The sequence below is a fragment of the Peromyscus eremicus genome, chromosome X (genome assembly GCF_949786415.1).
Source record: "Peromyscus eremicus chromosome X, PerEre_H2_v1, whole genome shotgun sequence".
Taxonomy (NCBI): domain Eukaryota; kingdom Metazoa; phylum Chordata; class Mammalia; order Rodentia; family Cricetidae; genus Peromyscus; species Peromyscus eremicus.
In genome coordinates, this window is record NC_081439.1 from 111841160 (window position 1) to 111907048 (window position 65889).

The following is a 65889-nucleotide window of genomic DNA, read 5'->3' on the forward strand; positions in this document are numbered from 1 at the left end:
TTAGAAAAGCCCAGGTGAATAAGGATCCGCAAATCAAGATCCCTCAGGCAAATCTGAACTGTCCCTATTTTTGTATGAACAGAAACCTGCTTATATTTTTAATGTTTAAAATATTAACAGAATAATATTTAGTGACAGGGAAATTACTATATTTTTATTTTAATGTCTATTCACTGATCTCACTGTGCTACTTTGTAGACCTGCATTACAAAAATTTATGGACATTTAATTCATCTCAAACACAAAAATTCTTACACACACACCACACACACACATATTTATATTTACATGTAAATGTTTCTACATGCTACTCAGTGATTAACTATGGGGAGACAATAGTTGGAATCCTGCCAAGGTAAAAATCTGAATTACCCAGCAAATATTCTTCTTAAAGGATTCTGAAGCACCTTTGAATAGTAAAGCAATTCAATAAAAATTCTGGCTCCTTAATCAGTTACCTGTTGATGATCTTGGTTAATTTCATATCTTAGCTACTGTGAACAGTGGGGCAAGAAAACTGAAAGTATAAGTGTCTACTTCATATAATTATTTGAGTAACTAAAGTCTAACACAAATTTCTGATAGTCCTAAGGTTCCCAACACATGGAACAGATAAGTGAGGAGATGCAAATGCTAATTGCACTGATTAGCATTTCACATTCTATGCACATATTATTGTAGTGTACCTCATAAAAAAAGCAAAAATGTCTCAAGTACAATCTGTCTAGTTTGTAAATATTTTTGAGACACTAACCTATTACTTAAAATGAATTATTCATCAAGTTAATGAAAATTAAATGTTGTGGCAAATCCATTGCTTTGTCTCTCTAACAAAAGAGGCCTACTTGTTCTCGGTAATATCCAACATCAGTTACAATTATTGATGAATACAAAAGATTTTAAGTGATTTAAATGATATCACAGCCTGAAGGCCACAGAATAGCAGTGGCCTTCCTTCTCTGAATTTCTATTTAGAGGTAGAAGAGTAAGCATTTTCTTTTACTTAAGGGTAAACATTTGTTAGCCATTTGTTGACTCAATTTTAATACCAGAAAATAGTGCCCTTAAATTTTCCTAGCACTCACAATACCTTCCCTTTACTGTTCCTTTGAAGACATTCATGGTGTATAAAAGAAGTAAGCCATTTTCATCATCACCGGGCTTATTTCTGTCAGAAAATTCTAAAGAACAATGAATGCATGGTTGTAGTTTTTATCTACTACATAGAAGCAGTCATTTGCTCTTTTCCTATGCTGATCTGAGTTTGGGCACTCTACTGTAATTCCTAGCCCTCTACTGCAGCTTCTCATTCCACGGGGTAGATTTGAACTGTGGTGTATGCCCTCTTTTGTGCACCTCTGTATCTCTTATACTCACAATAATCTACCAATCATTTGTCTACCTGACTACTTTAATGTTCCTTTTTACCCAAGTCATCTATGTGGACCAATAAATATTAACTAAAGTGACTGAAAAAAATTCCTAAACCACTAGTTGGTTTTAATTTACCAAATTTAAAAATCTCAATTCAAAAATCACAGTGCAAAACAAACAAAAGTAGTTTTTCAATTAAGGGAGATTTTAGGCAAATGGGTACTCCCATTTTTAAGAAAGATGGGTCATGTTAGATCAATCAGTTTGAAAAGCACAAGGTATTTTATACCCACATGCATACACGTATGTTTCACATGTATGTACATATTTTTATTGGTTACTAGTTAGTAATACCAATACTAGTTAGCTAGCTAGTACCAGAGGCTAAGCAATGAAGAGTTTCAAAAAATGGTTTTGTGATGTAACAGATCAAGCTATGTAACTTCCTGTTTTTAAATTACACATAATTAGACATACTTATTGGGTACAATGAGCTAAATGAACACACACACATTCCCTCTTTGTATGATATATGTGCATCTATCTTAAATGTAGTATTTCAGTAGAATGAAAACTATTTTAAAGATACAGTTTGTGGCATGAATTACTCAATTGTGTTATATTATGCACTGCATATATATAATACAATTATCATTCCTTCCATCTAACTGTAAAATTCTAACCACTGACTTACCTCTCTCTTCTCTCCACTACCCTTCTTAGTAACAACTATTCTATTCTCTACTTCTATGAGAACAACTTTTGATGACTCCATATATGACTGAGGTAAAATATACAACGTATTACAAACTGTTTATAGGAGATTAGTGCATTACTAGTGTAACTAGTATCCACTGGATATTTAAAAGAAAGGAGTACATGAAGAATTTAAATTAATATTGAGCAAGCTAGGAACTTAGTGTTACAGACTTAAAATCATCAGGGAAACCATAGTTTTTCACACATGGTATCCTGGCAGCCCTCTCAGTGGCAAACTTCTAAACTATATTCACCTACACAAGAAAATGATTTTGATAAGAAATAAACATGATTTATAGATGAGACTGTCAAGTTGCTTTGTTTAACCTCTATCAATGGAAAAGATTTTCCAGCACCCTCCAAAATCCTACTTTCATTTCTGTATTCTCCTTTCATACAATACAACCTAACTGTAGTTTCCCTCCCTCCACTCCTTCCAGTCCCCCGACCGCACATACACTGCATTTCACTTCACTTGTGAACAACAGCAAGCCACTTTGTGATGGCAGGCTCACAGCTGACTATGAACAGGAGTAGTGAAGCTAGGATGCCCACATGGTCTCATTAGTATCAAGCTGAAAGAAACTTAGCTAACCAGCCCCAGAGGAGGAGGAGGCAGAACAGGCCATGGCCAGGTTACCTTTAATTTATCCCATGAGAACACTGAGTGAGGAGAAAGGAAGGATTCTGAGTTTGTCTACAAAACCAGATAAATCTAGATGAAATTCTGGTCTCACATCATAGTAGCACTCCAGGAATGCTTGTGATGTAATTTGGTCAACTTCAATGTGGCACATCACATGATAAGGACATTCACAATTATCTTAAGAGCACATTAACCTTATAATTACATAATATCTATTGTCTAGTGATTTGAATATTTTACAAAAAAATCATTTCATAAAACATTTAATGTTACTATGTCAAGATGGGAAACTAGGTACCAAACTGCAGAACCTTCATTAAAATACACTGTAACTCCTTTTATTTCTGTTTAATTGGTTTACTAGTTAAATTTTAATTAGTGCACAAAATAATGGGTTTCATTATGACATGTTATATGGAATTATATATATTTTTGTACTTTGCTGTTATTTTCCCTATTACTTTCCTTCATTCCTCCTCCTAACTCAAGGTTTTTTTTGTGTGTGGGTGTGTGGGTGTATTCAAATCTGAATTCTGTTGGATGTATGGATTCAGCTTGAGGTGACATGATCAAAGCCATTTTGAATCAGGACCATCATGATCTCCTTAGAGTCATTACCAGACTTTTTTTTGTGTAGTTTCTCAGCAAAATATAACTAGATGAAACCATTAGAAAGTTACATGGTGCTTTACAGGTTGAGCATGGAAGTGGGAATGTGCTTTATAATAAATTGGGTATATTCTTCCTAGAGTAAAATCATGTTTCACTCAACCACTATATATGTTGTTCTTTCTGACACAAATCTCAGGATTCTAGCTGATCTGGCTGCCATTCATGACTACACATCTGTCATGACTACACATCACAATAAACTACACTGTAGCCAATTCTGGATCTGAGTATCTATGCCTTCAGTATTATAGGAGTTTGAAACAGGCATTCATTGGCTCTACTTTAATACCAGCTTGTTCTGGAACAATGGACATAGTTTCCTTTTCCATTAAATCCAGAAAATATCTGGCCCATCTTGTCATCAGGATTTTATAAAAGGATCATGACAATAACTATTCTTTATGGCATGAACATATCAGTAGATGAAGTGAGTTTGTGTCAAGTACAAAGTCTTTTGTAACTTTAATACAAAATTTCAAAATGGGGATATCTTGTGAGAGATTTTCTTATGTTCAAATTGTAAGTTCTTTACTGATTTTCAAAAATTGATAAGTAAATAAATATTTTCCAACTTTATTTCCACTTACATAAAATCATTCAAGTCCAAACATTAAGAGGATAAACAACAAAAACACTGGAGTGTACAATTATTAGCACACAGCTAATTAGTACACCCCCTTTCAACTTCCAGTTTTTTTTTTTGTTTGTTTGTTTGTTTGTTTCTTTCTTTCTTTCTTTCTTTCTTCTTGAAGGGCTACAATAATTACTTAAGTCCCTATTTTGTTAACACATGATACTGCTTTAGAGAATTATATTTATTAAATATAATTATGATTTAACATGATAGGCATGGGTCCCAACAGACATTGTATGACTCAACCTGAGATACCCATGATGAAAGGTAAAGTATGGAATGGTTTATAGCATTTGTGGTTTTGACTCCTTAACTTAGTCAAAATGAAAGCCATGGAAAGTATAAGGCAGAATTAGAGAGCTTGACATACTGCAAGGGGACCTCAAATGTGCTGAGCCAACACCTTCTATGTAAATCATCAGGTGACTGTACTCCACTAGGTCAAGGTCACCTGTTCATCAGGATCTGCTTTCATGGCAATTACTAAATTCAAAGAAGTAAAGGAAGTTCCTGATATTGACAGGTCCAGGTATATAAAATGTCTAAAGAAAAATATGTGGCCGGGCGGTGGTGGCGCACGCCTTTAATCCCAGCACTCGGGAGGCAGAGCCAGGCGGATCTCTGTGAGTTCGAGGCCAGCCTGGGCTACCAAGTGAGTTCCAGGAAAGGCGCAAAACTACACAGAGAAACCCTGCCTCGAAAAAAACGGAAAAAAAAAAGAAAAATATGTGTAGTCTTACAGCATCATATTTACTTTATATGTACATACATCATCTGTAGTATTGAAAATTAATATTATCACTAAAATTCTTCATTGTGAAGCTGAGATTTTTTAAAATTTTTGCTTTATATGAGAGTTTTCTAGTGTGTCTACTTCTACTACTCTTTTATAGTGTTCTTTTGCTTCCTCACAATGCAAACAGAGTCTGAGCATAAAAAACAATGGCTTTTAAAATGCATTGGAAAATGCTAGGGAGTCACATTGTTTGCTCTACCTGCTAAACTTTCTTAATAAAGTCAACAAAAAGCTTTCAAAGGTAGATCTTTACAGTAGCAAATGTCAGTGCAGACTTGTTAAACACAGAACAAACTTGCCTGCTATCGCAAGCATTCTACCTAAATTGACTAGGTGTGGTTTTTATTCATTGTTCAGTTACACTGAACAGAATCTATTCTCTTGCTCTCATTCTTTGTAGGTTGACATTCTCTTTATCTAGGGGCTTATAATAAGCAAGCTATATTCCATTTTCCAAAGGCAGATGCACTCTCTTGGTATCCTAGAAACAAATCAAAGTATGCTTTGTGGAAAGACCTGAGGTTCAAGCCAGTGATACAAATGGTTATTAATGTGTTATCACACAAACACAGGTCTGGAAAATTTTAAACAAAATTTGCTCTAAGAACAAGCATCAAATTATTAGTAAGGGGGTGAATAAAAAGATAAAAGAGAGCAGTTCATAAGAAAAGTAGATATCACAGAAATTAAACAAAATTATACATTGCCTTGTACTATTGAGATCGGGATTTATATTAAAGAGATTTATTCCAAATGAGACTGGTAAATTACACTTAAAATTGCACACACTAGCTCAATTACAACAGTTCTACAAAAGCTAGTTCCCAGACCATAGAGGAGGAGCATATCAACCATCTTAGGATTAGATTTTTATGCACATAAAAGCTACAGAAATTAATCTATATTAACTTATTATATCGCAACAGCTATCACTAAATAATATGAGGTAGAAAAAATTTCTAATTGTTCCCTGGGGTCTTCTATGTAATATTTATATAATGTAACATGCCATAAAGTAAATTGTACTTTGTTCAGTCATATCAGTTATCTTCTGAAGCCTGAGATCTGTTATTACCCCACTGAAGAATAAAGAAAATACAGCCTATTATTACACTTATGGAGAACCAAATTAGAAAGCACAAGAGAAGAACTTTCAAAATTCAACGATTGTCTTCCTCATTTCCTTTACAATGCCACTCCTTATTTGCCCAGCAGGAGCCATTTTAACCATTAATACATGGAAGTTGGAACAGAAAGAGTCTCAGAGGCTGAATAGAAAGAATATAGTTGTCTGTCTGTCTGTCTTTCTTTTTCTTTTCCTTTGGATTTTTGAGACAGGGTTTCTCTGTACAGCAGCCCTGGCTGTCCTGGAACTCACTCTGTAGACCAGGCTGGCCTTGAATTCATTGAGATCCATCTGCCTCTGCCTCCTGAGTGCTGGGACCAAAGGTGTGTGCCACCACCATCTGGTTGTCTTTCTTTCTTACCCCTACTTTGCCCTATGTCTGGCTCCCTGATTCCATGCAACAGGGCATTTGACTGGTGCTCTAAAGCTGTACCTTTGAAAAAATATCTGCTCTGGCACTATAGGATATAATGGGCTCAAATGTTAGTAAAATCTTGCTTCATTCCTTGCTCATTCCCATAAGTGGCTGAGAATAGTAATGGTGAATTAAATATTTCTTTGTCATAGTCAAAATTTGACCACCACCCCAAACCCCACCCAAAGCCTCTATCAATAATCTATTCTTTGTTCCTATGAATTCAACACTTTTGAGATTCTACATATAAGTGAAACCATCCAGTATTTGTCATTCTCAATCTGATCTGTCCCACATGGTATAATATCCTTTAGGTTAATTCATGTTGTCTCATTTTATAAATAAGGCATATACGTGTTATATGTATAAATAATCACATTTATACATTAAGCATATACACTTTGTCAATTATACCACAATAAAGTGGAAAAATAGTAAAAATTCCTTTGGTTTATTCCCATGTACTCACATTTTCTGGGTTCACAAACATGTTTACTTTTCTGTGTGAACATTATTCCCAGTATCTTCCCATACAGCTTCATCACATAAGAGCCCAGAAGAGTTCAACAAGTACTTGGACCATGTAAAGTATTACTGAAGGTCAAGTGAGCTCTAAAGAGCTCATTGGTTACATGAGGATTAATTGATCAACATAATCGTCATCACTGAGTTAGAAGGCAAACATATTTGGCAAATTGATGATGCGGACCATAAAATCTATCTTACCTTAATCTGTCTAGATATTCTGGAGACAGAGTATCATAAAGAACATCAAGTACTCAATAGCCTCCTGTGGTTGGACTTAGTAAACAGATATGCTAGTTAGAAGACCATATCAACATGCTGCTCCTTGAAATCTGAGAATCAATTTTGTAATGAGATAAGCTTTACTCACAGCAGATTGTCCCATTCCCATATTTTCACTGCATCTAAATGCTACAGACAACTTTCAACTTTCAGCTACAGTCACTGATGAACAGGTAACAAATGAAACACAGTCTTTTCAAATTGGTCTTGTTAATGGGTAAAGGAAGCATGCTAGCTAGAATCTGAACGAGAAACCACTGAGTTAAATCAGAGACGTGAAGAACTATAGCAGAGAGGGGACAGTTTTCAATTTCCACGGAGAGGTGCCGGACTAAAACACAAATGTGTATTTTAAGGTGTTAGGACAAGATTAATTCTCAAAAGCATAATATAAATAGATAGAGTTTAATTATATTTGTGAATGTCAAGCTCATAGGAAATAGGAAACAACTGAGAAATGGTCACAGACCACAGGACAGAAGTGGAACAATTCAAATAAACGCACCATGCTGCTACTAGATTGGACACTGAAATAGAAAGATCACGTTAATGAAAAACCTGCTGAAGTCTGAATAAAACTTAGAGTGTATAATACTACTTGGATACCAGCTTCTTGGTTCTGATACGTCTATAATGGTAACAGAAAATATTAACATTGTGTGAGGGAACTACAGCCTAGTAGTATTGTGCTTGTATAACATGCATAAGGCCTTAGATTTCATTACCCTCATTGTTGAAAATCTAAGTGTAAGGATAAATGTACAGCTCAGTAGTAGAGCTACTGCCTACTATGTTCAAATCCCTGAGTTCAATCTCTAGCACCTCACAAAAAATAAGAAAGAAAGAAGTCTGGGTAAGAAACAAAATGGGAGATTCCCTGCCATGTTTTTGGAATTTTTCTAATCCGAAATTATTATAAAAGAGAATTTATTTAAAAGCACACCTGATTGCTTCCTTCATATGAACAGCTCTGAACTGGTAAGCAGAACACAAGAATTGCCTTCAATTTTGTAGTACTTAACTTCCCAAAGACCCTGCAGAGGTATTCTAATGTAAGCATATATGGTTTTTTGTTGTTGTTGTTTTTTGTTTTTTGTTTTTCGAGACAGGGTTTCTCTGTGTAGCTTTGCGCCTTTCCTGGAACTCACTCTGTAGTCCAGGCTGGCCTCGAACTCACAGAGATCCGCCTGCCTCTGCCTCCCGAGTGCTGGGATTAAAGGTGTGCGCCACCAATGCCCAGCAAGCATATATGTTTTGATAACAGCCATGGAGCTGGTGAGCAGCAGCACCTAGCATTAGGAAAACTGTCATACAGCAACCCGAATACTCCACATGAACTGGCAGTTTTCAAAGACTCTGCCATAACTTACAAGAGATGACATCTGAGCGTTTTGGAGCATAAGCTGCATCTGCTGGGCGAACATGGCTGCGGCAGTCTTCTGTTGAATCAGATTGTTCCTCCCATTAATTTCCAGCTGCGACTTTAAGTGGGGTGGAGGGTGGAGGTACTTGCAGTTCTCTCGAGTGCACCGACCCTTATAGCAAAAGTTGAGACAAACTTTTGTTTAGTATATCTAAAATTCTGATATGACTAAAGAAATACTAGAAACTTTCGGAACTCTTAGGAGCCCACAGTCACAAGCACTATCCATGAAGTCACTCCTTTGCTTTCTACCAGCCCTGTAAAAACTGAGAGACACTCTTAAATCTTCCTCTCCCAGTCGAAGAAACTGAGGCTAGGAGAAATGAAGTGACTTGCCTATGGGCACATAGCCATGGAAAAATGAACTGGAATGAAAATCTAGTTGGTCTAATTCCAGAATTCTCTTACTGCCTCTGTTTTGCTTTACTTTGATATGCATCATATTGTATTTAGAACATAAAATATTAGGAAAGGTATGCCATAAAATGTAAGTAGAAATTTAAAAGTTAAATAAAAATCTTTCAATAAGAAATGTAAAATCATTTGTTTAAGAATTGGGATCTGGATCCATATGTACAACTAATTAAGAAAATTCAGGGAGGATATTTAAGAATCACATGCAAGTACATAAATTCTGTACTCTATTACCTGGGACATTCTAGGCGCGAAAGCTTTTTATTTCCTCAAAGCCTTATGATGTGAAAAATATCCTGGAATCCAGTGAGGTTTTGATAATCTGAGAATAAATCTGTATGCCTGGCAGTCACATTGCTCCTCAGGTTGTAGCAGCAATGTCCTCAGGTCATTTCGATACTTGGAACTAAAGTATCGGATTCTCATCAATTTTTATTCATAGTTTAAGCACTTTCAAGAGAGGCTACTATTTGAATTCCATTGAACCATGCATAGTGGCTCATGTCTGTAATTCCAGCATTGTGGAGACAGAGGCAGCAGGACTGCCATGAATTTGAGGCTAATTTAGGCTACAGAGTGGGACCCATTTAAAAAAAATCAAATACAAAAATCCCACATGCCTTTCATGTCACCTAAATGCTTACTCAGCTGCCGATTATGTGGTAGGACAAGTTGTTTATTACAATGTCTTAATATGACCTACCACTGTATTGAACTATGACCCTTACATGAAGCAACTAACAACTATCTTGTTTGGATTACTAAATCCACCATAAGCCTTTTAAGATAAGCACAACTGCAAGTAAAACATTTTCCCACAGATGTTCATTCTTTATAGTGCATGAAGTTATTTGAGGAGGAAGATGAAGGGAGAAAAAAAATGCAACCTTTTCATTTTGGACTCAAGAATGCAAGTTGCTAGGCTACCTGAATTCCCAGGAGAAAAATGAGTTGGTTCACCAAGAGTTTTCATTCAACACATCCTATGCATTTTACTTCTCTAAATGGTATATATGTATTCACTCATTCATATTTCAGTATCTTTCTATGTGGACATTTCTACAATTTCACTGAGAAACATGGTGTGTACTCAAAATGTTTACTGAGCTACATATAATGCAAATTTGAATGCATTGTAGAAGAGTCTTCATTAATTCCGACACACACACACACACACACACACACACACACACACACACACACATACTTGCATGGTAATTGCACATATTCATGAAGTAGAGTATAACTTAAAACCTAGTATGAAAAATTGAAAGTAAATTTATTGCTTTCTGTCATTTGCCCTTTTGTTTCTTCCACTGGTAAATTTATTTTTTAACTAAATTAAAATAATTTATAAAAATCTAATAATATTCTGACTTCAAATATATCTTTACATTTTATTGTTAAATCTTGGAAAATGAAGACATTATACATACTAAGAGTTAGGAATGTTATTATAATGTTATTAATAATTCATACAAGTAGCTTAGGAAAAGTTATACAACTTCAACACATATAAGGACTGTAACGAAATTTTCACCCACACTAAAATCACAATCTCAGGGGTCTTTTCCCAAGAAAACTGTAAACATTGTTCTACATCTACTTTACCTCCCTTAAAGGCTATGGCAGTCACAGGGATTACAGTGCCTAGACCACTTACCCTCCAGCGCCATAACTAAAGTTATCTGGCTCAAAAATCCAAAGCCTAGAAGATGCATAGCACTTGGTGACTTCCTTCATAGCATGACAGTTTATGCTTCTACTTCAGCCAACCTGCTACTCCTTCTGTACCCCAACAGCAAAGATTTCCCCAAGGCTCAGGCCTAAATCCTGTTCTCTTCTCTCATCTCATTTCCCCAGAGAAAGGGAATTGTTCCAAAGTTGCAGGCAGCCCTGTGATTGTCCAGATCTTAAATCTCAATCTCTCTCTGACCTCTCCTCTGAATTTCAGTCCTTTTCTTCAGCAGCTGCAGTGCAGCTGCACGGGGGCTCTTCCCTTTGACCAGGTGGAAATACCTTACTCCCGACCTTTGCCTATCTTTCATCTTGCTGCTTACTCACATTCAGGGAAATGGATCAATTCCTATGGTTTGGGGCAGTTACACAGCAGCAGTGAGGAAAAGAAATCAGGCAGCTGCTGAGCAGGATTGCCTTGGGTTGCAAAACCTAGATAACTTAAGACAATTAGTATATGTAACTATGGAATATGATTTGAAACCGCTCTGCAAGAGAAAAAAACATATAAAAACATCTTTTATATTCAGAAGTCCAAACAATAGAATATCTGTTAAAGAGAAAGAAAGGGGACTAATTGGAATTTTAGCATTTGCTCAAAATTACAGAATTTTAGCAAAATTTACATTTACTGTAATAAAAGAAAGAGAAAGAACAAAGGAAGGAAGGAAGTACAGTGTATCTGGCACATTTTCTGCCAACCCAGAGAGAAAAAAATTGAACATGCCTTTATGATTTTATATTACTGTCCATTACAAATAGTAACTTTCCTTAAGCTTCTTTTTTTTCAGAAACTAATGAGATTTTTACAAAGCAAAAACAGTACACAGAAATAGCAAAAGAAAAAATAAATGCAAGTGTAAAAATTACATCAAGTTGGGCTATAAAACCAAAGCATGGGATATGAGGAAGCATAAAATTAAAAAAAAAAAACCTTATTCGTCTTAGTTATGAGATTTTACTTGATTTATAAAGCATTCTTTTTTGAGTGACAGAATCCATAATTTAATTCTATAACAATGCAAATGCATAGCAATACTACCTTACCAGAGACTGCTGCTTGTATTTTAAAAAATCTTATAAAATACAAAATCTACATTTTTCTTTCAAAACAATAGATGAGGAGACCATGTAATTTAATATCTATGTTATCTGTGGAATACACTGGTACAAAGAAAAACTAAGCCCTTTATATATATTTTAAAACTCACTTCAGGATTCATGGTAATATATTTATATGTAGAACATTTGGTGATAATAAACCTATAAATAAAGTTCATTCTTCAAGAATCCCAAATTTAGTTACAGACTTAAATATTTTAATTGGCATTATGGGGGGTATAAATTTAGTTTTGACATTTGGTAACCCTTGTTTTTCATTCTTAGCAGTAAAATGACTTTGGTAAAGCATTTATCTATAGGATAGGATGTGGATGTGAACTGTCCCAAAAGATTGCTGTTGTCCTTTGGAAAATAATGAATACAGATTAGAAAGGTTCCCATGATGCCCCTGGAACCACTAAGCCGTCTGAGTGGGCGACAGGACACGCTTTCCCAATGGATCCATAATAACCCAGTACCAATCTTGGCTCTGAAAAATAACTCCTCATATTCCCCAGCAAAGTCAATGGTGTCTCAAGCCCTCTGTATTCTTATTTAGACCCAGAGGGTCAGAGTTGTCATGTATTAGGTAAGTATTAGACCATGTCATTAAGGACTTCATAAATGTTAGGAGACAACATCCTTTGGCCTAAGAGACTTTATCCTAACAACAGCAGCTAAGGCTGGCCAGGACATTTAAGTCAATCTCCCTCACCCCTTAACCATATAGTGACTTGTGTTTTAAATAAAGGACTTAGAGTGAGCTCATTTATGCTTGCCTCAATTTCCCTCTTTTCCCACTTTCTTTTGAAAACCATGTCATTATCACCTGGTCATCATTATGTTATTAAGTTAAACAACTAGCACAATGATTCAAGAAGGAAAGTAGTTCTCTGCTGAAACAAGTGCTCCCACACTGATGAATCTCCCAGTTCCCTCTTTCCCAACCTACAGTCTTGGAAAATGCAACAAAAAAGCAACGGAGCAAAGGAATAGCTGATGACATCTGTGAACCACATTGGCATCAAAAGGTTGATAACAGACAAAGGAAAAACTTGCAGAGCATTTATAAAACCTCCAAAATTCAATCTTTTGCCTTTCCTGTACCTTCAGGCTTTTCAAACGTGAATAGAAAGCCTTTAACCGAGAAAGAAAAAGTAGCATTGTAATAATTCAAATCCTACCTAAGTCTTGGGAGTTATGAGAGAGTCTGTCAGTTAACAGAATACTATGTAGTTGGTAGAAAAAACCCTATGAAAAGTACTTTTTATGTTCATGAGAAAGCCCTGCCATCTATCAAAATAAGAAAAGGACTCCAGGAAGCTGAAAACTACCCTCTGTCAGTAACTGTATCTTTAACAACAAAAAAAAGCTGTTTGCAGAATAACTTGCTTCTTCATATACATTTGGGTTTATGGAGGGGGGAGATGAAAATAACCTCTCTCAAATACAATTATACCTGAATTACCTTTTCAAAGACATAATCTTATTGGCCTGCCAAACACAGCAGCTAAAAATTAAACATTAAAAATACCACCTATATGATTTGTTCAAGAAGAAAAATAGTTGTTCTGTTTTAATGATCATGTGGTAAATGAAGGAAAAATTCCTGATCTGTGATGTCCCACCATAACATCTGTATGCTTACAGACATGGCTTCTCAGAGGATGTAGGAGGGAATATAGAATCTGCACTTCCCAGGCACTAGGATGTCTGCTTTCTGCAACCATCACAGATACATTGAAATCTAGGAATTATCTGAAAGGGCAAAAGGAGAATCAACATCAACCCACACCGAGTGTTAGCCACCTATCAGCAGTTACTAGCAAATCCCCACTTTCTTTTTCTTGGAGATCTGTCTTTCCGATAATAGGGATAATCTGCGCAATTTTCTCTTCCAAATAGTTTATCACCAGTCAGTATTGAGGTATCGTACCAAGAGTACCCTTAGCTTGCTGCACCTTTATATAAACTCGAGTTGCTGGCAAGAAACCTGGAAAAAGAAGTTTTAACAAACAGTTTTTTAAGAAATATGTTGAAGGCAAAATTAATGAGGCTGAACACAAACTACGAAGGAATGGGCTAGCTAAGTGCTCCTCCAAATTAGTCAACACTCCCTATTAGAACTATTAGAACCCTCTTTCTAGAAACAACTCAAAGGCAAATTTCTCCAGGCAATCATGGCTTCCATGCAACCAGCTATCAAGTTTGAATAGGCAAGACCGGGAAGAGAGTAGAATTTTCTTGCCTATCTACTTCAAGAGAGCTTTGTAGCTGTGACCTCCAAAGAACGAAGGGAGGATTAGGCTCAACAATTGTCTGTTGTTCTAGGAGAGCCCACTAAGATAATTTGATTCCGAGAACTGAAACATTTTAGGGCTGAACCAGGAACATCTTGTGTACCCCTATCTGGCAGAGAAAGAAAATGAAGGCCGAACGGGTGAAGGGATTTGTCCTAATTCACAAGCAGCTTAGTAAGCACAAAAGCCAAATTTCCCCATTCTCACTACCCAAGATGGAGTCTGTTCAAATGACTATGTGTCTGTAAAGATTGTTCCTGGAGCTTTCTCCCCACCCCCATACCCCTTACCTCTCCCACTTTTGTACCTCCAACTGTATACTCAGCATTGCCCAAGCACTTGTCACTAAATACATCAATAAATTGTTTGCATGCCTATCTCCTCTGCTAGACTTCTAGTGTATCTCTGGGAAGAACTCTATTTTCCTCATCTTTGAATTCCCCCAGGGATGTATCTGGTGTCTGGTGAATAGTGGCCACACAAATTTGCTAGACTTTGGACAAACAATTTTATAGAGCACCACGTTTAAAAATTCTTGCTCCCCTTTCTATTGCCTTTCATAAGATCCTTCTTTTTCCAAGAGACAGAATAGTCAACATATGACTGAGATGACTCCTAGTTGAATTTTCTAAACAAACTAATATTTCATTCAGGTTTAGAAAACAGCTAGTCTATAAGTTTTCTGCTATGATTTTGAACCTCGAGGGATATATAATCATCATGGTTGAAACACCCTAGTAATTTAGTATAGCTGAACCAGGAGTGACATAAATCCATGAGGCACACAGATACGGCCCCTAGTTCTAATGCCAGGAGCCTCAATATCCCCCCCAGAATATAGGCCCTCCATCAGATGAACAACAACAGCAAAAAAATCCAGCCATTGATGCATATCTAATCAGCACCTGGGCCTGTCCAAGGGGAGCTCTGTAGTTCTGGGTCAGTTTAGAACAAAGTGCGTCTTTGCCTGCCCCACCCCTCCCCAGAATTTCTCAGAACATGCTGTAGGTCCAGTTCCCCTAAGCTACTTAGACAAAGGTGAAATCCGTGGCTTTAGGAAAATCGGCACGTACAGCCTCCTTGTGGCTTTCTCCTGTATATATCAACTTTAAAGAAATATATTTCACCCAAGATCACCTTAGTTCACATTAAAGATTTACTTCTGAATAATCAGGAGCTTGAATTTTTCTTTGAAAACTTTGAAAGAATAAACAACAGTAAAAGACCTACTTGCTGACCACAGGCAAAGCAAGCTGACCTCAACAATATCCCACATCTACTTCTGCTGCTCCTCCCCGTTCCCCACACTCCACATACAGTTTTTACCCCTGCTCAAATCAAATACCTTCAGTCATTTTAGATAAAATTTTAATTGGACTCACAAGACCCTTGTGAATGAATGATCTCTATTTAAAAAATAGGCAGAATCAAACTAAACTCTTAAGATAAACACATTGGTGGCAAGTTATCATCAGATTCAGAAGGCACTTCTGGTGGTAAGCATTCACAGAAGCTGGCTTTCAGCATCTGGTAGTAGCTAACATAAAATGCCATTAAATACAGAAAACTTAGTGTATTACCCGAAAGGAACAAAATACACTTAAAGGCATGCACTCAAACTGCTACTTACTACATAGACATTGTTATGAAACAATATAAAAGGGTGTCTCTGCCTAGCAGTTGAATCTACTGCACTACAGCAGCGCCTTTACCTTCTTTGTCTGGACACCCCCTTCAGCATCTACCACAGCAATTAGGAAGCCAGGACAAAAAGAACACCAGCTGCTTGTGCCCTTTCTTCCCCGCTAAGGCTTTTGCTTGGAATCCTACCTAGGGATGTTAAATTTATCAAATACAAATACAGGACTCCTAGTTTAGTTTGAATTTTTGATAAGCGATCCGAGTATAAGTACGCTCCATTCAATATTTTATCTGGTAACTTTCTCCACATTCCCTCTATGCTGTGAACTGAGCTAAGTAAAGTCAAACTCTCCCAAATCCCTTTTACTCCCTTTACCAAAAGGCCCAGAGAAGCTCCCTCTTATGGGACCGACCGATCAGCACACGATCAGTACACAGTCACCCAGAAGGAATGCTAAGCTCCAGCTTACCTGACCAGCTGCAAGGAACTGAAGGAAGTTGGCTGTTGGAGAAGGCAATTTGTTCACTGCGTTGCTCCTCCCACCACAAGCTTCACACCAATCATTTACTCTGTCAGCCACTCCGCCTTCCAAGCCACAGAGGCAAAACTGTACACTTACTTATCTGTATATTTAAGTGACTGCAATGCCTGTTGGAGCTCCCTCTTTAGGTTAAGACGAGAAGGCGCATGGTACGTGACTGACTTTATTTTGTAGAGAGAGCGTTCCGTAGAACGCTGTACCTTTGAGCTACACTCCCAACCTGACTCCAAATTTATACAACAGATTTTTTTGAGCACAGAAAATGCTGCAGGAAAACGAGGCTTTTATATTTTTAAGACTTTCTTTTTAATTTGTGGGCTAAGGAGAGGTTAATCAGGGAGGCTGGCTTTTTCTTTCTTCTGTCTGTTGAATACTCTAATTCAAGCAGAAGTCATACATTAACATCCAGGAAAATGAGTGATTAGTGTCATGTAACTATATATACTCACATAAAATTTATGCAACTACATACTTAAAACACAAAATTGGAATAGTTTTTTTTCAGTCAATGCTTGATCACTCCTATTAAAACAAGGGAAAAGTCAAGGCCATGGCTAATTCTAATGAACAAAATAATATGTTCCAGAAAATGGCTGTAAGAGGCTCACATTACTGAATATAAATATATATCACAGAAGTGGTGATCAATTTAGGAATCAATTGATAATCACAGTCCTGAATTTATTTTTATTATTAGTAATGTAGACTCTTTGAGTGGAATTATCAAAGAATCAGAATTAGTAAATTGTAAATGAATGAAATCACACCATGCTGGGGAACTTTCTCCATGAATGGACATATAACAGAAACACTAAGTGACAAAAGTGGAAAGAGCCCTGGAAATCTTTTAGTCTAGCATTTGCCAGGATGTGCACTACAGACCACTAGGTCAGGGAGTTCTGATCAAACAGTAGGAAGAAATGGCATAATGTGTTCCTCTCTCAGAGAGTGAAAATATACAAGAGTCCCATATGGCCTACAGTAAAGAAATCTGCTCACTCTTGTTCACTAAGCATTTTACAACCATTTTTTAATTATTAAAATTTACCACACTGCATCAAATGTCCACTACCATCTCTCTATAGAATGACTCATGAAAATCCCAATCAAATCCATAAATCCATCTTCCTAATGCTACAGATAAAGAAACTGATGCTCAAACTAGAACTCATGACACTTCATAGGTCAAAGCTGTTTTTTTGTTGTTTTGTTTTCATTTTCATTTCTGTCCTAAATTGAAAAAGAGATTTTCCATTGCAATGTTTTGGTTTTTTTGGGGGGTTGTTTGTTCTTTTGCCTAGACTCGATCTCCTCAAAGCTAACAAGATGGTCATGGGTTTCTATGATTGCTACGAAACAACATCCCACTATCGTCTTCCCAAGGCCTCTTAGAAGTTGTCGGCTTCCTCAGGAATTTTGCCTTGCCTGTTGTGGCTTTCCTTTGTTTGAAGGCTTCCTCAGGCAACTTTTCAAGTAAGAACTTCAAGTCACCTCTGTCAAACTGGCTTTCCTACATTGTGACTTCTTTCCCCTGGAACCAAGCCAGTTACTCCAGGCTTTCCATGACTTAAGGGTCTCAAGTGAGTTTTAACTGTACTAAAACTCAGGAAGTAGGAAGGTATTTGGCAATTCTCTCCATTCCTATGGGGTTTAGTTATGTGCTACGCTTAAACTTTGGGGTTTCCATTTAGTAAAATTAAATTTCCTGCCTCTATGTAAAATAGGTTTCAAACAAGGATTTAATTTAGATAAATATCTTCCAAATATGTAAGTAGAACATAAGATGAGAAAAATGCTAATGGTTGTTCAGACTTAAACGAGTTAGCTTTGTAAGACTCAGTGTGTTGCTAATAAATGTGGTAACTGTCTCAAAATCCAGGCACCTATCCATCCACACAAAGGTTGTACAATGGGTACATACAATTACAGACTTAATACTGCATTTTAAAATTAGGGACATCAAGATAAAAATCAGTTATTCTTGTGCTAAAGATGAAGATTCTTTCAGACAATGAATTTTAAGAGCATAGTATCAAAATGTTTACAGGTTGTTGCTAAGTTTGTAAGTTTGAGATCATGTTACAAACCTCAAAGAGACAAATACATTCACATTAAAATTATTATTCTTCTCACACACCTATCGTACTCCCAACCAATAAAAAATGCAATTTCTAAGCATCAAGTTTTATTTGGTGACACAGGCCACCTCTATAAAATACTTGGCAGCATGCACTAAAGCACATTTTGTTAGTTACTTCATATATATTTATGTATATCTATTTTATCTAAGTCCATTATTTAATATTAATTTAAAGCTGTAAGATCTAGAGTCAAGGCAGTTTAGAGTGTCATATAAATTCCAAAATAAAACTCCAAACCCCAAGTGTACTATATTTAAATAAAGTGGCATTTTCAGCAAAATGTATCTGAGATTCATCTAAAAGTTCATTCAGTTCCCTCTTTTGTTCTGTAGACATGAAAACAAGCAAATGATTCTGTCTTGACTTAACATCCACCAACTTTCATCAATTTCAACCAAATTCAGAGATGTGTCTCAGAGATATAAACTGAATTGACAAAAAGTTCTAAATGATACTGCTACCATAACTTTTTTTAAAAATGTGTTTTAAAACAATCCTTTCCAAACCTGGTTCAGTAAGTACAGAAATCTTATTAAAATCACCTGCTGCTTTTGGTGAGCTGTTAATATTTGACAATGATGAAACTGTTCCTACTAGTCAAAGACCTAAACAAGGCCATCTACAATGTGACTAGAACATGGATTACTTTAAGTAAAAGAGATTAAAGGAGGTTTTCTCTTTTAAAAGAAATCAATCTTTCAACTACAAATGTCTCATGACTTTACTGAGAAGTTGAAATATGATCATTGCCAAAAGATGCATATCTCTAAATCCCAAACAAGGAGAAAAATTAAGCCAAGCAAAGAACAGAGAGAACTAATTAGCTGTGTTTAAAATCTATCAATTTTACTCCTGAAGTAAACTTAAAGAGCTGGAAGAAGACTTATAGGAAGACTGGTGCCTTGTAAGGAGGTGGTACTTTTCACACTATGAAAACTTATATTCAGCACAGAAAGGTGTCACCATGCCACTGTGCAGTCTAATCGGTGTACTTTATTAAGTGGAGTCCTCCATTTGGAGAGGAACACTAAAATAAAACAAATCTACTTCAGCTACATTGTGTCTTCCTTGTCAATCAGGATAAAATTTGGAAAATGGGTCTTTGAAAAAAATTAAATGAGTTTGTTTATGCTTTCTATATAAGGCAAGTAAAATTCCATTCTAGAAAATATGTCATAAAGCCAATTTCATAAAGCCAATATTTCATAAAGCCATAAAGCAAAAATAAGCTAGGTAGTGCAAAACATCGGCATAAAGGTCTTTCACATGGATTTTTCTACTAAAGGTAATTGGAGCATGTTTTTTGTCTTATAGCATTTAATGTTTTGCAGTGAATTTATTACACACTACATTCTATACAGATAAATGAGCACTGATGTATTAAGCAATTCAAATTATTTATAAGTATGATGGAGGTAAGTTGTACATATAGTTTTAGCTTAGGCTACTTGACACGAGACTACAATTAACACACATTTATGTTTTCCACTAATCCCATCACATCAAAAAGTCATTTTAAGGATTTATAGGATGATGTGAACTGGTTTAATTTTGGGGAGTTGAGTCAGTGTCTTACCATGCAGCCCAGTCTGGCTTCATACATACATACATACATACATACATACATACATATGTATATGTGTGTATGTATATATGTATGTATATGCCTCAAACTCTCAACCCTCCTGCCTCAGTTTTGGGGCATTGGGATTACAGATGTGTGCACCCCCACCTATTTGGTTTGTATTTTTTCACAGTGTGTCCATCTAATATAGGTGGATGCCTTCATTGTGTATTTACCATGCACTGGTCAAAGTGTTATAAATGCATTACCTCATTGACTCTTCATAATGGAGAGAAGTGAAATACAAAATAAAGAAAGTGTCTAAGCTGATGGAGATTAAAAAAAAAAGGAACAGAGTTTGGACTTTAACCTAGGTGCTTTATTCTAGCCACAGATCACGTTCTGAAGACCAAGATACCTTATTGCCTAGTAATACTTTGGTAGAGCTAAATTGAGGAGAGTTTGATAGATAATTTCTAATAGTTCTACTAGCTGAATCTCTACATTACCTCTAACAAGGACTGAATATTAATCGATATTAGGTATAGTGAGAAACTATTTAATATACAAATATATGTAGAGTGAGACACTTTATTAAGTACAGAGGTATTTTGAGTGAAGAGAAAATAAACCGACAAGGTAACTGAATGCTAAATATAGTCTTCCCTGGGTGACTCAGTGGTTAAGGGTGCTTGCTACCAGGTCTGATGATCTTAGTTTGATTTCTGGGATCCACAATGTAGGAGAGAACTGACTCATGCAAGTTGTCTTATGACCCTCATATGCACACTATAGAACACATATGCATAAGGACATACACATAAATAAATGTAATTAAAAACTAGTTTTCATATAGTGCACTAAATATAGATGTGCAAGTATTCCTATAGTTTATGCTTTCTATATAAGGCAAGTCAAATTCCATTCTAGAAAATATGTCATAAAGCCAATTTCATAAAGCCAATATTTCATAAAGCCATAAAGCAAAAATAAGCTAGGTAGTGCAAAACATTGGCAACATCGGTCATAAAAAGAAAGTCTTCCCTCTGTCCTAAAGTGGAATGATTAGTCCTCTTTCAACACAAAGTTTCAGCCCTTCACTAGTTTGTTGGGGAGTCTTTGTATATGCCCATAAGTGGTACAGTTGGGTCATATGGTAGCCATATCTTTAGTATGTTGTGGAATCATTTTACTGAATTCAATAATGGCTGCCTAGTTCACATTGCCACTAATGGTGTATGTAGGTTCCTCTTTCTTGTCATCATCACCAGAACCTGCTTTCCTGACAAAAACCATTGTAACTGGGATGAAATGGAATCTCAAAGAAATTTTAATTCGTGTATCAGATGACAAAGGTTGTTGAACAACTTTTCAAATACTTATTGGATGTTTACATTTATTTCATTGAGAAGGGGACCATGATAGGGGAGGAAGAGATCTAAAAGGAGAGGGTAGGGGAAAACAAGAGAGTGTAAGGGAATCTGAGTGACATAAAAGTAGATGGAAGGACTATCTGTAGGAACAGAGGGGACCAGCCAAGAGATGGAGAATAGGAGAGGGCAGAGAGAGGAGGCAAATAAGAAAAAGCATAATGATGTATATTTGTGAAAACGTCACAAGGAAACCCATTTTTCTATAACCTCAGTGCTAGGCAGGTGGATCTCCAGAGCTTGCTGACCAGCCAGTCTTTCGAAGCATGCATCCAGGTTCATCAAAAAATGTTCTGCCTCAAAATTAACGTAGAGAATGGTAGAGAAAGACACAGGACATCAACTTCTGGCCTCCACATGCACAATCATTTGTACATCCAACACACACACAAGTTTGAAAGGGAGGGGACACAAAAACATGCAGCAACTAGTCAGTCACTGAAACAAACAAGAAAGTCTTCCCTCTGTGCTAAAGTGGAATGATTAGTCAGTCCTCTTTCAACACAAAGTTTCAGCCCTTCACCAGTTTGTTGGGGAGAAACAATGTTAATTTTTCAGGAGTTGGGTCATGGGAGCTTAAGCACAAGCCACTAAGACTCAGCAAAAGGGAACAGTCAAGCAAAACTCTACTGAGAGAGAGAACCAGTGGGGAAAGTGTGGCACTTTGTGACCATTATCACCACCCTAAGGGAAGAACTTTAAAAACACAGTGTTTTCATTCTAGAGCAGGCTTACTCTGATCACAAGTGTTTGAGTCCTGTAGGTTCAACATTATCACAAAGTGGGGCAAAACTCCAAAGGGTTTACAAAAGTTCAACCTCATTTTGAAAAGAACAGTACAGATTGTTCTTCTGAAGTATTCCATTCCTCTAAGAACAGAGGCAAGTGACAACTCAAAGTACACACACACTATCTCCCAAAAGTCTTCCCCCACCAAAAGCTTAGTTCGATGAACTTTGTGATTTTCAGATATAAGTGAGTAGGTGGCTACATCATGTAAATACATCAGTAATGTACACATATCAATTTTTCAATTTATCATTTAGTTTTTTTCCACAACTTTTAAAGCATAAAGTGCTATAGACATCTGCTAATGACAAGAATCTGGCTCATATGACAAGTGACTGAACAACTGAACACACAGAATGAAAAACATACTTTTGGAGACAGTATTACAGAAAAAACAATAACAATTGATATATCCATTGTTATGAGAATCAAGCATTTATAACTGATTATTTTGGTTTGGATCTGCAATATTCATAAAAGGGTCATGTGTGAAATCTTGCCACCCAGATGGTAACTTTACTGGCAGGTGACATACACTTTAGGATATTAGGCTCAATTATGATCACTTGGAATGTTTACTAGAAGTCAATTTTGAGACCTCAATCAATCAATCAATCTCTCTCCCTTTCTCTTTTGAGCTTTCTCTCTATCTCCTCCATATCTGTCTATCTCTATTTTATTCTTGGCGGCCACGAGGTGAGCAGGCTTCCTTTGCCAAAGCTTTCCTATCACAGGACTTAACAGATCCAAGGACAGACAGCAGATGAAAACCTCTGAAACTGTGAGACAACAATATATCTTTTCTTCTTTTAAGGGATTTTTGTAATAGCAACAGAAAACCAGCTAACACAGACTATTCACACTCTAAATGTATTTTTCCTAAACTAACGAGTAATAAATTTCAATATGAATGCAGATTCTACTGGAAAGAATCCCGAAGTGGAATCCAAGTGCATTCTTTTGTAATTATTTCAAATTCCATTAATTTACAAATAATTCCTAATTTCATATACTTTATAGGTTCTTTGAATGACTATAGGGACTGGGAAAATTTAGTATGTTTTGGAAATAAAATAGTAGCATATACAAAAATGTATTTTATTAGTTTTTTTCAATAAAACTAAAACACTTGCTCATAATTAATTATAAATAGTCTAACAAATTGCAGATATTTGTATCATTTTGGCTCTCTATTGGAAGTAATGCATTATTCTCTAAGAAATATAAATTATCAAATGCCTAGACAAATAGTTTATACATAATGCTGAAAACTGAGAAGATCTCTCTTCTGAGAACTGGCTATTACTGTTAAGCAATTGCTGCTACCACATCCTAGCGTTATAGTAGGTGGAGGAGCAGAAGATAAAAAAGCAGAGCCACATATTACTCTAATTCTCCTAAATCACTTCAAATACCCTTTGCTCTCTCCTCCTGGACCGTCAAGAAACTATCACTCAAGAGACTAATTGTTCTCTTCCTATTACAAGTGGCCTACATGATTTAGCAGTAACAAAGGCTAGAGGAAACCTCAGTGGTAGAGCACTTGCCATCATGCCAAAGGCCCCAGGATCTAGTCCCAGCACTGAGAAAACATAACAAACAAAATTTCTGAAAATTAGCACAGCAGAAATTCTTGTTAGAATCCTAATGAAGCCGGGCGGTGGTGGCGCACGCCTTTAGCACTTGGGAGGCAGAGCCAGGCGGATCTCTGTGAGTTCGAGGCCAGCCTAGTCTACAAAGTGAGTTCCAGGAAAGGCGCAAAGCTACACAGAGAAACCCAGTCTCAAAAAAAAAAAAAAAAAAAAGAATCCTAATGAAATATATAAAAATCATTTTTATTATACACAAAGCACAGAACATCACAGTCTCTGATATAGTTTTTCTAAGATAAGTGGGTATTATATGTAGGAAATGGATTTCAAATATTATACAAAGTAGTTAAATAATAAAAGTTGAATCCCAATTTAATTCTGGTTATATAAGTCAGCTTATTTTCCATTTTTCCTATCAACAAGCCAACCTTTTGGAAGCTAAGATTGACTCATATAAATGTAAAGAATGAAAAAAAGGCTTACTTACTACATGCCTATAGACATAAGTGATATGTGCATACATACGCATATATATCATATGCAAATACACATGTACAAATATGCACATGAATTTTGTCCTCACATTTGCTGCTTATAAAATTTTGTAGGTCCATAATACTGACAATAGAGCTTCAGAGGTACAGAAATTCACTAACCTTTCTAAAGCAGTATAACAGACAGACAGATACAAAGCTAAGAAAATTTTATTTAATTTCATTTTCACACATTTACCCAACAATATGCATCTTGGCTAATCACCTATATAATATTCCACAAGAAGTTTCTATATAGTCCATCAAAATAAAGTTCTATGGTCAAAGAATTTTAAGAAATATTAGGATATGAAGCAGTAAATTCCTGTCTTAAATGAAGAACCTCTCGGAGCCTTCCCTCACATGATAGGTATTGTGATGCTTTTGTCTGGAGAACTACAGAAGGCTTTCCAAGGGTGTAGGAGTCCTGTGAATCAGACACCACTTTCTCCCACATTGGAACAAGTGGGGATGAACAACGAAGCACTGGAGAGAACAACACACACTTGCAAAGATTCTCAAGCACTGAAACATCATCTTGAATTGTTATAGTTTTCTCTAGACCAAAGCCTATCAAATATTTGTGATCATTAGAACTACCAGGACGGTTTCTTGAAAATCAGTAAGATACCAATGGTCTTCTTCAGCAGGTATTGGATGCATCAAGAGAACATACATTTACAGCAAGTGTCCAGATGAAGCTAGTCTGCCACCATACTTCTGTGAACCTAGGCTATCAGGGAATACGGTTCTATATTCAAACAACAGATTTAGCTATTTACCAAGCATTTTCCTGTTACTGATAATTCCATTTATAAAAGGCCACAGTGAAGAGTTGCACATTTTTACTCTGTGACTCTGATATCAGTAATGGTGCTAGCAGTGATGTACAGGAAGCCAATGTAGATCACTAAATGAAAGACTGCTCTTCTCAAAGTTCCTAGGAAATAAATTCATTTTCTGATTACAAAAATAGGCCTATTAGTTATAATGGCAAGTAAGTACATGAGAGCTCTGGTTCCATGGTGAGCACATTTGCTCTACAAGCATTGCCAGGATGTTTCCCTGAATGTTTCTTCAGGACCCAAATGGAAGTGAAAAAACTCCCTCAGCTCTCCTTAAATTCATACCTTCACTGGCTTCAGAAAGCCCCAGTCATTTGAAAACATTACCCCTTCTCTCACCCCCAAGAAACATACCTGGAAAATATGAGGTAAAGGCAAGAAAATGCTTTTACCTCAAAACAAACAGCCCAATGATGACTAGTGTTTCAATATGGATAATCTAAAACTGAGGATCAGCAGATTCCTAACCCTCAAAGCAAGCACTGGCTACAAAGTTAATCTGTAACCCTGGAGATAGCAGGGTCCTGAGAGCTCCCTGGCTGGCCAGCCTAGCTGAAATCACCAGCTTCTTGTTCAAGAAGAGAATTGTCTCCAGGCCATATAGCAGAGAGCTAGAGAAAGGCATCCCCAAGTCCTGCTCTCGTCTCTGCATGTACATATATGAGCACGTGTGTGCGCACGTGCACGCCCCCTTCCCCACATAGTGCTGGGTAAAGAACCAAGTGCCTTAAACATGCTCCCACTGAGCTACATCCTCACTCATCCTTTTTCACATAGAAAAGAAAGTATCAACAAGTTCCACATATTTTTTTCTTTTTCCACTTTATATTAAGATTAGTTGCAGCTGCACTTAGTTTATTTATTCTTTACTTTGACTTTAGACTGATAAATAATTGTACTGAATGTATGGGGCACAGTATGATGTGATTATCACTGGAAATCGAGTTTAAACTTAGATATCCAGTTCCCAATACTGGAGTGCTCAGAATACAATAACACATCTAAATAAAAACTATCTAGGCACTTAATGACGTGCAAAAAAAAAAAAGCAACTCAGACACAGAATCAGATCCTTCCCATGTTGACCTGCTCTATTTCTAATTTATACAGCTACATTCCTCCAAAAAAAAACCTTAGAAATTAATTACAAAAAAGGTATTTTTCCAATAAGGTCATTACATTAGGCCTAAAGAGCAAGTCCAACACAGTAGGGATGACAGGATATTCTTTTAAAATTTGATAATTATATCAAAGTATTCCAAATTTACAGTAAAGTTCATTACTGGGGTCCAAATGTAATGCAGAGCTTTCAGACAACCATAAGAAAACATGAAGATGTATTTAATTGCATTGCTTTCTCCCTGATCAAAGAATTAAAATGATACTAAGCACCTCTCACGTGGAAAAGACTGTGCTAAGACACCGATGAAGAAACGAAGGGGACCCAGTTGAGCTCCAAAGACCTCATGGAACTCACCCATGAAGGTCAGCCTCATCTGTTCTGAAGCCTAAGGAAAGGCTGAGGTGGTTCTGGGACTTGAAGCCTGTTGAGGGGGTGGGAAACCAGGAGAGGAAGCCAAGGTGACCAGGATGACTAATGATAGCTGAGAAGGAGGAAGAGCATGTTTGATGGGGAGACTAAGAATTTCCCTGAGGCTTCACTCTTTACGGTTCTGCCTTTGCTTTTTTGTGGAAAGCAGAGCAGTTCCAAATAGAAAGTATGGCAAAATGACATAAGGAATTCTCTCTCTGGGGGAAGGGCCTTTCTCTATTACCCTTCCCACACACATTGTAGCATGTAATTTACTCATTACATTTTCATTATAGTTTGGTTTCAACACAGTGATATTAAGCTAAATTATTTCAAAATGAAAAGCTTGCCTATCTATCCTTTTGTGCCTCCTCGTTTTTTCCTTCCTTGCTTCCCTTACTCCTCTACCTTTTATAATCTGTGACTTAAAGCAACTTCATTTCTTCCTTACCAGTTTCTCTAGTGTGATAATAGGAAAACTCGGGGAGAAATAAGGAAAGTGTGTTAAAAAATGTTTTGTCATTTCCAACATGGAATAGATGTTACATGCCACCAAAGCAAGGCATCAAAATTTGAAGAAAAGAGTCTTGATTCTCTTGACAGGTCAGTTGTCCATTAATACATTCAAATCACTGTTATGGAAGTCATTGTCAAAGCTGACTTCAACTGAATGCTACTAAATACTGAAAATACTTATTTTCTTCTTCATTGAAACATTTAAAAAATATTCCAGGAACTTGCCTCTATCTATCTGTCTTTCTGTCATTATTATTTGTATGTTTTGGGAAAGGGTCTCATGGAGCTCAAGCTGGGCAGGAACTCATTATATAGCTAAAAATGACCCTGAGCTTTCGATGCTTCTGTCTCCAACTCCCAAATTCAGGGATTACAGGCACTGGCCAACATGCCCAACTTCTTTCCTGTTTTTGAAAGAAAACAGAGTCAGCTGCCTACACTGGCTCTTATCTTGGTTACTGAGGATTTTACATGGCCTCAGAATATTGTTTTGAATACCAGACATTACTATCTAGGAATGGTCATAAAGATGGAAAAAGTGGAAGAGACTGTACTCACTTAAAAAACTCAAAGATATTTAACTCATAAGCCTGCCTAGACACCCTTCCTTAAAATTATATCTTCAGACTACTATCTTAGTATCTTCCCATTTCTTTCAAAGTAGGTTCTTGTTCTTGCTACAAAATTGCAGTTACAGAACACTTTTTGAAGTGTCAGTGCATGGATTCTCTTTATTTGAAATTTTCTTTGCCTTTCTATGCTCAGACTCTAAGAATTCCAAATATCACAGAGTATTTAGAGCAAGTTATCAATTGAACTGTGTGTGTGTGTGTGTGTGTGTGTGTGTGTGTGTGTGTGTGTGTGTTTATTGGAGTAGGCAGTCATGTTTTTCAAAAAATCCTTTGAAAAATGACCTCATTATAGTTAATAATGATTCTACTAATACCTTGATTTGTGAGCTATCTGTGTGCTGTCAAATTCAATTCCAAACATTTTTATCCAGATTTATGCTTAAATTTTACTGGATTATCACACCAATTGTTTAAAAATAATATTTAATGGTATCCATATAGAAAAACACTGAAGGTCCCAATGTAAGATAAAAGTACACAAAATGCAACATTTATAGAATATCCAACAACATTTGAACAAAGAAAAGTTCTATGATTCTGAGGGATAGAATTCCATTTGCACAAATCTGCAGTTTATTGGTCATCAAATTTAGGCTAAAATGCGACTGAGTGAAGAAAGTTGGCATATAATTGTGTAAAAGTTTTGTCCACAAGGTGTTTGTGTTTTACTGAAAAAGTACTTTTAAAGGCCTTATTATGTGCTAGTCACAAAAAAGGTTATGCTAATAAGACAGAACCTAATGCACAACAAATAATATAACAGAGAGAAAGGGAGATCTTTACTAAAACTTCATTTTAAAAACTGTTTTTTGAGACAGGGTATCTATCAGTAGGTAGCTTAAGCTGGCCCCAAACTCATAATCCTCTGTCTCAAGCTCTCAAGTGCTGGGACTGCAGGTGTGTGACACCACAGGCAGGCTAAAATATGTGGGGTGTGTGTGTAGTATATGTGTGTGGTGCATGTGTGCGTTGGTTTAGAGGAGTGCACTGATGTGTGTGCAGGTATGTAGATGGCAGACGTTGATATCAAATATCCTCCTGTATCATGTGTCACATTAAAAAGAAAAGACAGGATCTCTCACTGAATTTGGAATCTGCCAATTATGCTAGGTTAGCTGGGCAGCATGTCCCAGGGATCATTCTTTCTCCACTTCCCAGCACTGGGATTACAAGCATTTGCTAAAATACCTGGCTTTTTATGTGGGTGCTGGGGATCCCGACTTAGGTCTTCATCATTGCACAGTAAGCACATTGACAATTCAGCCACCCCCTCAGCCCAACTCTAGTTTTCTTTAATTAAAAATTATGTCCTTTTTTGTTTATGGGAGTTTTGTCTGCATGTATGTCTGTACACCACGGTGGTGCCTGGTGCCTACAAGAGTGTCAGATTCCATGGAACTGGAATTACAGATGGCTGTGGATGCTGGAAATCAAACCCAGGTCCTTTGCAAGAGTAGCCAGTGATTTTATCCACAGAGGAAGTCTAAAATCTTTCCTAAATGGTTACCATTGAATATTATTTTAAAATATTTATTTGTGTTATAATCTGATGATATTCAAAATTATTTTGTCTTAAAATTATTTGAAATTGAGTCTTCACTTTTAAAATTCTCAGTAACAGCAAATCAGTTCAAGTAATCCAATGTCAAGTTGAACACATGATTCACGGGCTACAACAGATTGATAAATAGGCACCCAAATGGCTTTGTCTGGATTTCCAACACCCTTGATGGCATTCTCTTACCACTGCCATGACTTGATTCAAATACATACATACATACATACATACATACATACATACATACATACACACATATACACTCATTTTAAAAAATATTCTAGATTTCTCAGAGCTATAAAATAAAGCCTAGAGTCCTAACTCTGTACTAATTGTTTCTGTGTGTGCTGAAGACAGAACTAAGAACCTTGTACATGCTAAGCATGCACTCTACCTAGAGTCACATCCTCCACCCTACTCACTGAATTGTAAGCCCACTCCTCTTCAATTCAAGCTCTATGTTCCTGCCTGTCCAAACTTAACACTCAACTCTGCAGACACACCGATTTTCCCTTTCTGACTTAGCTTAGCTTACTCCTTCTGAGTTGAATGTCTGCCTATCCCTTCTTCAAAGAATACTTCAAACACCACTCCTTCCATGACTATGTCTTTAATCTCTACAGCTGGACATAATCCTGTCCTGTTCTTCCTCTGGCCTCTTTAAACTGCGACATCATATATGCACATGATAGAGCAGCTTTATAATAAGAGATCAAGCAAGAGTCACATCTTCCATAATTTTGTGCTGAGCCCAATCACTGTCTAATAAGTAAGATGTTTCAATAACTGTTTGTTAAACAAATCATGTCTTTGGGAATTGAATCCATATAGAACTTCTATTGGATATAAGAGAACTTTCAGCATTAAATAACCCCTGACATTTAGGTAACAAACCACAAATAGTCCTCCAAAGTATGTGCCACCAAAGGCTGTTGTTTGAAGAGAAACATAGATGGTAGGAGTTTCATGATTTCCGCACAATGAGCCCTTCTCAGAGCTGCTAGTCTAAAGTAACATTTTCTCTGTGTATTGCCACTTACTGATACCATGTCACATTTCAAATATTTTAATGGTTACATTTGTAATTCACCAAAGAAAGAAGCATTTATTAAGGTGATTCTCAAGCTTCCTTGAAAAATAAGACAATATCTTAAAATGAAATATTTTCTTCTATGTTATATGTACTGGCAGAATGAAAATGTCCATAGTTTTAATGTTTGTTAGTTACATTTAAGACCGAATTTGTTTCCAGAACTTATTTTTCTCTGTGCTGGTGATGGAACTTGGGGTCTTACAAGTATGAATGAAACATGTTCCTTATCACTGAGCTGCAGACCCAGCTCTTTGAATTTATTTCCATATAAGGTACTTTCTTGGCTATTAAAAATGAAGGAACCAAACTATGCTATTAGAGAAGCTAGAAAAAATTTAAGTTCATGTAAGTTTTAAGCATAAACATTAACAAAAGAAAAACAATGTCAGGGATTAGGTATTTGTGAAATCTTTAAAACAAAAACACAGTGTTCTTGAAGATGTCAAAAATCCTCAAATTGTTGTGTTAGTCTTACTATCTTTCACAAATAGGCCCATGAACACAGGTCTAAGACAATGTGACAATGTAGTCTTAAAACAATCTCATCTCTGGGTCAAAGATTAGTGATAGTGCAATGCTGTCCATACAATGTATTTCAGGTCATAAAACAAACTAGATAAAGAGTATGACGTCACAGAGGGAATAAGTTTTCTGACGCCCAAAACACACCTGTATCCCCAGCACTTGGAAAGGCTAAGGAGGGAGGACTAGGAGTTGGAGGCCTGTCTGGGCTACACAGTCAAACTCTGTCACGAAACAAAACAGCAGAAAACAAGGCCTTCGAAAATAGCTTACTGGTAGAACTGGTAGCTAGCAAGCAAGAGGCCTTGGATTCCACCCCCAGCAATAAAAAAAAAGGCAACAGCACAATCTGTTCATTTTTGCATGGAGAAAATTTAGAATATTGGTACTATGTAGATTGTCAGCAAATTGTGACCAACACTCAAAATATGTCTCGGTTTAGGGAATTTGCTATATTTTACATATAGTTATGCTACTGTGGGCCCTACACTTTCAAATTTAGGGACAACTTCTACAGTTTGAAAACTACCTTCACTGTGCATTCTTTACCCAGAAAAATATGGGTAGGACCAAAGGTTAATTTTTATACCAACTTTTAGTGTGTCAAAAATGAATTTCAACAGAAAAAAGGATGTCCATTTATGATAGAAAACATTCAGCTGAAAGCATACATTTAATAAATGCTTCTGAAAAAGTCATAGCTGAAAAACTATTTCTAATGAATGGATCTTATAGCCATATGTTCTTTAACCAAATAACAGATCAGGCACAACAGTAAATAATATTGCACAAATATACCAAAAACAAGATATAAAAATGATTTAGTCTATCTCCAGTGACCAGGTGGTTAAGTCCAGATAAGGGAGGATCTTTTAGAAAATAAAACATGGACAGAAATGGAATCATTTATTGACCTTTTAAAGAGAACAACATCAAGACAAAAAAAGTATGAAAGTATAACTTAAATGTGTAATTACTTCTGGCATCTGGTAATAAACTTGACCTTGGGTAAAGTAACCCGCAGTATAGGAATAAAAACACTGAAACATGCCGGGCATGCTGGCCCACTCATTGAACCCAAGTACTCAGGAGGTAGAGGCAGTGGTTTCCTGTGAGTTCCAGGGCAGCCTAGTATACACTGTGAGTTCCAGGACATCTGGGGATACATAGAACCTCTCTAAAAAAATTAAAAAATAAATTAAAAACTAATTGTAAAAGAAAAAGAAAAACCAAACAATGCTGAAACTTCAAACAGGATTACATATCCAAGTTATACAACAATAATCGCAAAAAACTCAAACACCGATTGCATAGTTAAATACGCACAGGAAAATAAAAAGATAATGACAGTACATGGCTATGATTTCTCTGAAACACATAAGCCTGTAAGTTGAAGATCAAATGACACAGGATTTAGAGAAGAAGAGTCACTTTAAAGATGGTACAGGCAGAAAGTTTATCTCTTGGGGAGAAAATGAGCAGTAAATAAATGATGTTCTGGGTACAAAGTCATGTTTTTAAAAAACTATCCCCAAGTTCCAAATGTACATAAGTACCTGGTATCCACAGTTCACAAAAACATGGTTTAGAAAATGACAGTATTTGCAATCACTTCATATAGCTATGTTAACAGAAATAAAATTATTTCTATATTTCCCTAACATGGAAGAATTTCTTCATAACCAAGGAGCTGACATATAATACACTTTTTTTTTAATTTTCAGATTTTCAAGTTTCTCCTATCACATGGTAATGGTATAATCAAATTGCGAACTGGCAAATACATTCCTGCCCAACTGCTACTTGGTTGCAAGGTAAGAGAGAAATGACCTTGAGCTATGGTCCTATAAAACATTTTAGGTAAATTAAATTAGTTGAAGTTATTTTTAAAAAATAATCCATTTTGAGGCTGAACAACTAGTACAATATTTCCGGGTGATTGGTAACAGATATCATCAGCTAGCCAGAGCAATTTACTACTAAGTACATGACAACATCAGACATCAGGGAACATTACGAAAAATCAGCCACTAATCTGGTTAGCTAACCCAACAATGTGGTGTTTGGGAAAAAGAATGGAAAAGGGAACAGAGACAACCAGTGTTCTGTTGCTTGGGAATTGAGCAAAGCTATCATCATAATGTTAAATAACATCCTCAGCCAACAGTATCTCCTTTCTGGTCTCCATTTTGGAACAAACAGTCTAAATGATTAACAATAAACTAAGAGTATGAGTCAGGCATTATGGCTCCTATCAGTAATCTCAGCAATTGGGAGGTGAATCAGGAGAATTGTTTAGAATTAGAGAATAGTCTGCGCTACTCTAAGACCCCGTCACCAACAATAACCACAGAAAAAGAGCTAAACATAAACCATAAACCTTAATTTAAATGCCTTTTTAAATATTTTCTCCATTTTTTTCTTCTCATGTAATAAAGACTCAAATGATTGGAATCATCAGGGTCTTCTGATAATTTTGTAATGATCTTGAGAAATTAACTCTCTCTCTCACTAATTCTTCAGTTTCCTCATGCATAAATGGTAAAAGTTTTTAATTGAATAGTCTTTCAGCAGTCAAAATTCTTGATTTCCTAGTTTTGTTTGAAATGCTATAGACATAAGAACTTCTTTAAATTAATTATCTGAACCACTGAGCCTTTGGGAGCCAGTTGGGGAAATTTAAATAAAACCACTACTTTAGGAGCTTTGCTTAGTGCTAATTTTCTGGTTTTGATAATTGTATTATGAGTGGAATGTAAGTTGTTGACACTAGAGGAATCTGGGTGGAGTGTACAGGGAGTGCTTCTGTTAGTTTTGCAATTTTTCTGTAAGTCTAAATTCATTTCAAAACAAAAAGTTGAAATAAACTAAGGCTGTTTGGGTAATCATGCATCTATTTTTCATTCAAGAGATTTTTGAAAATTTCCCCAAAAGACTATTATAAATGAAGGAGTATTCCTTTCTAAGGGCAGTATCAAAGAAGATATTGTAAAGTAAAGCATTATTTTCCATGACTCTCTTTATAGTAGAGACAAACCTCTCTGTTAGAGTTCACAATCAGTTTGGTTCTATGTTTTGTATAACCCTTGAGGTTATGTTGCTAATGATCTGATTTCTGGCAAGCTGTGCCTAAGCAAACATGGATGAGCAAATATTAAGTTAAAATTGTCTTTTCCTGTGTGGTGCTGGAGATCGAACTCAGGGCCTTGACTGTGCTGGGCAAACAACCACTGTGCTAGCTCCCAAATACTTAAGTTTTAAGCTAGTGAAAACTGCTGTGATTGGTGGCTCTAAATATAGAACATATGGATCGTAGGGCCAATTATTACCTACAATGGGCTGAGTTATATTGATATGTCTATATAACAAGTTTCACTTGTCATATTATCACTGTACTTGTAATCATACATGAAGTTTGAAGACATGGTTTAGAGGTCTTTCATGTGTATCACTCTCCCAGTTCTCATCATTCAAGAATATGTATGGATTTACATAATTATCCTCTGAGTATGACTGCTCTTATGGCTTAAGTAGGAAGTCGTTTTTACGAAACTACCCATAGTAGTGATTATGACAGGTAGATATAACTGCTGTTGATCTGTTATAATGAAATACTAGTTATCTCTTAATTTGTAAGTTACACCATTAAATAAATCTCCTTTTAACTACGTGGAGTGGCCTTAATAATTTCACCAATAATTTCCTGCATAGCAGGTGGATGATATCATACACTGCTTCAAGAAAAGAGTGCAAGAAGGTTCAAGATATGCCTGATATTTTTGATGTAGAGTAAGCTGGCTATGAAAACAAGCACAAGCAGATGATCTTTTGTTAAATCTAAGGGGAATTCATTTAAAATGCCAATCTAAATCAATGACAGCATGTAATGCCAAGAAATCAGTATAAAATGGGTTAAACAATACTAAAGGTAAGTTTTGAAATAAATGTGCCAAGAAGATAAGGCAATTGAGTAAAAAACAGTGGCATAGCAACATGACATGAAACTCTTCTATGTAGCTGAGAATTAGTCTACAGGCTTCACAAGCTAGATTCCTATCTGAAAATGGCACAACCTTCATCATTAAACATGCAGCATTTATACAGTTATGAGCAGAGCTCTTAAAGCACAATGCACGATCATCCATTCAGCTCACCCTCCTATTTTCATGACCTCCTTTCATTATGAGGTGAAAATAGGACACAGTACCTATTGTAACTATTATGTAGGCAAAGAACCATCATCTGGTTGAGTAGCTAGGGCTAATGGAATGAACACACACATACATACACACACACACTCATGCGCACACTCATGACCCAAAAAACAAAACCCACAGCCCACAAATCATCAAATGATTGCTTCATTTCTTTAACCACTGATAAAAAAGTACACAGATAAATTTTAATGGCGTTTCAATTATACAAATTCAAGAGGAGCAACGACTGTGATAGGAGTACAATCAGCAGAGGTCAATTACTCTCATCTTAGTATAGTGTTCATGCATATCTTGGGTAAGGAGAAACATAAAAAAGAACTACAAAGCTTTTTTACAGACATGGAACTCTGATGAATGTACTATCTAAATGGCAAATTAAATATACAAAACCTTTTAATTCTTTATATATTTGAAATATTGAGGTTTTCATGAAAATGAATTAAAACTGTAAGGATTATGTAAATCACCTTTATCTTGTGTGACTAATCATCAAGATATTAACATAATGCCTGAATTATTTTAAGAGCAATGGATCTAGGAGAGTATATAGCATATGAAAATAATTAAGTGATATATATATACTCATTAGTCATTATTTAGTACCTCAATTAAACATTTTCCAAGCTATAATGCCCAGTATGTGTTTTCTAAACAACTATTTTTCATATTATTTTCCTCAATGTGTTTACCTTATAGTAAGTACTCTTTTGCCTTTAATAGGAACAGTGACCTAAAGTATATCAAATATTAGGAAAGTCACACATATCCCTCATTCTCTGATGCCTAGAAAGACAGAATGTACAGTCTGTGATGAATTACCTACCACAGAATAAAGCACAGAACAGTGATGTGTAAATTCTAGAAATAAAATTGCAATGGATTTGGGCACATGAACTTGCAGCATTAAGTTATAAACTCTACCTAAATGGAAACCTTTTTAAATAGCTCCTAAAACAAACACTTCACTAATTGCAAGAAAATAACCTTATACTTGATTCACTTTGTAGTTATAATTTTTGTTTCTCATTTGTGTTGTCTCTTTGGAATCTCCATAGACATTATGAAAGTTAGGTAGTGAAGGCATTATGTATTTATTAAAGAAAACATCACTCAAGGTTTGAGAGAAAAAGGAGTTGAAGTATCAGATTAGTGGGGCTCATGCAGACTCTATATTAGATCTCCAGAACCAAGATGACAAAGAGCCTAGTGCTCTGGACTTGCAAGAGCTCTGGGTGAAAGATGTCACTATTTAGCTCAGTGCTCTGTTTTGCCTCAAGACACAACCTAGTCCTGTAGCAACAGATTGAAAGCAATACACAGAAGATGACTGTAGATAGAGCATGAATGAGTAAAGAATGAAGAAACAAATAAGCTCTTCTTTTGAGAGAGGGTCTCACTATGTTGCCCTAGCTGTCCTGAAACTTGATATGTAGACCAGTCTGGTCTTGAACTCAACAGAGATCTGCCTGCCTCTGCCTCCTGAATTCTGGGATAAAAGTTGTGTGCCACCAGCCAAAAAAATAACATTTTTAGTTTTTAGATATGCTTGAAATAAAAGCAGTTCAGAGTTTTTCGATTTAATAATATCTCTTTTTATCCATAATAAGATTCTACTATTGAACTGGAATGGTTCACAATAAAAACTAGCAACCAAGAACTAAGTAAAACTATGTACGTTTGTTGAGCATCCATAATCTGAAAAGCCAAAAAGTTTCAAAATCCAATGTTTCTGGGCACCAATGTAATACCGTAATTCAAAAATTCTATACATGACTTCATATTACATACAATCAACAGATGAACTAAAATACTGTATTAAAATGACCTATGGCTTATATGTATGTATGTATATATGTAGATATATATGATATAAATGAATTTCCTATTTAAAGTTGGATCACATTCCAAGGATATCTCATTATGTACATGAAAATATGCCCAAATCTGAAGAACTCTAAAGTCTAAAGCAATTCTGGCCCCAATCATGAGAATCATTTGCTGTGGATATCGCTCTGTATGCTGTGAATGTGTTGCTCTGATTGGTTAATAAATAAAGTGCTTATTGGTCAGTAGCCAGGCAGGAAGTATAGGTGGGACAAAGAGAGAGGAGAATTCTGGGAACAGGAAGGCTGAATCAGGAGTCATCAGCCACACATAGAGGAAGCAAGATGTAAAGATACCGGTAAGCCACAAGCCACATGGCAAGGTATAGATTTATAGAAATGGGTTAATTTAAGATATAAGAACTAGATAGCAAGAAGCCTGCCACGGCCATACAGTTTATAAGAAATATAAGTCTCTGTGTATTTACTTGGGTCTGAGCAGCTGCAGGAGCTGGCTGGACACAGGAAAACTTCAACTACAATCATTCGTAGTAAAGCACTTGAAAACGTATTCTGAGTAAGCTAGCAAACAAAGGAATGGACCTCTAATAGCCAATGCAGCCAGTAATAAAAATGTTAGTAAGGTGAAGTTGATCATGATGACAGTCACATAGTATCAAGAATTGTTTTTTTAAATTCTAGGCCCTCTGAATGTGGGTGACAGTTGTGATGCTTGATCTGTTTATAGGGCCCCTGGCAGGGGGACTAGGACTTATCCCAGGTGCACAAACTGGCTTTTTGGTGCCCATTCCCTACAGTGGGATACCTGGCTCAGCTTTGATGCAGCGGGGAGAGGCTCAATTTGGTATGCCAGAGTTTGCTAACTACCCAAGGGAGGCCTTACCCTTTCTGAGAAGTGGATAGGGGTAGGATGGGGGAAGTGGAGGGGGAGTAAGAAAAGGGGAGAGGGGGAAACTGGGGAGAACATGTAAAATGAAAAAATTGTTTAAATAAATAAAAAGTAAGAAAAAATTCTTCTTAAGCCTATTTCATCTGGCTGTAATCTCAAAAATCATTTCAAATGCATGATGTCAAATCTATTAATTAAACCAAGAATCCATCCACACTTTTTGCATCTCTGTTTTAATTTGGATATTCTTATCCTTATTTTAAGGTAACTGAAAACGAATGCATTCTCATGTTACACAATCATATGTCTTACTATATATAACACCCACATGCCCTCATAATTTTGCTTTACTCAAGCTTTACAACTTTGACAGTTAAGACTTCCTTGATACTTACAAATCAGAAGTTGTTCAATTGTGTGTTCAAGAAGAAAATTTAGTGAAGTTATTTTTATAACAATATGCCTAATCTTCCTGAACAATGAGGTTTTAAGTTATATGCTTTGTCTTACTTTATTTATCCTCTGAGAGCTGACTGGTGTCAGGCATTTATATCTTACTAATATGCAGAATAAGCTATATGTATACTGTAATTCATCAAAAAGTTTCTTTGTTGCATGATAATTTTGATCACTGTGTTAAAAATCCTAATTTCATGAGCTGGAGAGATGGCTCAGTGATTAAAAGCACTTGTTTTTCTTGCTGAGGACCCAGGTTTGATTCCAAGAACCTACGTGTTGTTTCACAACCATCAGTAACTCCAGTTCTGGGGGATACGGTGCCCTTTCTGACCTCCATGGGTACCCACTATGGACATTCTGCACATACATATAGGCAAGCAAAATATTCACAGATATAATAAAATTAATAATCATAATAAAATTTTAAAGTCTAAATTCTATATAGAAATTAAAATCTCCTGAGCTGGTAAATTATTCAGGTGTGGTGGTGCATGTCTGCAATCCCAGCACTCAGGAGGCAGAGGCAGGAGGGTTGCTATAAATTCAAGGCTAGCTTATTCGACGTAGTAAGTTACAAACCAGAGATACACATGGAGAACTAGCTTAAACTTCATCTAGGATATAATACCTTAGACCTACAAAAATTCATGAGTTTTTATTTTATAAGTATGTCTATCTTGATAAGTAGACTTTGGTAGAATGAGCCTCTTTACTGGCTTAGTTCAGCACAAAGAAAGGCTGTGTCTACTCTTAAAGCAAGTAACACATAATTTAATGCTCTTATTAATTTTACTCTTTTCTAGTACATCTTCCTTCTAAATGTCTAGAAATGAACACATTGAAGTAATTATGTGCATACACGTGGCACTCACCTTTAGAGAATCAAAACAGGCCACCACACGGCCATTTTCCACATGGCAAACTCTTGGCGGATGGGCAAACCTGCACTCTGCATCAGCTCGAGAGCAAGTTCCTCTCTGAAATTCTCTACAAACTTCTAAAGTCAGCCACTTGGTATCTCGAATTAGAGCGACATTGACAGCTGTCATATTGAAAGCAAAATGGCAATCAAGTGCACCCTCTTTCGGACAATAGTATGACAGTGGATGGTTCAAGGCGTTAAGCGAATCTGAAATAAATGTGAAGTGAGAGCAGGTTGATTTGGTGGAATGTGTTTGTTAGCACTTAGGTTCTCACTGAAGTCAAATCTTATCTGGTCAGACACAAAAAGCCACTTATTAAGTCAACTTTGTATCAGAATAACCAAAAATAAAATTAGAGACCAAGTCCTAAGAAGGCAACTATAAAGATTAAGATATTGAATGCTATATGTTGTTCCTTTGCTGAATTTGCTTCAAATAACTGGCAGACTTTCAAAAGAATTCTATGCTGTCTAGTTGAGGTTTTCAATTATTCTTACGAAAAGCATATGTTGCTGGCTGCCCTTCAACGCGTGGAATGGTCTCAGATCAGGGGGAGAAAAGTCTGTTTCCCCAATTCTTTGCTCTGAAGAATAAGGTTGGGAGGATGTTATAACCTAAAAAATAGTTTTGCAAAATCAAGGGGATGGAAAATGACTAAGAAAACTGAGAATGAGAGAAAAAAATAAACGGGCAAGTTACTGACAGTGAACTACAAGCACAGCAAGTTTTGTAGGGGCAGGAGTGGGGGAGGGTGGTTGGGAGAGGGCTTGGATAGAGAGCTCTAGAGTAGAATCCAAGCAGCAGAGTTTTCAGAAAAGGCACTTTTCAGAACCTGCAAGAAAAAAATAAATGAAATTAGCTAAAACACTACAATGCTTCCTTTAAAACTCTAGACTTGGAAAGAAAGGCAGCTGTAACTTCTGTAAAACAGGAAGCATCTACACACTGACACTGCAAGAGTCAGCTATGACCAATAAAAGAGCACTTTCCAGTATACAGCTAGCTTTTCAGAGTAAAAGCAAGCAATTGCTTAGATACTGTTGTAGTGCAAAACTGGGTAACATCCCAATCTCTTAAAAATGATACTTTATTTTTTGATATGTTCAGGGTAGAAAGTCATTGTGGAGTCCACTATGCAGAAAGTGCCATGACAGCCCCTTACACATTCAATTTACTTGTATGTGTCTGGTTTTTAGAGGCTCTAGGAATCTGTCTTTAAACTAAACTTATCGTCTGATTGCAGCCTCTATTATTTGTTCTCAAAATTCAGAGCACAGGAATTTCTAAGAAAATGTAAGTTGCTCTGAAAGGTGACATATATGCATAGGAAACTTATATGAAACAATCATGACACAACTAGCTGGAGACTCACTTCATACGAAATAAAATGGGGGATGGAAAGAGAAAATGTGCTTTCAATTTTAGAAAATTCTTTGGGAATATAGGACTGCTTTTCCTGGGTGTATTTTTCAGGCTACTTCTTAACCTTCATGAAAGAAAGATTTCAACATACACAAGTAGGTGAGATTGAAAACACTATTAAGCAACATGTTAGATATTATGCAGCTTGAAGACTTGCAGTTAGCCCAGTGTCAACCAGCAACAGTGGCAAGCAACTCAGCTGAAAAGAAACATGCAATGTTATTTTGCTGGTACTATACCATGCACACAACCTGAAGTAAGAGTAAAGCAAAAGTCAGCTCTAAGCAGCAAATAAAGCAACTGTTTGTTAATGTCATCCAAAGTGGACTTAAAACCCTTGAAAATATTTCACTTAATTTTTAAACACGTTCAACCACTTTTTGTTTGTCTTTTCCATAGTCCAGAAGAAATTCAACATTACTGGACTTTCCAGTTACCATTGGGAAATTAAATGACTTCTTGTGTTGTGTTTCCTGTAATGCACATACTACAAATAAATGCTTCTTTCAAAAGCTTAAGAAAACAAACATACAAAAAAAAAAAAAGAAAAAAAGCAACTCCATTGAGTAATGGGAATAGCTATTCCAAGCTTTCTTGTAGTCATCGTAGACATTAAATCTTAGCACTGTTAGTTAACTAAGTTAATGTACAAGAGTAAAGCCAGTTCATATATTTTAAGTGGCTCAGTATATTATGGAAAGTACACTGAGAGAGTGTGCTCCAGAGGTGTGTAAGTTTACATTCACACTTAATCCTACAACTAAATTACATAGGCCGCCTGAAAATATATGACAGAAAAGCAAGCACAAAAAAATGTTTATAAGGGTCGAGGATTTGCTCTGAACATAAACAGTGAAGATCTGGAGAAAGACTTTTCTACAGAGGTCCATCATATAGAGACATAGATATAAATTATAAATTTTAATTTGAACTTACAGAAATGAAAAATGCAAAAAGGAACTGGCCTCTGGCCATGCATTCTATGTAACATCGAGAGTGGGAGTAGAAGGACTGGGTTTGTTTTTCGTTTGTTTTTTTTCTTTCTTTTCTTTTTTTTTTTTTTTTTGGTCTACGACCTTGGATGGGACCCTGGCCAATTCCTCGATACAGTTCTAGCCAGCACATGTCTTCCTTCAGGGTGAAAATATTTGGGGAGCTGACTCAGAAGAAATGAAGTACAACAACAAAAAGAGCCTGTAAGAATGTGGAGGTCTCTCATGCAGCTGTACTTGAAAGACTATGCATAAAAGCCTATATTCTTAAGATCCTCTTGTTTGGGAGACAGTAAAACTTTAGCCTTGCTGCTTTATATTTGAGCAACAGCAATACAGTTTGGACTTTTCTGATTTATAGTTCTCCAATGCAAAGCATGAAATTAGTGCATTTGTTCTTGTCTGTATTACAGTTTTCACATGCTTGGATTGCACTTATCTGTGAATCCCTCAAAAAGACTGCAGTTTGGGGGCTTTTTCTGAAATGCTGAGAATGGAACCCTAAGACTTTCTCATGCTATCTCAAAATACACTAAACCATGAGTGATAAGTGAAATATTCCGATGAAAGAAATGAAACTCATAAAGTTAAACCACTTGTTTGACATTACTAAGCTATGAGTGGTTGAGCCATGACCCCAGGCAGTATCTTCTGACTCCAAGTCTTGTGCACATATCTCGACAGAGACATCTATCTCCCTCGGGAATCTTAAAAGAGGAAAGCTAGTCATTTTGTGGTATACTTAAGTTTCCTTCACAACATTCCATTCTTGCCTGGTGTGCATCATCATTTTCATAATATCCCCAAGTTGTGCTGAACCAACATGTATTCAGTATCTGCTATGTGCCAGGCACTATTGAGGATACTGATAAGATGTCTGGTTTTGTGGAATTTCCTATGTTTGTTTAGATAAAGAACTAATCTAAGATGCAGAGAACTGGAAGGATTATATTAGAGTTGATGAATGGTTGGAAATAGACAATAGATATTGTGAACTCAACACAAGCTTCTAACTCACTAAGCATTATGACATAATACTCTTAAATCCACTTTCAAACACTTGCACAGAAATGAGTCATGAAGAGAAATACTGAAGAATTACTCACACTAAGATTAATTGCTGCCTAGATTCTTCCTGGAGAGGATTCTACTGCTCTCATCTTACAGATGGGAAAATGGAGGTAGGGAAGGTTAAGTAATTAACTTGCACAACTTCTCATAGCTAAGTAGGTGATAGAGCCATGCAGACAGTTGGACTCCATAATCAACCTTTTAAACAATATCAACATACTGGGTCTTTCTTATGGCACAGATCACTTTTTTCATTATTCTACCTGACCTCACAACTTAACTTTGCTCTGGTATTAGAGTATAAATCCCTGATAGTAAAGAACATGGCTCCTCGGGTTTTTTTCCTTTTATCTTGTCATCTGAATTTCAAATACTGTTTTGCTTTTAAGGATTCCTAGTTTGAAGGATATTAGGGTGGCATGGTAATTTAATATTACTAGCCTTTCAGCTGTACCTTGCTAGAAAGGAGTTTCATCACTGAGTACTTTTTAAGTGTCAGAGTTTTGTCCACCTCTCTAAATTTTGAATCCACTGGAACAGTAAAATTGAGTATTTTCCCACAATTCTAAATTTCAAAATAATGCTCATCTATAAGACCATTTGATAAAATACAAGGAAACTATAAGCACTTAAAATTGCACACTCAATAAACTCACCAATAAGCGCATCTTTTGAAGATGTACACTATGTTTTTTAAGGATTCTTTTTATTTTTTCATAAAAAATTATCACACACACAAAACAAACAAACAAAAAGTAGGAAGAACTACTCTCTATTGATCTGACAGCAACAGGAACTTATTCCAGGAGTGCAAACTCACTACCATCAGCTACTTTGGTCCCATTTCCCTACATTCTTTTTATCTATGCCTTTTCTCACTGTCTCTACAAGCCAGTATATAACAGAAACATGACCAGTGCCTGGTTAGTTCCAAAGATCACAAAGCTACAGTGACTGAGGAGGCACTCCTTAAATTATTTTTATAGGACTCCAGAATGAACAATGAATACAATGTTTTATTTCTTTCCATTTTAAGCTTTCCTTAACATGTGTATTGCCTCTGAATTTCTTGTGGCCATTTATTTTGGCTTTACAAATATCCAACACACCTGCCATACACTGCTTGAACTGGCCGGCTGACAAGATTTAAAAGCCTTCAAGTTTTCAAATTTGCTTCAGGTCCTGGTTCCCTCCTCCTTTGTTTTGCTTAGTGGCCCAACACTGCACCCTTTAGGGCATATGGGAAGTGCACAGCACTTCAGAGAGACCACAATTTCACAAATACCATACAGCATACTCAAGTCTTCTGTCCAGAGAAAGAAGGAAGACTGGAAAGGGACATTTCACTCCTGTGCAGAACATTTTCAATGATTTAGTTCAACTTCTGTTGCAGTTTTCCACAATAGCCCCAGGCTAACAAAAATCAGATACCTTTTTAAAAAATAACATTTAAGTCAAGTTATTCTGTTTCACAAACCCACAAAATGACCTATCTCGGTTCATATCTATGGTCATAGAAGAAAAAATAGATGCAATGATTTCTTCTGATCATTACTGTACAGTAGATGATGCTCAAATGGGCGCATCTTTCTGTGAAGCTGTGTCTATTTTGTTTATGTATTTCTTAGTGTGCGTGCCCGTTTGTAACTATGCCATGGCCCACATGTGGACGTCAAAGGACAAGTTTTGGTAGCCGATCCGCATCAGAGCATTTGGCTTACAGGGCAAGTAGTAACCCACTGAGCTATCTCACCAGCACTCAATGTTTTACAATCTCATTGTCTATAATGAGAAACTCTTGAAAATGCAGCCAAAATTTCCACTGGCACTTTCTCCCAACTCCCCCCATTCAAAATAATAATAAAAAGATATCACATGATGTTTATTTATCTTTCAACTATTTATAAATAGCCCAAGTACTTTACTAACTCTCTTGTTTTGCAGTACTGGGGATTAAACTCAGGTACTCAAACATGCTGTTAGTTGTGCTACCATGAGTCACACCCTCTCTGGTCAAAACTGTGAGTCTTGTAAGAATGATTATGTGTCAGCAAGGTAAACTAAGGTAGCATATAGTGATCTTTGCAGCATAAAGAGATCCATCACTATACTTAGGAAGCATCCAGTGAGGACTTCCCTACCTGCATTTATCATAGCATTATAGCAAATGAGTGTAGACTCTCAATCTCAACAGTTGGTATCTATTCATTATTAGGGCAGTAATAAAAACAGTCAAACAACAGAAGAAATACTATGGCTGATAATATTGGGAGAGTCCCGTATGTACCTTCATTTCAAAGACCAATGCTGAAGTTTGTAGTAGGCATGAAGGGAGACTGCTACGAAAATGAATCATGTGGAAGTGTACATATGAGAGCGCTGACCCCTGGTGTCTGAGGTTACTATTTCTAGAGGCTTTCTAGCACACATGTGATGAGAAGATGTGCCTATAAATCAGTTGTGTAGAATTCATGGCAATAGGGCAATGGCTGCTGTAGGAAAGAATGAAGACTGGAATACTGGAAGCACAAATAGGACAGAATTGTAAGTTCTCTACTTCTCTGTCTTCACACAGACTTAAGGGTGTCCGCCTCTCAAGGTTCCTAAAACAGGAATTGGATATTTTCTTCATATTCCAGAGTGACTTAGACTAGATTGTCAAAACCAATTCTTTATAGAAAATTTCTTCATGTAAAAATTTAGAACTTTAAGTTTAATTAAACGTTAGAGAAGTAGTCAACGTACTTGCTAATGCTAAAGAAAGCTGTGTGGTTACAATACAATAATAATAAAATCACTTAGCCTAGATGGGACAAGTTGTCTTCTATCTCACAAGGTCAATCTCAACAAGTCTCAAAGGAAAGATTTAAAGACCCCCACAGCAGAGGAAAGCTATAAATAAAACAGGCTTTGGGATTTTATTTTTATTATGGGGGTGGGGGTGTACATGTGAGTGCAGTGCCATGAGAAACCAGAAGAGGGAGTGAGAGGCTAGAAGAGGAAGTTGGCTCCCCTGGAGCTAGAGTTTACTGGCTTCATGTAGGAACTGAACTCACCATCCTCTAAGAGAGCAGTATGTGCTCTTAACAGTTGAGCCACCTCCCCTGTCCCTAAAATAGGTTTAACACTGAGATTGGAAAGCAATATCTGAACTCTGTAATTTAAGTCAACTTTCAGCAAAAAAATCAGTTTTCTAAGTCTGGGAATATGGCTGAGTGATAGAGTACCTTGCCTGGCATGTCAGAAGACCTGAGCTCATCTCCAGCACTAGAAGAAAAGGAGGAAGGAGAAATAAAAGAAAAAAAGAGGTAAACAACAACAAAACAATTCTATGAACTTTATCAGTTTCAGCTCCCATTTGCCTCAATAAGTTGGGAAATAACTTTTGTGCCTACATTTGTAAGGCATGTTAATTAAATCCAGACTTCAGTTTAAATAAGGGATGTGGTAAATTAACTACATGTCAAATATTTAAAAAACTCCAAAGAACTTTAAATGGGTGCCCAGTAGTTACCAAAGCCAATGGGGATAAAGTAACCTCTTGGTTACTTCAATCTTGAACAGAGACTAAGGAAGGTTCATTTCCTGGGCTAAAATACGTGAGGCTTTTAAGGTACAAATGAAGAGCTGACAATCTAATTTCATTACATATGCTACCTTGGCAGTCTGGGTTCCAAATGAGTGATGGAACCAATTGGCCTGGTTTATTTGGTTTCTTTCAATAACAAGTCAGATCTGTTTTGCAGCTTAATTCCTGGCTGTGGAGGAATTTTCCCATACTCCTGACAACCAAAAGCATATCCTCAGCATCTCTGAATCCACACAGAAAAGGCAACGCCGTCCTTTTAAGGTTATAAGCACTTACTGAAACTATAGGTCTGTGTCTTCCACTAATGTAAATGCAATTTCACTGACACCCTTCTTCCAGTTCATATAATACTAGCCCCAAATTTTAAGATCTGGCATGTTTCTACTGTACTCTTGTAAGAGTTCACTTTTTTCTACTACATTCTGATCAAAAAAACAAACAAAAAAAAACCAACTAGGTTTCATATAAATTTTCTCTGTATTAATTTCTAATCAACAAGGATACTGGGAATTGTATTGATTAAAAACTCCAAGAGTGATTTTAGGGATCACAAAATAGTCAATAAAACATGAGAGTGTGTTCATTCTGCCATGCCATACAAAAGCTGGTATTTTAGTTAAACAGTCTTCATTTGTAGTTGTTACTAACAGTTAACATTGAAGCTAGGGAGATGTCTCAATGGGTAAAGTGCTTGCCTTGCAACATTAGTACATTAATTCTGATCCCTACCCACATAAACCTGAAGAGGTAGCACAGGTGTGTACTGCCAAGACTGAGGAGAAAGGGTCAGAGACAGGGAGATCTCTAGAACAATTTGGCCAGCCAGCACAGCCAACAGGTGAGCTCCTGATTCAGTGAGAGGCTTTGTCACAAAAATATGGTAAGAAGTGATGAAGAAATCTCAACCTCTACCCCTTGCATGAACACATATACATGTACATATGCACATACCCACACAAACACATACATTACACACACACAAAAAAAAGAAGAATAAAAATGGCTCACATTTATGGAAGTCTCATCTTGTGCCATACAAGATGCTATTAATTTATAGTCACTACCTTGATCAATTATCTCTAATACTTCCTAAAGTGTGTACTGTTGAGAAGCAATGTTAAAGTTCAATTTAAAAGCACAATCTCTCAGAATTTAAATCCTAGATTTGACACTAAATAGTTGCAATGAGTTTTCCAACTTTTAAATTCCTCAGAAATAAGGACAGAGTCATGGACACCAAAACTTTCCTCCAAGTTTTCAATTTTCTGCCCAGCTCATGCAATCACAATATGAAAGCACATTATTCAGTGGAACCCAGAGGATTCTGAATTGCTTATAGTTTGAAAGGTCCTATTTTCTCATACATACCTAGCAAATATGTTTGAAAATGTGTCACACATTGGGCTTAAAAATCACAATCAAGAGAACATGTGGTCTAGAAATCTGGCATCCAGCTGGAGAGGGAAGCATAGCAGCCTTTGGGCCTAGTAAATCTCTTTCTCAGGAACAGAATTTATTGACCCCAAAATAGCTATCCAAACCAAAGTGAACACTTTGAACCAAGCTTTAGGAAGCATGAAAAAAACTAGAAAGTTATAATATTACAGCAAGGTTGTCAGTACCTTCAAAAACTCAACTCTTTCTGTTGCTAACCCTTGAGCTTTCCATATCGACACCTGGACTACGTACATCATTCAGAGGGGAAAAATAAAAAAGATTCTGACACTTATGGAGAAAACCTAAGTAAAAACCTTCAAAGAAAGCAGGGGTTTGAAACTAAAACTCAGGGTGCTTGCTGGAAAGATGGATCAGTGGTTAATCAGGGTGCTTGCTGGAAAGATGGATCAGTGGTTAAGAGGACTGGCTGATTTCCAGAGGACCCAGCACCCACATGGCAGCTCACAATCATCTGTAAGTCCATTCCCAGGGGGATTCAATACCCTCTCTGGACTCCACAGGCACTGCACACAGGTGGTGTACAGACATGCATGTAGACAAAACACTCATACACATGAAATAAATAAAAAAATTTAAATACATACAAAGAAAATAAAGCTCAAAGGAAATGTTGAAATTGAACCAGTCAGGGTCTGCACACTAAGTGTCAACAAGTAAGAACAGGCATATAAGATTACAAAATATCTTTAGTGCATGCATGCATATATATATATATATATATATATATATATATATATATATATATGTCATATATATGACATGAATGTGGGGAAAGGCATTTATATGGAGAATAGTTTGACAGGGATGGAAAGAGAATAATTAAAAGGTATTTTATACATGTATGAAAATGTCAGAGAAAAAATTAATTTAAAATCACAAAAACCCTGTCTATAAAATCACCATAAGTGGCCAGAACAAAAGGAGGAAGGGCTTAATACTAAATTAAAGAGAGTATTTACATCGATATGGAGGTGAGGGGAATACTTAGCAAAGCATATAAAACTCCATACTAAAGCTACCATGCTGAATTCATGATTTTATAATAGTGTATACAGCATTATAGGGGAGATGAAGAAATTAAGGTTAACATTACATAGCATCTATGTTATAAGTACTGAATGAGCTAAGTGATTAAATTTGACAGCCATACAGATGAATAAGTACACGAAAGGAACAAAAAGGCCTAGATTCTGTTTAATAGAACAGTATAATCTCACAAAAGATCATAAAGGGCTGGGCATGATAGTATATGACTTTATTCTAGCACTTGGGAATCAGAGGCAGGTGGATTCTGTGAGTTCAGGATGATCCTGGTCTACATAAGAGACTTCCAGGACAGCTAAGTCTATATAGTGAGACCTTATCTGAATTAAAAAAAAAAAATAAATCACAAAGGTTCTTGCTAAATACAAACTTCAGCTTATACTGACAAAACCTGAGATTAACCCTGCCTAAAGTCCTACCAAATGTTTGTACCACTAAAAATACTCAAGCTGGAAGTAACAAAGACGCTTTCACATTAGTAATGGCTACAACAGGACTCTCCATTATCAGTTTTTTTTTTTTAAAAAAAAAAAACATCAGCAAGACATTTTGTAGTGGGTAGCCATTCCAGCTTTGATCTGGAAGTTCCAAGCCCCATTGAGGCTTCAGTAACTGTCACGCCTACAAGGCGGGGCCAAGGGAGGACCCTGAAGACCCAAGATCCGGATGTGCCTGCCCTCTTGGTTCCTGGACCCTGGACGCTGGAGGTAGACCAAGCAGAGTTCTCCAGAGAACACCACCAGACTGCGCCACACCTTTCCCAGACCCTGTAAACTATCCCTTCACTTGTAAGTTACCCCACAAAATAAACCTCCCTTTTAACTACGTAGAGTGGCCTTAATAATTTCACCAATAACATTTATTTGGGTAAATTCAAAGATTTGTAGTGTTAGATGGCCTAGTGAAAATCAACTTACATTCAAATGTACAATCTCTTCTTTAATATACATAAATCTGATCATATGCAACCTAACATGAAGAGTTTTAATAATTACATAACTGTTCTTTAAAAACCATTCTCAATAAAACACAAACTCCATATGAAAATCATTCATCTTTAGTTGATTTTCTCGCGCGCGCGATCATGTTTCTTAAAAGTCAAATAAGACTCATTTGGTAAGGGATGGAGATTGGAACAATTCTAGAGTTGAAGCAAACCAGTCCTCGGTTGTAGACTACAAAGAGGAAAATGAAAGTCATTAAGTCATTTGGACTAGATGGTTAGAATCCAATCATTGAATTCACCTTAAGAGTAGTTATTCATAATTAATTTTTCATAATTTTATTCTCTAAACATTTAGCCAGACGCTGAGTGTACAAACATGGAAAAACCACAGACCCTCATTTATTCCACTTTTTCAACATTTCAAACACATTTTCAGCAAAAACATCTTAGTGATTAAAAGCCATAATTTTAAGAACTCACATACTATAAACTTCCCTTTTTAAAAAGACTATGTTTAAACCTGAAAGCTTACTGATGATTAGGACCAACTATACTATTATTAGGAACCACCTCACTCTTTGACCCACACGTCTCATTCTCTTAAGCTGAAATTCTGTCTCTGCAATAAACATCCATGGGAAGCCCTTGTACATCAGTATTGCCCCACTCAAGGAATACTTCCAAAGCCTTCATTGCTGGAGTGCTTTCCATCTGCTACACCTCCTTCCTCAAATACTCTTGTATAGCTTACGGTGTGGCTTCCAGTACCACCATTTCATTCAAGCTGCCCAGATTCAGTAACTGAGGCCAAGAATAACACTAATTTGATTCTAATTTTGCTAAGGTTAGAAATGTATCTAGAATTTACAATTACTGTAACACCCTCCCAGCATAGTACCTGGCACAAATAGATTCTTGGGTAGTACTAAGTCAAATGTTTCCTAAATAATAAGATGCAGTATGTATTACCTGGTGATTGCATATTAAAATAAGACTTCAAAATGCCAATTATGTTTAATAAGAGACTACATATAAAAACTGAAGTCCCTGTATTAATTTTGCAAATAATAAGTATATATACAGATTTATACTGTAAGGTTAGGTAGAATTACAAAATACACTTCCTAAGAGAGAGAGAAATTGTGGTCATTTCTCTAGAGTCAGGTTTCACAACTCTACCAAGCAAAAGGAAACAAAAGATGTTCAAAGCACTGTTCAAATAGAGCTCTCCACTGAGTTGACATATAATTGTAGCTCTATTTCAACGAGCCCCCTCAGAGCAGGACCTAGTCTCCTGCCAGACACTTAGTAGATTCTCAATCTACCTTTTCACCCCTTTCTAAGAGAAGAAACAAAGGTCCAAAGAGAGAAGAAAGTCCACTATTGTGTATGACAAACAATAAGCTTTAGAATAATATGGCCATGTTTGATAAGAATCTTAGCAGAGAGAAAACATGAACTAGATGTGCAAATCCCTGGTATAAGGTAGGTGCTCAATAAACCCAACATTCAAACTGGCATATAGGTGGGTTATTAGGAAATTAGAGGAAATGAAAACATGATCAAATCATAGTATTTATTTGGTGTTTTGGATTTGACTTTTGCCAAACTGAACATTAAATTAAATCCTCAGTCTGAGAATGCAAAGGACTTGGGGGAAAAAAGTAAACAGTTATTCTTGGGACATAGCACAGAGCTGATGTAACAGTATCCTTTGAGACACAAGAAAAAAAAACTTACCCAGATATTAGCAATGCCAGTTAACTAAATCGGCCGGAGTTTTATATATTCAAAATAAATGTATAATGCTTCAAGGGGCATAAAGTGAATAAAGAAAAGGAGAGCCTTCCCCCAGGCTTTTAGAGTATCTTTTACACATTCTTAAAAAGGAAGATTAATTTTAAAATAATAAAGTCTAAAAATGAAAACTTGTCGGGCGTTGGTGGCGCACGCCTTTAATCCCAGCACTCAGGAGGCAGAGCCAGGCGGATCTCTGTGAGTTCGAGGCCAGTCTGGGCTACCAAGTGAGTCCCAGGAAAGGCGCAAAGCTACACAGAGAAACCCTGTCTCGAAAAACCAAAAAAAAAAAAAAAAAATGAAAACTTTAGGTAGCTAGGTACTTGTTAATGAGAACAAAAGAGAAATTTTAAATGTATGTACCTGATTTTTTGAAACACAAAAAGAGTTCTCAGCATGGCATAATAGTTATAAACAAGCCTTAGGAAACAGAAAGTCTTATTCATAACACTAGCTCTTTCTACTAATTCAAAGACCTTAAGCAAGTTACAAAAACAATCTATGCTTCAGTTTCCTCATCCATAATGTAGTATCTAGAGTAGTATCTATCTCACAAAGTTGTTTCACAGCTTGATGTGTGCTAAGGTTAGAATGAATTTACAACGATGTCTCATGAAACATCAAAATGAAGTACTTTTTATAAGGTTGATAAATTTTATTTTAAAAATCTTACAAATAAAAGATATCACACACTAAAATTAACCAGACCCACAGTCTGTGCATCTCAACAAACTTCCTTCCACATAGTTTAAATAACTATTCTGAAGTTGTGGGGCTTCACATTGCATTTTACACTTTCACTCGCTATTGAATTTATTTTTTGCATTTATTCACCACCAAATCTGAAAAATGAATGACTGAATCAGAACTAAAAAACAATTAGCCTTATATCCTGTTTTATAACTGGTGTCCATTACCTACTGTCAGTCCTTCCTTACCCCTTAATATTTAGACTTTTTTGTTCTCTATTCTCTGTGTTATATGTACCCACCTTCACTGCTGTTTACATATATACATACACATATTGTTGGCTATGTTCCACATATGAGGGAGAACATGGAGGCTTTTTCTGTGATTATGTAACCTCACTTAATATTATACATTTTAAGTTCATCCATTTCCCTGAAAATTTTGTGATTACATTTTTCTTTAGAGCTGAATAGCATTCGTTCATATATATACATATATATATATATGAATATATTCAAAACTTTCATTATCCCTTCATCTGTTGATGGACAAGTATGTTGAATCCAATTCTTTGCTGTAATGAATAAAGCGGCAATAAACATGGAGTACAAATATTACTATGGTAGGGTACGGAGTTTTCTGGGTATACGGCCAGAAAGGAAATAGCTGGGTCTTATGGTAGTTCTTTTTTTTTTTTTTTTAGAAATCTCCAAACTGATTCCTATAATGGCTGTATTAATTTTCACCTCTATCAATAGTAAATAAAAGTTCCCTTGTCTCCACATTCTCTCCAATATTTACTGTCATATGTTGGTGATAGGCATTCTGACTGTAATGAAGTGGTACTTCAAAGTAGTTTTAATTAGCATTTCCCTGATGGTTATAGATACTGAACACCTTTTAAAATAGTCTTTGGTCATTTTTGCTTCTTTTTAATGAAACCTCTATTTAATTTGCCCATTGATTGGCAATTTTATTTCCTTGATATTTATTTTCTACAAATCTCTGTAAATTCTGGGTGTTAAACTCCTTCTTTGAATTGTAGCTGGTAAATATTTCCTCCCTGTCTGTGGACTGTTGAACTATTTTGCTAGGTTGTGGACTCCCCAGATGCCTACATTGGGATTCTGCCACTTTAGATGGGAAGCTGGACCAGAAACATCAAAATCATCATGCAAAAGCAAGATGTCAGGGACCAGTGATATTTATTTTGTTCATTTATTTGGGCAATGCTTGGGGATGGAACATGAAGCTTTACGTATGCTATGCAAGTCCTCTACTACTAAAGCACATCTCCAGACCTGCAATAATTTGTATCAAAGAGGAAATGCATTGTTAACCCACATACTATGTTCACAGTATTGTTTTGTTTTTGTTTGCTTGATTCGTGCTTCAGAGTAACAAAAAAGCCCAAAACAAGCGCACAAAATAGCCTCCTTCCTTAATGAATCTACTCAGGAGATTATAAACACTTAGAAATTTGTAGAGATGGCAGATAATTAAGCTCTGGATTTCACCTGCTTTATAAACCACAAACTTCTAGAAATATAAAATGACAAGCTACATCCTATTTGAATACTCTCTTCTCTAAAGGTAGTATTTCTTGTAAATTTCAATGACTATCTGTGCTAACAAAAGAAATAATCCCTGCAGGGTTCTTGTTTACTTTAACATGAATGGGAAAGTTGTATCTATGAGGATTTCCCAAATGCAAAGCACTGCATTGAGAGCAGCAGATCCAGAAAGTACATGAATGAAAAATAGAAAGAACAGACCTACACATTTCCATTGCACATAAGAATTGGTGCTTTTTCTTTGAAGGTGATTCAGTCATGAACACAAAAACTGAAGAGAAGATGCATTTCCCTACATTTTTTGCTTTAATAGGAAAGCCTGAGTCACAGGACTCACAGAGACAATAGTATTACAGAGGATACATGACTGCGATAGTAATAAAAATGAATGAGTGGCAGTCAGCTCAAGAGCTCCACTCAGACAATCAAAGTTATATACTTTTTTTAAACCTTGGAGAAAAGTTTAAAACTCAACCTCACCCCCCTTTCCTACTACATTTTCCTCACCCATCTTCAATCTTCTCACAAGCTCATTTTTTATGGCATGACAATATGTATGTCAAAGAACAAACCATTTCACTTAAAAATAATTTCATTTACTTGAACAGGATGTTGATACAAATGCTTTTAATTTATCAGATTTAGAATAATGGCCTCCTTTTCCAAAATAAAACACAACTACAGGGAACCTGCTAGGGAAGTTCTTCATTACTTGATGTAAATTAGGTTTGATGCCAACCCAAGCATCCAAGTCCAAAAGAAAGCCAGAGTTAGAACAGGTGATGGAATTTAGCAGCTTGTTAGAAAAGCAACCACAGAAACAGCGAGATTTCCTAAGAACAAGGGAAGATATAACAGACATCCGTGTGAGCATATTATAGGACTAAAATCCAGCACAGGCGAGCCAACTTAAGGCTTGAGTACATGAGTATGAGTGACTCTGGGGTGTGTGTGTGCATGTATATAGAGGTGTTGGTGTTGGTGGTAGAGGAGAAGGAATGGCTGAAATCCTAATAGCTGTTGGCAGAAAAGGAAGCAAGCCTACTGAGACATTATACTATATACATGACATAGTTGTTTCCTATATAAAATGTGTCATAGATTAACACTGCATCTAAAATTGAGCATCATACATTTGGAACAATTAGAAACAGTAGGAAAATAATTATCTAGAGCAGGGAAAGTGATGACTACAAGCAAAAATTGTACAAGAAGTTGTACATAGGCATATTGTTCTGGGATTTTGTTATATTTTGGTCTGGCTTTGTTAGCCTGGACCTTGAGCATGCAAGGCAAGTGCTATACCATTGAGCCACAGCCCTAGCTCAAGCTCCAAGGCTTCTTAATACACAAAGCATTTTAGGTAAAAGAAAAAGTTCTATCTAAAGGGGAAAAAAGCAAAGAAAGGGCATAAGATAAAAAAAATGTACTTACATTATGCATCTCATTCATTTAAATGATTATATACAAATATATCATTATAAAATGATACACGATTTTTCATAATACATCAATCTATTTCTTACCTGGTTGAATATGTATGCTGGCCACTTTAATAGCCAATTAATGTTCATGGAAAAAATAAATCTGAATACTTGTATACTGTAAATCTAGTCTCACTGTTTTCACCACAGGGGCAAGGCAATTGGTTACAATTTACAACTGGCACTGCCTAATGGCAGAAAATAAAATTGTAAGCATAATAGCTAGTCAAAATAAACAGGCCACTTAAGGCTCTTTGCAAACACAATGTACTAACAAGTGTGTGAGCAAGGGATGTGCAGTAGTTCAGAGCTTACCTAGCACATATAGAGTTTCTTTAAAAACAAACTAAAAATAGGCCTACCATATCACCCAGCCACATAACTCCTGGATATTTATTCAAATGACTCCAAGTCATTTGAGAACCTTGCATATCAGTGTTTATTGCAGCTTTATTCACAATAGCTATATTATGAACCCCACTTAAGTGTCCTTAACAGGAGAATGGATAAAGAAAACAGAGTTTATATACACAATAAAATTCCTTCAACAATAAAGAAGAATGAAGTTATGCTATTTTCAGAAACATGGATACAAACTAGAGACAATATTAAGTGACTAATGCTGGTCCTCAGGAAGAAAATGTTGTTTATTTGCTCTCATTTGTGGGTCCTATACTTCATAGATTAATAAAATCACAAATGTACAGATATGGCAGTAGAAGCAAAGTCATCTAGAGAAACAAAGGGAACCAATGGGAAGGAGAGGGGCTAGAAAGTTAAGACTAGCAGGGTGTGGGGGGTATGCTCCAAGTACAATATATACTTGCATGTACATGGCTTTATAAAACCCATGTATAACAAAATTTTAAAGTCTAAAACAAAAAGCCAAGCAACTAAAATAATTCTTTTAAATTACTTCTGTTTCTCATTTTGTGGTACTTCAAATATATACAGATCACTGCAACTTGTGTCATTTGCATAGTAATTTCTACCATTTTTTTCCTAATAATCAAGCATGTTCTGCATGAGTGTCAAAACTAACACAGGCTAAGCTATTACTTTGCATTTAAAATACTGGCTGAGTGCTCGCTTCGGCAGCACATATACTAAAATTGGAACGACACAGAGAAGATTAGCATGGCCCCTGCGCAAGGATGACACGCAAATTCGTGAAGCGTTCCATATTTTTTGGAGGAGCAGATCACTGCTTTTGAGGACTACGTGCAGTCCATGGACGTGGCTGCTTTTAACAAAATCTAAAATCATCCTCAAGTCAGTGCACTTGAATAAAAGCTTGAAAATAAAAAATAAATAAATTAAATACTGGCTGAAAAATTTGTAACTATAAGAGAATAATGTGGCATGGAAGTGTGAACACACAAAATAGCCAGAAGTAGTGGCATGAACCTGTAATCCCAGCACTGGAAGCCTGACGCAGGAGAGTCATGAGTTTGAGGTCAGTCTGGGCTTCATTGCAAATTTGGTATCACCCCTGGCTATATAATAAGTGTGACCCTATCTAAAAAAAAAAAAAAAAGAAATAGGGATAGAACTCAGTGATGGAGCTCATGCCTAGTAAATCCAAAGTCCTGGGTTCCATTTTCAACACCAGAGAAGAAATGGATACATATGAGAAAAGCTTTTCATGATTTTTTTGTGTGTGAAAGGCAACATAATAATAATAATAATAATAATAATAATAATAATAATAATGCCTGAAAGCAGTAGACATGTGAAATTAACAAAAATATTAGATGGAATTTTAAATTATGGTTACTAGAAGCCACTTTTGACAGAAATCTTTTCAAAATATCAGTTGTCATTTTGCCTTGGTAATCACCATACAGAAAATCGAATTAAATTTTCACTGATTTCTACATAATAAGACTAATGCTTTGCATTCTTTCACCCCACAAACTCTACAAGCTGCTGGGTATTTTCACTGAAATCCAATATAGGTTGAGCATCTAAAAACCTCAAAATCTGAAATAGTTTGAGTACTGTCAAGAAGCCACAAGTGGAAAATTCCATGTCATCAAACTTTTTTCATGTACATATTTACCTAAAATAATGTTTAAAATTTACCTTCAGCCTATACATATGTTATAAATGAAATATAAATGAATTGCATATTTATACTTGGGTTCTACCCCTCAAGATATTATTGTGTCTAAATAATCTCAAATACAAACTATTTCTTTTCCTCCAAGCATTTTAAAGAAGTAGACTCTAACCATACCACTCTTGGTTGCAAAATAATTTTCCCAATACCCAAATATTTATGACAAATAATTTTATTATTTCCAGTCCTTCAGAAACAACAAAACTCCTTAAGTTCATAAAATGTCTTATGACAGTAACTTCTGACTTACTGAAAAATTATCCGACAATGTGGAGATGAGTTAACTTTTAAAAAGACAATCCCTCATACATTAATTCCCTTCACCAGTGTGGAGAGAAATCTTTCTGAAACACTTGGTAAAACTTTCATAGTGCTATCTATCACAGGATAGTGAGAAAAAGTTAAGCTTTTTCTCGTAACCTAAGTCATCACTGGAAAGAAACAGTTTGCCTTGAAGGATATGTTGAGCACGAGGTGAGATCACCTCCAAAGGCTCAGTATTTGGAGTCTTCTACCTACTTTTTACAATTAAGTTTTCTTTACTCTCACTCTTTAAAAAAATACTACATTTTAGTGTGTGTGCACTGCATGCCTGCACAGGAGTGTATCATGGCATGAATGGGAAGCTCAGAGAACATTCAGAAGCCAGTTCTCTCATTTCACCATGTGATTCCTGGGGCTGGTCCTCTTGTCAGGCTTGGCAGCAAATTACTTTACCCACTGAACCATCTCTCAGGCCACACACTCACCTTTTTATTGGGTGTAAGTTCAGTGTGGGTGTGTCTCCATCATGTTCCCCAAAACATACTGATTAAATTTTCTATAGTTGCAAAACCAGAGTCAATCAAATAAAATGCAGCAAGCAATTGCTCTGGTTAAGGTATTCAATAAAGTATATTAGATTTGCACTATAAAACACTGAATGCTCTTGTGGGTGTCCCTGGGAGCTGTCCTCTGAGCAAAGTTTTAAAGTTTTAGGATCTAGAATTCATGAATTCTACGTGCCTGATAGAAGTTGAAGTCTGGAAATAACACCCTATCTTTTTTATGGAATACAGCTATTCTCAGAGAATCTTAGCTGAATTTTGGGAACCAAACAGGAAAAGAACTCAGTTTGAAAAAAAAAATCTATGAAGGTTCCAGAAATCAAATGGTATGGATGTTGGGACAGGCACTTGACTTCATTACAGGCTGTGAACCAGGGATGTTATTCAAATTATTTAACATTTATAGCACAGGGATTAGCCAATCAGAACTGATGCCCTTTTATGAGGCCATTTTGTTGCTGCTGAATTGTGGGAATGCCTGGAAGGTGGACAAGAGAAAGGGTACTCTGGTTTCTACTTAATCCATCAAGAAGTAGTCCAATAGCATCAGCATATTACATAGCATATAAAGCACACTCCCGGAAAATAGAACTACTACTTTGTGCTAGGTACTTGCTAATGAACAACACATGCAGTCCCTTGACATATATGCAATATGTACAATGTGAGGGGATATACAAGAGTTTAGTTGGATTCAAGTCAGTGAGCAAAAGTGAAGACGAGATTTTTTTTCCCAGAGAGCTAACCAGGAAAAGTATGAGGTGATAAAGATGAAAGAACAGGATGGGGTGGGGGGGTGGGACTGACACACAGAGAAACTGAGCTGCTCATGCTAGGAAAACACTCTACTACTGAGCTGCACTCCAGTGACTTTTTAAGAGAATTTCTAATTAAACATTACTATTAATGTTAATTAACACACTTATGAAATATAATAAATTCAGTTATGTAATGGTGCTGAAAACATCTGCTTAGTGTGTACAACATGAAAATACCTGTGTTTAATGATAAACGTAACACTGTGATTTAAACATGATGAAGATATTGTTAACAACTTGATCCATAGTGTTTAAAAACTCAAAGTAGATCTACTAGGGACCCTTGACTGGGCTCCAATTTATGAAGCAACATGTCCCAAGAGGTTTCCACCATCAGTGCCAAAGTAGCTCCTTCATTCCTTCTTGCTAGTTTCACTGCTGTCTCCTGTGCTTCATTCACTACATCATTATTGTTCCAGAAGTGACAATTCTGAAGCAATATACAAGCATGAAAGGTTAACAATTACCTACACTACAACAAAACCAGTAACTCAACATTAGTTCATCAATATTCTAAATAACTTGTGTATGTCAATGTTTGGCCTAGTAAAACTCCTAAACACTGAAAAAAAGCCACATGTCCTCATCAGTACATATCTGAAGTTCACTGTAGAAATTTAGCTTTTAGACAGCACATGAACAATGACACCATTGGTTGGGGTGGTGGGGAGAAAGTCCATGTTAAATCACAAGCCTTGCAAAAAGGGTGGCATAAATCCAGTTAATAAGCATAAATAACATTGTTGTGTACTTTATTTCTCATAGATTTTAAACTATGCACAGATCCTTTGGCACAGGATAATATATATGAGTTACTTTAACAATCTCACTGACAATAGATAAGCACTTGACTTCTTACGATATGCAGCCATGGGAAAGGAATAAATAGGAAGGAATGACAAAGTTGTGCTCCCATTTTCAAGTACAGACACTGAAAAACCTAGGTGGTTTAGTTAGAGAAAACTACTCATCAATCCCACCATTGCATGTCATTTAAAGGTGAGTATGTAATAATTTTGAAGAATAGACTGACAAAGCATGAAATTTCAATTAAACAACAACAAAAATGACTGCAATTATGCACACTATTTTTATTTTGTGCTGGGCACTGTTTTAAGCACACTCACATATAGTAATTTATTCATTGCTCAAAAAAATCCTGTAAGACAGGTTCCCTTACTATCATCGTTTTACAAATGAGGAAACTCACACAGAGAGAAAGTAAATTGGCTCAAGGTTCTACAGAAGAAAAGTTGCAATCAAATTCGGACATGTTTTAAAATGTTTGCTGTCAGTGACTAATCTATAGTCTTTCCTTGGTGCAAAATGCACAGTATCAGGGACTAAGACACACAAATAACAATACTTTTTATAAATATATAGATTATTTAAAATGCCATCCTGATACAAAATGTCTAGAGGTGGTAAACCATGTTAAAACTAGCTCTACTTAAGTTTCATTTACTAATAAAACATGTAACTGCATTGTATCCTAGATTGATGCTGAAATGCACGGGTATTTGATAAATTAGAAAAATACAGTTTAACTTCACTATCTTAGTAAAATATGAGTGCGTTTTTATTGCATGCATTTAAGATGTGCACACCAGCCACTTGAAGGGACCTGAATCACACAGAATCGCCCTCAAGGTTTCCTGCTTCTCCAGCAAACAGGTCAATCTATGCCATCTCAGCACTTATCACCCTAGTAGAAATGATGCTCAACTGTGTGCTTGATTATGAAATCCTTAAGGGTATATCTTATTTATCTCAGTGTCTATCTAAATAATGTACATTAGTAAGTTCTCAAGAAACTTGGTTTAAAAAAAAAAAGCAATGAACACATGCAATATGGAAAGCACTGTGCTCCATGGTGGCAAAGTTGCGGTATGGTGCATGTATAAGGATACACAGCAAAATGCCCAGCACATGAAAGTACCCTGAAAAATGAAGATGGTCAAATGAGGACTTCAGTTACGAATTTAACATTCTCACAAAAGTCACAGAATAAATAGGATTCCAAGGCTGTTCCAACTGATCACTTTTCTTTAAAAATAGATCAACTCTATTGCTTTAACCTATATAATCTCAAAATGAAAATAATATAATGTTCAACGTATATTGTAGTAAAGCATGTAATAGTGGCTGTACTGAGATGTAATACATGTAAAAAATACAAATATATTTACAAATATTTGCAATTGTGAATGTTGTTAAGTTTACAGTTTTTATTATCCTCCATACAACTTAGCTATGAGCCCATCCCTTCATCTATACACAATTACTAGTGGGCTTCCTCTGTCTATGAATATGATTATTCTGAACATTTCATATAAAAAGTATATATTATGTGGCTTTTTGAGACAGGGTAATGCTTTTATGGCTCACTCATGTTACAGTATGTATCAGTTTGCTGTTTAGGGTTTTGTTTTGTTTTTAATAGTTATTGGTTTTAAGATTATTGTATTTCATGTGTATTTGCCTGTACTGCCTGCAGAAGCCAAAGAGAGCATTAAAATCCCTGGAGACTGGGGTTCCAGATGGCTGTGAGCTGCCATTTGGGTGCTGAGAACTGAATCCCAGTTCTCTGCAAATCACCAAGTGCTTTTAATCACTGAGCCATCTCTCCAACCCCTGCTGTTTGTTTTTATTCTTGAATTATGTGTGAACATACTATACTTTGTGTACCTACTTATCAGTTAATTGACATTTGGACTATATCCACTTTTTTGCTGCTCAAATCAGTACATTTTTCTTTTTTGATATTAAAATATAACTACATCACTCCCCCCTTCCCTTTCATTCCTTCAAACCCTCCTATATACTCCTCCTTGCTGTTTTTCAAATCCATGGCTCTTTTTTTATTAATTGTTTGTTGCTATATGCACATATGTATATGTATATATAATTCCAAATGCATAAATACAACCTTCATATAACTTGTATGAGTAAAACTTTTTAAATAATAAGATTAAGCAAAAGAAGAACATCTAAGGTGATAAATATAACAATACTTTGTGATGTTTAACTTTTAGAAAATAATCTAGGCTCCTTATACTAACACTGAAATTCATTTCAACACTTATTCAGTTGTTAGATAATCTTCAGAACTGAGACATATGGCTGATTTATAGTGTGTGCCTAGTACAATATGTTGAATAAACAACAAATACAAGAACAACAACAAAAATCCTGCAGGTAGGTTGAAAGGAAAGTTAAAATGAAAAAGATATCTGAGTAAAATATCAGGGGAAAAACTTGTGATTTAGTTTTATTATTGTTGTTGTTTTTATTTTGAGACAGAATCCCTTGTGTATCCCAGGCTGATTTTGAACTTCCTATGTAGCCTAGGCTGGGCTTGAACTGGCACCTCAGCTTCCAAGGTGCTGTGGTTATAAATAAAACACCACACCAGGCTAATCCATGATTTAAAATGTGCTGTGGATAAGCTTTATGCATTTACCACTTCACATTAAAGTATTCTCAATAAAACACATTTATCAAAATATTGGGAAAGGCCAGGGATGGGAATGTCCAGAATAGGCAAATTCATAGACAGAGGATGCCCACTAGTTATTATGCATGGATGAGGACATAGTGAAGTTGTATGGAGCTTCTTTGGAAGGTAATAAAAACTGTAAAGCTGGCAGTACTCGGGAGGCAGAAATAAGCCCATTTCTGCAAGTTCAATGCCACCATGATCTACTTAACTAGTTTTAGGCCAGCCAAGGCTACAAGTGCAACCCTGTATCAAAACAAAAATACCAGCTGGGTGTGGTGGCATATGCCTTTAATCCCAGCACTCAGGAGGCGGAGGCAGGAGGATCTCTGTGAGTTCCAGGCCAGCCTGATCTACAAAGTAAGTTCCAGGATAGCTAAGCTGTTATTCAAAGAAACTTTGTCTCAACAACAAAAAAACAACAACAAAACCAACCAATCAAACAACAAACTCCCCCGGAAAAAAAAAAAAAAAAACAGAAACAAAAAAAATAATACCAGAATCTGTGGCACCAGAGATGCTCAGTGGTGAAGATCACTGGCTACTCTTCCAGAGGACCTAGGTTCAATTCCCAACATATGGGGGCTCACAGAGTCTCCATAATGTAGCCTTATTCCATCTTGATTCAAGGTCAGAGTCCAAGCTTGTTATGCCCTACAAGGTTGCATAATAGGATGTTTTGGCCAAAGGCATGGTTACCAGGTGTCTTATACTTCAAGCCCTAATTACAGGATGCTTTGCCATAAGGCATGGCTACTAGATGTTTTGAAAATTAAGAAAGTGTTTACACTTGTCTGTACTTTGTCCTCAAGAGGGGGAGGTCTTTGCCTCTCCCCTTGTTGGTGTATAGAAAGCCCATGAGGAATAAACTCGAGGTGACTGTGGTATTGACCTAGAGCCCTCCCGATGCTATCCTGTGTTTCTGTCTTTTCCTTTATGTATATCTATTATTTCTTAATCTTCACTCCTCCCTTCAAAGACTGTTCCATAGTCGAGAGGTCCTGGACACCGACACCCATGTATCAGCTTACAGTCACCTGTATCTCCAGCTCGAGTACCTTATGCCTTATTTTGGCCTCCATGAACACCAAGCACACATGTGTTACACACACATACATGTAAGAAAAACATGCATGAGCTGCCTTTTTGGAGTCCGTTACCTAGGGTGGGACACCTTGCAAAGCCTTGATGCAGGAGGAGGGGCTTGAACCTGCCTCATCTGAATGAACCAGGCTTTGCTGACTCCCCATGGGAGGCCTTATCTTTTTGGAGGAGGGAATGAGTGGTGGGTTAGGGGGAAAGGCTGGGGAGAAGCGGGAGGAGGGAAGAGAGGGGGATCTGTGGTTAGTATGTAAAATGAATAAAAAATTTCTTAAAAAAACAATACATATGAAATAAAATTTTAAGAATCTAAAATATCAGGTACTACCATAGTAAAAGTCCTCACATTGTGAAAGTCTAGAACACTTAGGGATGCTTTTACTGACAATACTGTGTGTTAAGCAGACTTATCCTCCATAATAGTATAGTTGTTTCATGATGCTTCTCTCCCCCACCCCTTTGTAACCATATAATTCTATAACTTGGAAGCAAACTGTAGTATCCACATCATGTGCTGCTCCAGATGTTTCCCCTTTTTATCTAGTTTTCAGTCCTGGCTGGCTAATATGTGAAAACCCAGGTAGCGTACTCAAGTTCCCGAACCAGTTCTGTACAAAGTTCTGTGGTGCAAATATGGGAGCTATAAGCACAGATAGCCTTTGGAGTTAGAGCATTAAGTTTAGGTAGTAAAATATTTCTATTCATTAGCAGAATGTCTCCAGGCATGTTACTTAATCTCCCAGAGCTCAGGATTTCCCATCTGTAAGAAGAAGATTAATAAGAACACCAAGCTCACAGAGTTGCTCTGAGGATTAGAGGAGATAGTGTCTGTAAATAGTTGACCAAGGAGTCCCACACAGAATGCGTAGCTGTTACTACAGGTTAAACATCCTTAATCTTGGTATGTGAAATCCTAAAAGCTTGGAGTGTAGTACTGGAAAACAAGACTCTGGACATTGGCACAGTACCTTAAGTAGAAAATCCTGTATCATAAGACTTTGCTTCATGCACAAATTAGTTTTTAATATATAAAATTACACAAAGTATAAATGAAGCAAAAATGAAGTTAAAGGCTTAGGTCTAATTCCAAAGATATTTCACTGTACATAGTCAAATAATCTAAAATTTAAAAAAAATCTTAAATCTGAAACACTTCTGATCTCAAGCATTTCAGACACAGGATATTCAACTTGTAACATTGTATCACTTCTTCCTGCCACTTCCTAACATGGCCTCAATAGTCCTTTTACTTTACTTCCTAGTGGATGGTTCCAGAGTTAGATCCACTCTGAATCTCAAAACTGGTTATCATCTAACATTATACTTAAGTAAATTTATAAGATTAAGTGTTCTACTTGGAGGCCAGTTATTGCATAGAGATAATCAATTCAAACAGATTCATAGCTACTATGCACATACATGCACACAAATAAACACAACAGAGTGAAATAGTCTAGAACTCTTTGTGAAGTTTAAGTTAAGACTCTTCCAGTGAGTATTTGCATCTATCCCTGTTGGAGGACAGGGGAAAGTATTTTGCACTTAGGATGTCCTATTACAAACTTGTAATAGATATGTCATCTATAAATGTTGTTAAACAAGACAACACAGTGACTAATATACTTATTGCTGGGGCAATTTCCAAAGGTTATAGATACAATGAGTTAAAGATTGTTTGGGTAGGATTCCAGGGTTGTTGTTTGCAATCCACAAAAAGTTGATTGCAAAAGTCAAATGTGAATGGTGTGCCTACCTTTTCCCCCAGGGAAGATTCTGGAGACTGTTCTCTTTTTTGCACATGAAGTTGTGTTGCTCTTGACTGAAGTCAAATAAATTACCACCTCTGTTGTGTGAACTACTCATATTACATAAATAATGAGTAGAATTTTCAGTTTAAAATTTGCAAGAATCAAATCCTTGGTTAGCTAAAGAGGATATGCAGGAATATTGTCAAAACAAATTCTTAGGAACACTGGTATACTCAGAGTAG

General features: G+C 36.3%; 1 protein-coding gene and 1 non-coding gene across 2 annotated transcripts; one reads left to right on the top strand and one right to left on the bottom strand.

Annotated features, from left to right (window-relative positions):
• Nucleotides 1-8536: 8536 nt before the first annotated feature.
• Nucleotides 8537-40221, bottom strand: Mbnl3 (muscleblind like splicing regulator 3). The gene is made up of 2 exons (XM_059251550.1): nt 39415-40221; nt 8537-8764 (listed from the first exon to the last, which is right to left on the bottom strand). Exons 1-2 carry the CDS (start codon nt 39589-39591, stop codon nt 8537-8539), a joined length of 405 nt encoding a protein of 134 aa, XP_059107533.1. The 5' UTR covers nt 39592-40221.
• A 16393-nt stretch (nt 40222-56614) lies between these two features.
• On the top strand, nt 56615-56721 carry LOC131900351 (U6 spliceosomal RNA). The gene has a single exon (XR_009376236.1). It is a non-coding gene; the product is annotated as a U6 spliceosomal RNA (small nuclear RNA).
• The last annotated feature ends 9168 nt before the right edge of the window (nt 56722-65889 follow it).

What these genes read in the sequence shown, in the direction of transcription:
- Mbnl3 (XM_059251550.1), bottom strand. Translation starts at nt 39,591, where the DNA reads ATGACAGCTGTCAATGTCGCTCTAATTCGAGATACCAAGTGGCTGACT. An exon ending in CCTGTTTTGATTCTCTAAAG is followed by an intron (nt 8,765 to 39,414) that starts GTGAGTGCCACG and finishes TTTTGCTATAAG; the next exon opens with GGTCGGTGCACTCGAGAGAA.